The sequence below is a fragment of the Cibotium barometz genome, chromosome 39 (assembly GCF_041138505.1).
Source record: "Cibotium barometz isolate CiBa-2024 chromosome 39, ASM4113850v1, whole genome shotgun sequence".
NCBI lineage: Eukaryota > Viridiplantae > Streptophyta > Polypodiopsida > Cyatheales > Cibotiaceae > Cibotium > Cibotium barometz.
The window spans coordinates 32696402-32768490 of record NC_141084.1 but is presented as its reverse complement, the minus strand read 5'-3'; the positions used below and the strand labels follow the sequence as shown (position 1 = coordinate 32768490).

Here is a 72089-nt window from a genome sequence, read left to right as displayed (position 1 = left end):
CCCAGATGGATGTACGATTGTGATGATGTAGTAGACGAGAACTTTGATGTTGGATATACTCGTGCACTAGCCTTGAGATAGAACACAATTTGGACATTGACTTAGATGAGCTTTATAAGCATACGAGAGGGTAAACGATGAAAGAATTTCGGAGCAAGATACTGACATAGAGGAAGAAGCCATTTCATTAATTTCATAAAAAATACTTGTACAAACGATTGTATTTGGAGAAATTATCAATACAAAAGTAGGATTTATGTCTTTCTAAGCTTTCATCTTGAAATAAATTACAAATTGCACTAGGAGTTGCATCTAAAGGTCCTGGTGGTTTATATTCGCTAGCCATGCCGAACACTATATAAATACCTTGATTTATTGGGACACTGCACAATACACATGTGGAAATACTTTGCATGTGCCTCACTAAACATATTAAGTTGCAGTAGTGTCCACAGGGCAGTATATACTGGCCGCCCCACCCATCGAATACTTTGTAACATATAGGACATTGGGGGGTGGACGAACTAGTAGCGTCAGCAGAAACTCCCACAAGATCAAGATGTACCAAAAAATGAGAGATGTGGTTCCCTTGGCACACAGGAGCTATACGCGAAGAGAGGATATGTACATCTTGGCTGATCTTTATGAGCTGCTCTTGAATCCCTCTATTGGCTGGGGGAGGAGTTAACGCTTGAGATAATCGTACAGCTTCTTTCTCCTTCTCTGCTACCTGTGCCTCTAAGCTTTCTTTGACCTTGTTTAACTCCAATCCAGCGCCCTCCACCATGAGAGCAAGTTCCTCCCTTGTGAATGTCATTGTCTCTTCATGTATGTCGTGGATGCTGACAGTGGCCTCTCTAGAGGCGAAGTCCACTGGAGTTTCTAGGATGAATTGTGCATATAGCATCTTAGCAAAATAGAGTGGAGCATCGGCGTTATGGAAAGGACGACCGTACACCTCCAAGAAAACTCACTCGGCATTAATTTTGATTTCATTATGAGTGCAGCGCGAAACCTTCCATCTTCCCTTCTTAATCTTGCCATCTGGACATGGCCATATTTCCTTGATCATCTATGTGGTTACGTGTTTATTTATGTCTTTCCATTGGGCATAAGTAGGATTTGTCCATTTTGACAACCTGCATGCTGTTCTCGTAGCTTCGCGGGCTGTCAGTCCATGTGCAAGGGCCTTTATTCGCTCATATGCCTTCTTGTCTAACTCTTGATGCTCATTTGCTTGTGCTTCTGCCATATCTACATGAACGTAAATGACTTTAGGATTTTAATGAACTATAAAGATCAACGTAAGATAAATTGACCATTACCCTCAAAAACTTAAAGTTTAACACCACGAGATGAGATATGAATTGCAAAGACTCAATGAGAAATATCCACTTGACTAAAAGAATATTTCAAACAATGCGCGCAAATCAAATTTTGAAGAGAAAACATAAACTTAAAAACCACAAGAGGAGAGAGAGATTGCAAAGACTCAATGAGAAAATATTTCAAATAGTGCGCACATATCAAATTTTGAAGAGAGACAAACAAAGAGCCATTCTTGAAACTAAATCTCCTGATACTGTTAAATTACAAAATTGGGTCAAATGACACCGATAGCTCTACAAGAGGACTTGATGATCTAAAAAATTTCGCTACTTGCAAAACAAATTTTCGCTCGTCGCTCACGATTAGGTAGACACATCCAATTTTTGACTCTATAAATAATAGTATCCATGGTAGTCGTAGGAACTATTGTCCATCCACAACTCTTGTACTTTCTGCCAAAAGTCATATAAAATTTGTAATAAATACCCTAAAGCAAAAACATCAGATGCAGGAGTGTATGCATCTGCTAAAAACGGATCAAAAATTTCCGGGGCTATCTACGACTGTTTATTTCACTCTCTGTTTGCGTAGGAGACCGCCTCTGCCACCTTCTCAAGGTTCTTGTCTGTTTCAAATACAAAATTGAGAGACATCCGTTTTTTGGGCACTCTCAGCAGTAACCCCCAATCGATAATACCTACGCGTGGCTTCAACTCTTTTGTAAAATCCAACACTACATTGAATGGATGTAGGTCGGTATGTACAATTCCTGCCAAATGTGCTACCGCTAGGCCTTCCACCCGTGCATGCATAATATGTGGCATGGTTATTACTATTTGTTTTTTTTAGAAAGTTCTAGATGACTTAAAGGAATATTATCGGGCGGGGGTTTTCTCCATCCTCGATCCAAACGGAAAATTGCTCTGGTGAACTCACTGAATCTGAAGGGGACCTTCAAGAGAGTATCACCACAAGCGAGCCGCCATTATAGTATGGGAAAATAGTGATCCAAGGAGATTCTTTTGTGAAAGCAATACACCTAACAATTGATGGGTGTAGAACCTGCATGCCCTGCTCTGCCTGGAAGCTCTCAAACTTGGTGCTGCCTTCTCCTTTGTAGTGCTTTCCACAAAAAGTAATGTGCTCTGGCAAAAATGATATATCTCTAACTGTATACTCTTTTACTGTGCCAAAAACACCAGAGCCTATTGTTCGCCCTTCGACCAGGGCCTCGTGCTGCGGGACGCCAAGGAGGTGTGTGCACATAGAATTGTAGATTGTGCGATTAATGGCACCCGTCCCACTCGCATCTGGCTGGCTGAACGTTGCAGCAACCTCCTAGGTAATGCGCACTCTTTTGGGGAGTGACTCTGTATCCAGTGCCTTCATGCGCTTGCTCTTGGCTCTTTGCTGGCTCCATACAGCGTCCCATAACTGTAGACGATGCATATTAGCTTCAGGCAGGGTAGCATCTCTAAGATCATTGCATGCTACATGCATGCTCCCCAAAATAGTTCATGTTATATGTTGATGGTTGAAGTCTGCTATCTTTTGTCTATCAAGCAACTCAGCATTGCCTCTGCTTCGAAGTCGACGCTGTGCATTTTCCCATATTTTCTCTAATAGATCTCGCATGAGTATCTTAGACTCATTGATCTTTTTGATGATGTCTTCTGAACATTGTGACACTGCGATGACTGCTTCAATGCGAGATATGATTTTACGCTCTTCAGGGGAAAGCATGGTGGTTGTCTTGCAAATCTAGCAAATATCACTAAACACAACAAAAACGGAATATCAAACAACATTACTGAAATCAACATCAAGCAACAAATCATCGAACATGAGAGAACCGCAACAAGTGTATCATTACTTATCAATGATCAAACAAAAATGGAATATCAAATAATATTACTGAAATCAACATGATGCAATACATCAGCAAACGTGAGACAACTGCAACAAGTGTATCATTACTTTTATCATCAAACAATATTACTGAACTCAACATCATGCAATACATTATCGAACGTGAGACAACCGAAACAACAAGTGCATCATTACTTATCAATGTTCATCGAACGTGAGACAATCGCAACAAGTGTATCATTACTTATCAATGATCGAACAAGTGCATCAGATATAAGCTTCTATGCATAATCACTAGAGAGCATCATACATAAGCTTCATTACTAGAATCCAGAGAGAGAGAGAGAGTTGTGGAGTCATGTGTATCGATAGGTGTGCAGATGAGAGAGTCAACATTGAGTGACTAGAGAGAGAGAGATGATAAAGCCAAATTTAATGCAACTAATAGTATACATTAAGACAAGTTGTAAAAGTGTTTAAAAGAGGATCTTGCTAGAGTGAGTGGCACACACTTTACCCAACTCCCTCTCTCTATCTTCTTTTCGTGTCCCTGCTCCTCTCTCTTTCTACTACAGTCATTTTACTTTGTAAACATCTTCTATGTATCTCAAAAGTCTATTTTTGACAAGAAAGTGCCATACCCAAAAACCTACACTTACATAATAAAAGCTATCGTTAGATTTTGGAGTGTCTTATACATGTTGCACTCCTCATCTACACACCTACCGTGAGAGAGAGAGAGAGAGAGAGAGAGAGAGAGAGAGAGAGAGAGAGAGAGAGAGAGTTGTGAAGTGTATCATGAGAGAGAGAGAGAGGGGGGAGGAAGAGAGAGAGAGTCGTGAGACAAATAGAGAGAGAGGGAACATTAGATGACATTTTTAATAGTTTTGTGAGTTCCTAAAGAGAGGAAAATAATGTTTAGTATTGTTTTATATTTTAAGAAAATAGAGGGAGAAAAGGTAATTTATTAGGGATTATGTATATTTTAAGAGAGAAAAAAAAGCACTCCTCATCTACACACCTATCGTGAGAGAGAGAGAGAGAGAGAGAGAGAGAGAGAGAGAGAGTTGTTAAGTGTATCACGAGAGAGAGAGAGAGAGAGAGAGAGAGAGAGAGAGAGAGAGAGAGAGAGATTTGTGAAGTGTATCGAGAGAGAGAGAGTTGTGAAGTGTATCGAGAGAGAGAGAGAGTTGTGAAGTGTATCATGAGAGAGAGAGAGAGAGGAGGGGAGGAAGAGAGAGAGAGTCATGATAGATAGAGAGGGAACATTAGATGACATTTTCAATAGTTTTGTGAGTTCCTAAAGAGAGGAAAATAATGTTTAGTATTGTTTTATATTTTAAGAAAATAGAGGGAGAAAAGGTAATTTATTAGGGATTATGTATATTTTAAGAGAAAAAAAAAGAACTCCTCATCTACACACCTATCGTGATAGAGAGAGAGAGAGAGAGAGAGAGAGAGAGAGAGAGTTGTGAAGTGTATCATGAGAGAGAGAGAGAGAGAGAGAGTTGTGAAGTGTATCATGAGAGAGAGGGAGGGAGGAAGAGAGAGAGAGAGATAGATATTCATTTTTACGAGTCACGACATCATGAAATTAAACTTAAAGACAATATGATGTAAACTTTGATCCATGAAATACTCATGCCGCGTTACCAACCAAGTATCACATGGATCACACACAATAAAAACAATACAAGCCGCATCAAGTAAATTTACGACGACATTTTTTCAACCGCATTAATGATCAAATGCCGCAATATGCAAAAAACAATATATACACTAGCGGACGACACCAACTTGCCGCGTTAACGACAAAATGCCACCCGAATCTATGGGAATACGAATAGGATACGGACATACACTAGCCGCGTTATCGACCATATGCCCGCATTTGACAAAGGGAAGGGAAGGGAAGGTGATATCGCCACAACGATACTATGCTTGCCGTGTTACCGACGACTAGTACTGCTACGGCATGCCATGCTTATCATAGGACACAAACCAGCCACGTTACCGACTATGTGCCCCACGATAAGCACCATTTCAAAGAATGGCCTTACACACACACTCCTCGTGTGGCGGACCACCCACATCCTGTTGCGCATTGCGATCATGGGCTGCTGCCCGCACGAACACACACACACACACCCACACACACACACACCCACACACACACACACCCACACACACACACACACACACACACACAACTGTCATTACCTGTGTATACTATCAGCAATGAACTCCCAAAGGGCCCTTTGGGCCCGTATATATACAAAAATGTAGCCCGCCGGGCTAAATGACGACCCCGAGACGGGCCCGCCGGGGTTTTACAATTCCCGACGGGACCGTCGGGTATTGCAAAAATCCCAGCGGGATTTTAGCCGGTTACTAGGGAACCTCCCACCGGATTTCTTGGAAACATGTTAACATGTTAATAACATGTTAACACATGTTATTAACAAAAAAAAATGATCACGTGAATATAAAATCATTGGTGAGGAGAGGACAAAGGGTGAGGTGTAGCCATCATGGGAAAGAGGTACAGCAGAGGGAGTAGAGGGCAAGCAAAAATAGTTGTGGCATCGAACGCGAAAGGGATATATATATATATATATATATATATATATTAATAGAGTTGGACTTAGATTTATCTTAGGTTTACCTCTTTGCGTAGACTCCTTCAAGTGCATAGAGCTTTATGCATAAGGTTCTATATGAAGAGGCTTTATACACAAGGCTCTATGCATAGAGCTTCTATGCATAAGGTTATATGCGTAGGGCTTTATGCATAGGCTTCTATGCATAAGGCTCTATGCGTAAGTCTCTATGAGTAGGATTTATGCATAAGTCTCTATGCATAAAGATTTATACATAAGGATCTATGCATAGGCATTTATGTATACGATTCTATGCGTAGAGATTATGTATAAGGTTCTATGCATTGGATACTATGCATAAGGCTCTATGCGCAGTCTCTATGGATAGAGATATATGCATAAGGCTCTATGTGTACGAATTTATGCATAGGGCTCTACATGTAGGGCTCTATGCGTAGGCTTCTATGCATAGAGCTTTATGCATAAGGCCTTATGAACAACTATTTATGAATGCCTTACGCTTCAAACAATTGACTCTTATGCATGTATTTGAGTTTGGTTGTATGTAGGTAATTTTGATCAACTCATCATTGCATGGCCTAGATGGTACAAATCGTCCCCTCAATATCATCAACAAACGATATGGGTAGCAGGCTTGGACACAATTCACATGTATGCTTTAACAAAAAACTTTCACATACACACAAAGTTTACCCTTCATGCATTTTTTAAGTCTCATCATGTAATCTTATATGAAAGCCAACTTACCATTGGGGTGGTTGACTCCATATACCCCATATGGCCAGTCTCCATGGGAGCTGGGGCAGAAAAGGGAATCCTCTACCTACTCCCAGTCTGCCCTAGTTTTTTTTCCATGCAGTTCTATCACTGCTAAGTGCAACAATCCCGTTAAAATAGATTTTTTTTAGCAACAATGAATTGGGCTCGACATCTCCCTATCATTCTGGTTATAAAAGCGTTGCTATTTTTCGTTGTTACACCATTGTGGTGTAGTGTATGGCTATGCATGGTATCCAATGCTCATATATATATACTTTAAAGAAGGATTTTAATTCAATGCCCTGTCCTCTACCTAACCCTTTCCTTGTGGTAGCATATGACCCATTGAAGACAAGTAATATGGAAAAGTCTTCTTAAGAGTATTGACAGAGAAAAGCCAAAAACACCTATAAATAAAGGTAAAGGGCGATTGGAACTCACTACTACTATGTGGGAGAAATTTGATAACCTCTGGAGCAATAAATTTTTACATAAAAAGATAGCTAAGCTATATGTTATTTTTAAAGTCACGTGGTTATAAATATTTATATTTGTGAACAATCTCTATTTATCTTGCTACAACTAGAAATGTAGATGAATAATGTACCTAATTCTCAACTATGGAGATGCATTTGTAGTTACAATGTAAGGGTGGAAATTTGTGTCTAAAAGAATATTCTATAATCATCAAGACGAGGATGATTTGGGTAAAATTTCCCCACGCATAAGTAGAAATCGAAGGAACAACATGCATGGCAATGATCTATAAGTCAAGCTTCTTGAGGGCAAAGCTAATGTCGAAGCTAATGTTGTTCATCATGGTAGAGAGCCACAAGAAAGGCCACAAGCAGGGTTCTCTTCAAGTAAGGAAATAAAAATTTGGTGTAAGTCTTGTATTTTATACCGTCATGGAGGTCCCAATGTCCGCCTTTCACTTTCTATAGGCACCAAAGACTCACAAATAGATATTGAAGTCTAATATTCAACTTGGTGTTGTCTCCTCTAAAAGTCAAAGATGAATCTCAAAGTAACTTCTTTATAGTGTAAGATGCTCAGAATAAGATGGAAATCTTATACCATCGCATTTCAATGAAGAAAATCATGAGTCCTTTAATATATTCATATAATCTAGAAATGTGTGACAGCCTAAAATTATTTCATTGGTAGACAAAATAATAGAGCTTCAGAATTTGTGGGATGAGCACTAAGTTTCCATAGGGTTTCCATCAGGTTAGAAGATAAGATGCTTTATTTATATTTTTGAGATATGGGAGGTTTAAGAGTGCATGAAGAAATTTAAAAAAGGAGCCTTAGTAGGATATTAGTCCAATTGCCACCAAAATTGGTTGGTGAGACCTTCATGGCATTAAAGTTTGAGTGTTTTGGGATCAAGTGAATTCTATGTTTAAGGGCCTTTGAATGGCTGATACACATCCCTATAGGTACTGGTGGTTTCTTCCAATCATGATCATAGAAAATCCTACATAAAATTTCCTTCAAGCTACACCTCAATGGCATTACAACATTCTTGGAATGGTGAAATTGGAGAATACAACTTTGCATGTTAATAATGTCGGCTCTAACAATCATAAGATCCAAAAAAAAATGCAAGTTATACCACAAATTAACTAAATATTTTTGTTTTTAGTTATCATTTACTTAAATATCTAATAAAAAACATAGAATTTATAAACAGGGAGAACCTTTTCTCAATATTTCCTCATCATTTCATTGGGATGGTTTCTAAGCATCTGGTAAAACATAAAAAGATTATAATGTTGTGGAAATAATGTTTCTAATTTCTCAAAAGAAAAGATGCGTAATTACTAGTAGTATTATTCATTCTATGGAGCTATAAGAAGATCATCAAAAGTTTTGGTGATGTTTTTGATGCATTCTTCAGACCATTAATGTTGAAGAATCAAGGGAATGCAAAATCTGAGCTATGAAATTGATAATTTCAAGTGATCATCCGACACAATGCAAAATAAGACTTTTTAAAAATTGGGGTTAATCATTTTGTTGAAGAGACAAAGCTCAAGACACTTAAGTGGAAGATAATCCAAGATTTAAGGGATGTTATGTACATGATGGTAGTCACATTAAAGATATATGTATGTAAGAAAAAATAACCATCGAAGAAAAGATTGAAGCCACTATCGGAAGCTAAGAGATCTTGAGATGCAATTTGGATAGAAGTTGGGCTTTTAGGTGAGCTTATACTTTGGAGACTGTATAATCTCTATGGATTCAACTTGTCACTTGATTTATTATATGATGTAATGCATATACTATCTTTGAATCTATTTAAGAAGTATATTCGATATCTTTTTTAAAAGGTTCCCCTTCCATGAAAAAGGAAATAGATAAAGTAGTGAATGTAGTCAAAAAGCAATGCTTGCTTCAATCTGCCATGGTCATTGGCTAAAATCTTTCAGCACATATTATGAGAGCTTCAAAACTAAAGAGAACCAAAATTTTATACAATGGTTTTTGCCCTATATCTTACGAGTTGTGGAACACATTCCAAAAAAAATGGAAGGTTTGGGTCCTTTATTGATTGTTGTAGAACACATAGCTTTTATAACTTTAGTCAAGATCATGGACGGTGTTAAAGCATCAAAGTTGTTAGAACTCTATTGTAATCTTGAAGAGTGAGAAAGGTGGAATTTTTGGGGGTGAATTCTGTTGAAAGAACGGTAGAGGAGGAGGAGACACACACACAGGAGCAAACCCTAATGTATATTGCAAACTCTAACCATAGAGGGAAGCCATGTCCACTCCACACAAAGCATAATGCACTAATCCATAATCCACACAACACACAATGAGTTGTGTCCACACTCAACTAACCCTAGCTAATGTCCACACCCTATGACCAGCTGGACACGCGGTCATTTATGTCTCACACATGTTCCTACCTAATCTGCCAGCACATAGCATCGCTGGCTCACACTGACATCGAGCTTGAATCTCAACAGCCCCTCTCAAGCTCATGATGTACTGCCGATGAAGATGTAGATGAGCTTGGGATATCAAGACTCTCAACAACGGTAGAGGAGGAGGAGACACACACACAGGAGCAAACCCTAATGTATATTGCAAACCCTAACCATAGAGGGAAGCCATGTCCACTCCACACAAAGCATAATGCACTAATCCATAATCCACACAACACACAATGAGTTGTGTCCACACTCAACTAACCCAAGCTAATGTCCACACCCTATGACCAGCTGGACACGCGGTCATTTATGTCTCACACATGTTCCTACCTAATCTGCCAGCACATAGCATAGCTGGCTCACACTGACATCGAGCTTGAATCTCAACAGCCCCTCTCAAGCTCATGATGTATTGCCGATGAAGATGTAGATGAGCTTGGGATATCAAGACTCTCAACACTCCCCCTCAAGCTCATCCCATGTACTCCCAACATAGTCCGGAAGTACTCAAACTTCTCCCTGCTAAGTGGCTTCGTGAAGATGTCTGCCACCTGCTCATCAGTCTTCACATACTGAAGATCAACTGTACCATCCAGCACCTTTTCTTTGACAAAGTGATAATGGACCTCTATGTGTTTGGTCCTCGCATGAAACACTGGATTCTTTGCCAACTGTATACTGCTCATGTTGTCACAATGAATGACAACTTTGCCATCAATAGTCTCACATAAATCTGTCAAGAGACTCTTTAACCATATAGCCTCACAAGTAGCAATGGCTGCACCTCTGTACTCAGCCTCTGTGTAGTACTGGATAAAGCAACTGTTGCTTTTTGCTACTCCAACTCACCACGGCACTTCCAACTCACCACGGCACTTCCAAGTGTAAAAGCATATCCACTAGTAGACCTCCTGTCATATGCGCTACCTGCCCAATCAGCATCTGTGCAGCCATGTATGTCCAAGCTTTTACCACTCTCATAAAATAGACCATAATGTGCTGTGGTTTTCACATATCTCATGATGCGTCTCACTGCATCCAAATGTGGTTTCCTGGGGCTCTGCATAAACTGGCTAACTAGCCCCACAACATAACTCAAATCCGGGCGTGTGATAGTCATGTATATGAGACTACCAACCATCTTCCTGTACATAGAAGGATCATCCAATTCCTCGCCATAATCAGCCCGCAACTTCACATTTTGCTCCAATGGTGTGCTCATAGGCTTACACCCTATCATGCCATACTTTGCCAACATATCCAATGCATATTGGCGCTGTACTAACCAAGTACCTGCATGATCTTTCACCACTTCAATGCCAAGGAAGTATCTCAACTCACCAAGATCTTTCATGTCAAATTGCCCACTCAAAGCTTTCTTGACATGCATCACATCTGCACCATGATCACCTGTGATAATCAAATCATCCACATAGATGACTAGTAAAACAATCCCATGCTGTGTCTTCTTCACATAGAGTGAAGAATCTGCTGTAGAAATCTGAAAACCAAGTGAGATAAGATATCTGCTCATCTTTTCACTCCAAGCACGAGGTGCTTGCTTCAGACCATACAATGCCTTTTTCAACCTACATACGTAAGTGGGATATCTTTGGTGTACATACCCTTCTGGCTGTGCCATGTACACTTCCTCTTGTAGATCTCCATTCAGAAATGCATTCTTAACATCCATCTGATGCATTTCCCAGCCATTAGCTGCAGCCATAGCAATGATTGCTCTCACTGTGCCCATCTTAGCCACTGGACTAAACGTCTCATCATAATCCAAACCTTGGGTCTGTGTGCATAACCCTTTGCTACCAATCTTGCTTTATGTCTTTCAATAGAACCATCAGTTTGTAAACCCATTTACATCCAATAACGTTCTTGTCCTTTGGTAATGCAACCAAATCCCATGTATCATTATGGACCAATGCGTCCATCTCAACATCCATTGCTTTCTCCCATACATGCTCTCCAATAGCCTCTGTATGTAGGTTCCACATGCTTTACCATAGATGTCATATATGCATAGTGCATAGCAAAATCTCTATATGTCAACCTGTCAAACAGGATATCTGACTCTCTGGGATCTCCGCAATGCCTGCGGGTCACTCTGTACACCTGTAACTCTAGCATGTGGTGGCACATATCTGTCCTGCCTAGCACCAGGTGTGCGTAAAACAGGTATGCCAAGCTCCTCATCCAAACTCTCAGAACTAGATGACTCATAACCTGTGATTCCAATTCCTTCGACTTTCTTTTCGCCTTTATCCATAGCATACTCCCAGTGCTCACACTCTCATGCCTCAAACGTCCTGACCATGGACGTACACTGCTACTCTCAGCTTCTGCTGCTGCTGCTGCTGGCCCAGACATAGTAGTAGAACTAGAACTTGCTTGTGGTGGCAAGTTCACATGAACATCAGCCTCAAGTGACTCAATAACACCCTCATCTTTTGCTTTGTACCAACTAGCAAGCTCATCAAACACCACATCACGTGAGATGGCCACTTGTCTAGTTTGTGGATTATAGCAATTGTATGCCTTTCGATCCTGTGCATATCCCACAAATACACATTTCTCTGCTTTAGGATCCAACTTCCTTCTTCTTTCATCAGGCACATGTACATAAGCTATGCATCCAAAAACTTTAAGATGTCCAATGTCTGGCATGTAACCTGTGAGCCGCATCTCTGGCATGCTTCCATGAATGGCTGTTTTGTAGGTGTTTTGTTCAATCTCTGGCCTGTGAGCCGCATCTCTGGCATGCTTCCATGAATGGCTGTTGTAGGTGTTTTGTTCAATATATATACTGCAATAGCACATGCTTCTGCCCAATAGTAATCTGGCATGCTCTTTTCATTGAGCATCGCCCTAGCCACTTCACATATGACTCTATTCTTTCTCTCAGCCACACCATTCTGCTGAGGTGTATACCTGCAAGTCAATTGTCTTCTTATTCCATGCTTCCTCAAGAAATGCTCAAAAGCTTTTGAGGTGTATTCACCACCTCCATCTGTCCTCAGAGACATTTAATCCAACAGCCATATTGCTTTTCTGCAAAAGCTTTGAAATCCATGAATTTTTCCAACACTTCACTCTTCTCTTTGAGAAAGTATATCCATGTCATCCTGCTAAAATCATCTATGATGTAACATAGTATAAACTGCCTTTGATAGATGGGTTTTGTGCAGGACCCCATACATCACTGTGTACTATCTCAAGTGGCCTGTTACTCATATTTCCTTCTCTAGGAAACCTCAACCTTGCCTGCTTTCCAAACTGACAGGCTTCACAAACATGCATATGTCCATCATATTTGAACCTAGGCAATCCATTGACAATGCCTCTTGTTTGCATGTTCTTTAATCTCTGTATATTGACATGGCCAATCCTCTTATGCCACATATCAATGTCATGTACCACATTCCTGCTCTTTGAGAACATGGCTGATTTTAGCTCAGGAATTCCAGCATCCAGCTTAAACAATCTTCCTTCTTTCTTGCCTTTAGCAATCACTCTACATCCATGTTTAAAATCTTCAACGAAGCATCCATGCTCGTTGAAACGAACCTGTAATCCATGTTCCACCATTTGACCAACTAAGGCCAAGCTTTTAGTGATCGAAGGCACATACAGCACATTTGACATAGACTTTGTCTGACCATTATGCATGACCAATGGTACACTTCCAACATGTGTAATGACATGCTGGGTATCATCACCTGTTTCCACATAGCCTTTTACTTCCATAGGCTTCATATGCTCAAACCATTCACCATGACATGTCATATGGTTTGATGCTCCTGAGTCCATATACCATGTATCATCATTCTCAGCATTTGTTGTCATAGAGCCCACAACATGCTTCATGGCAAACAAATGATTTGCAGTTCCATCATTGCTACTTGATGCATAGTTACCACCATGTTGTGCATAGTTTCCACCATAATGACCACCACGTTGTGCTCTTCCCCCTCTCAAATCATTCAGTTTGCGGAAACAATCTCTCGCCATATGACCATATTTGCCACAATAATGGCATTCCACATCTTGCATAGAATTTTGTTGGGCTTGCCAACGTCCTCGACCACGGGGGTTACCTCTGCCTCGCTGAGGGGTATATCCACGACCACCTCGAGCACCATATGAAGGCTGAAAATTCTGTTGTGGAGGCCTATCTTGCCATCCACGACCATTACCACCACGTCCACGTGATGTGAATCTCCCCCTGCCTCTAAAGCCTCTCTGCGAGTAGAAAGCCTGATTTCTGCCATCATCATGGCTAGAAGATGCATCCAGAAATGAATCACTGAGCTTGATTTCCTCAACCAGCAAGAGGGAAACCAACTCATCGAAGTCGGGTAGACCTGTACTCCTCACTGAGATAGATGTATCAAAGGATTTGTATTCCTTGCCAAGACCACGCAAGGTAATATCCACCAAATCATCATCAGGCATGGGGGCATTTATTGTGGCCAATGCATCTGCAAACTTCTTGATTTCTTGCACATAATCATGTGTGCTCCTCTTATTCCTTTTCACATTGTGTATCTGCTGTCGTAATTGAGACTTGCGAGCATTCGTATCTGTATCAAACATCTTGACCAAAGTATCCCATGCATCTTTGGGATTCTCAGCATCCTGAATGTGTATGAGCATAGCATCAAAAATGCATATAGACAGATAATGCAGCACTTTGAATGCTCTCTCTGACCATTGCTTATGAGCAATGGTCAGAGAGAGCACTTTGAATGCTCTCTCTGACCATTGCTTATGAACAAATAATGCAGCACTTTGAATGCTCTCTCTGACCATTGCTTATGAGCAATAATGTGTAGGTTGCCGAGGTAGCTCAGGCTCTGGCTCAGCACCTGTAATGAGATTCCAAAATCCTTTTCCTTTCAAGAAACTCTTTATCCTGTACTTCCATGCCTGGAAGTTCTTCCTATCTAGCTTTTCACCAACAATCTGAACTGGATTGTCTGCCGACATGTTACTCAATGCATACACCTTCCGCACACTTCAAATCTGTAAATGAACCTTCCTTAGCTCAACCACACTCCAATGAATGTTCCAGATACTCCAAGGTAGCCAACAAACTCCAAACTTGATGTAGAAAATCAACCTGTAATCATCCAAGATGAACTGACTCACTCAGTGTGCGGGATACCCTGAATTGACACGCCTTCCAAGGCTCCAAATCACAATGTAATGGTGCAATCAAGTATGGGAAACTTGCATTGACACCTACTGAACCTCAATGTTGAGTATCAACACAATCTGACATGTGTACATATCAATTTTTGAAAACCCCTTTCTCTGTTTTTGGAAAAACCAGAAAAACCAGTAGAAAATTTGCTCTAATTCCTTCAATATTTGTCCAAATTGGGCAACCAAGAATTCATTAGCTTAGCATGAGTGTCCATCAATTCCATGTAAGAGGAATTTGTCCAATTGTAAAACACCAAGGATTAATTGCTCAATTAAAAATGCTCTGTTTCTCTGCAACCAGCGGACAGCCTGTTTTAATCAGCTCATTTCCAGCTCAATTAAGCATCATTGACCAAAAAAATCACATATCCCTCTTCTCCAAAGTGTAAAGCATCCAATTACTAAAGAAATTTTGGAAGATGTCAAGTACCAAGTGAGAAATTGATCTCCTCGTAGGCAAAAAACCAGAAAAATGCTCTGTTTCCTCTGTTCTGGCTGCACCGCCTGCAAATGAGGGCTTTGGGAGTGATTAACTTGCTATTTGATGATGTATTTGAGTGCCCAACACACCTAGGCATATGTGTGACCCATCAATGCTTTGATTTTTACCAAAAACACGCTCCAAATGCTTCAATTTTTGACTTGCTTTTCTCTATTTTGTGAGAGCTCAAAAACCAGAGTTTTCCACTCAATTAAATGCATTCAAATTGCTCCAAAATCACAATAGGGCTTGCATAAGAGTTGCCATTACATCCCTCATTGTCAGATACATGTTTGTTTTGCCAGATTTACATGTATTTCCACCATACATCAATGTTGCCAAGCTTTAATGGAAAGCTTCAAAAACCAGAATTTTGCCTTGCTTTGATTTGCTTTGTTTTTGCCTGTATCACCTGCAATCCACTCAAGGATGTTTAGAAGACCTTACCCGGTAGGCCAAGCTCTCAGATCTGATAGTATTTGGTGTGCTCCAATTGGTGTGCTCCAAGCTTCACAGCTCCAATGGCCAGCTTCACAACTTCTTTTCACAGCTTCTTCTCCCTCTTCACTCACTCACTCATAAACCCTAATAAACAGCACAAGGCTCTGATACCATGTTGAAAGAACGGTAGAGGAGGAGGAGACACACACGTAGGAGCAAACCCTAATGTATATTGCAAACCCTAACCATAGAGGGAAGCCATGTCCACTCCACACAAAGCATAATGCACTAATCCATAATCCACACAACACACAATGAGTTGTGTCCACACTCAACTAACCCTAGCTAATGTCCACACCCTATGACTAGCTGGACACGCGGTCATTTATGTCTCACACATGTTCCTACCTAATCTGCCAGCACATAGCATAGCTCGCTCACACTGACATCGAGCTTGAATCTCAACAAATTCATCACCCTTATAAAGCACATTTCAGAGTGATTGAACTTGAATGAATTTAAGATCTCTAATATATTACAATGGAAAAATATTCATTGCATTATTTACTTACTTTTACCTTTGATTTCATAAATGCAGGTAGTGGTGAACTTTTAGATGATATTTTGAGGCACAAATTGCATGGTCTCTATTGGTGCTATATGTTTGAGTGTAAAGTTTCAACATATGTTAATATCAAAACAAATAATATGTGTTTTTATATTAGATGTCCTTTTACCTGAGCATTTCATGTCATTCAAGGTCATAAGGATGGGATTCTACCTCATGAAAGACTGATAAGAAAGCTACATTGCTCCCTTATTCTTCCTAGTGGAGACATGGCCGTTGATTGCACTTGTCATGTTTGCCCCTCTTGGCATGATAATGGGACTTTCGTTTTAAGATCAGCCTTGACTGGCTAAATACTTATGGGGTGATTTTTTGAAGAATGGTCAAGGTGCTCCATGTGTTAATAACTTGATTGAAAAAGGCATTACAATATACAAAAAGAGAAACACATATAAAGAACAAAGTATGGTAGAAATTTCATATGCAAGGCAATTTGGCAATTACATGATGAGAGCTTTGAACTACAAGAAGTCCTAGCCTATAACAAAGTTCTGTATAAAGGAGAATATTCACTATTGGGAATGATGTGTTTGAGAAGGTAGATGGCATTGATGTAGCTATTGAAAGTGTTGAACATTGGATGTTAACAATTTGAGTTGGTGCTAAGACTAGTGCTAATCACATATTAACCATATGCTTAAGGAGGCTCATAATAATCAAGGTAAGCCATGATGCTACATTCTTTGAAGAAACCTCATCTACAAACTCAATATGACTTCTCAATGTAAACTACATGAGCAATAAACCTCATCTACAAACTCTTATAACTTGTGCTAGGACTAGTGCTAATCACATATTAACCATATGCTTAAGGAGGCTCATAATAATCAAGATAAGCCATGATGCTACATTCTTTGAAGAAACCTCATCTACAAACTCAATATGACTTCTCAATGTAAACTACATGAGCAATAAACCTCATCTACAAACTCTTATAACTTGTATAAGAGTTTTTACATATTGAGCAATAACTAGCTTGCATGGGGCTCTTAAAATAAACAAAGCATTTACTCATATATGAGAATATAAAATTCTGATTTTTTACTACAACCTCATGGGAATTTGAAAGGTTGCCTAGAAATCCACAAAAAAGGTGCGAAATCTTATTCTAATTATAGATCCAGAACTTTAGAGATACATGTTTTTGGTTCTCACAAAACATGTGGGGAGACCACGAATTTCTACTTGCAATGTTTGTGTTATTGGACTGTGTTGCTTGCCCAAATGGCAACCCCCGTGTCAAGCAGGTACAAAACAAGATTTCCATCATCTTGGACGGCAAGGTAGGTGTCAGACCAACATCCTAGGCCACTGGAACATTGTGTGGGTGTAAACCATAGATTGTTCCCATTCCCATCATACACAGCAAAAGTTCTATCTAGGTAAAGGCGCGAGCGAAACAGTTAGATCCTTTGAGATAACAAGCATCACCGCAAGCCCAAAGAGGCGTTTTTGTTCCATCATCACTATAGAGTACTAGATTGCAATCTGCCTGCATGATTAAAAAGTACTGCTCACTAGGGGAATATATGAGGTGAGGGAAATCGGGAGTTCCAGATACCAATACGTTGATGTCATAATTGGATGTGAAGAGGGCATAGTTATAGGGTGGGCAATCTTGAATGCTTGAATCACTTAAAAGTGTGGAAGAGTTGGATGTTTTATTGTTTAAACCGTGGAGAGGAAACTTGTGCTGACTCCTAGAAGGAGGACGGACATTGGAGTATGCTTTATTCATAGTTGTGTTGGAGGTATTATTGAACCTTTCAAGATGAGATACACCTGAAAATCAACATTAATCGGTTATTAATGGATGTTTTTCAAAGGAAATACACACGTATCTGAGTACCTCAACAAGGGGGTACCACCTTTCAAAGTGTTGAGAACACATTTTGGACATGTTTTTTTTTCCTGGATTGTGCAGATGTTGTGAAGATATGACCACCAAAAAGGGAGATACTTTTAAAAAATTTCCACATATATATTCCTAATCACTCTCCTTGAAAACTATCTTGAAAGCTTCCAAGAACTCATAAAAACTATTCAAATCAAGAAATTGATTCTAATATGAGCTTGTTTTGTTGGATGCTAGAAGGTAGGGAAACACTTTTGAGTGAATTAGATTTTAAGAGTAGATATCAAAGATTCGTATTAGAGACCAATGGGTCCCCCCAAAGTTGTTTTTTGGAAAGCATTAATTAATTAATGCTAAGCTTGCAACATAACCTTAGATACTTAGCGAGCCATAGCATACTTCGGGAACCTTGCATTAATTAATTAATGCTAAGCTTGCAACACCACCTTAGATACCTAGGCTTCGTGTTTCTTCATTCGCCTTCTCGATTGTTTGTGAGCGGGTATAAAAACAGCAAGCCGCGTACATATCAAGTCTAGTTAAATAATGTGAAATAAAATTTGGGACCCGTATTGAAGAGGTGATAGGTAATTGTAGTACGAAGATGACAAGGAGCATCAAAGTGGGAGGAGGAGGAGTGGTAGACAGACAAGTAAGAGGTAGGAGGAGAAGGAAGAGGAATCGGAGGTGGACAAAGAGATTGGACCTTAAAAACCTAAGGTTTCAATTGATTAATTACACCCGTTAGGCCTGATTAATTAGTTGAAAGGGTAGGCATATCATTTTGTGATATTGCTAATTAGGCCTGATTAATTACACCCGTTAGGCCTGATTAATTAGTTGAAAGGGTAGGCATATCATTTTGTGATATTGCTAATTAGGAGAAGAGGAATTGGAGGTGGACAAAGAGATTGGACCTTAAAAACCTAAGGTTTCAATTAATTAATTACACCCGTTAGGCCTGATTAATTAGTTCCGGAAATTGGAAAGCCAAATGCCTCCAAGAAAGAATTTTCAGAGAGATTTTTCAGAGAGAAAAAATTTCAAAGAAGAAAAAATAAATTAAATCTCTTTTTCTCTTTTCTTTTCAAGTTTTTTCTAAAAAGATTTTTAAAAAACTCTTTTTAAAAAAATATTTAAAAGATTCAATTAAAGATTTTTCTAAGGTTTAATTAAAAAGCTTATAATTTTTTTTAACAGGGGGGGGCTTTTTTCACCCGGCGACGTGCAGCGCACCCCCTCCCCCCCCTCGCCCCCTCGTTGCGTTTAATGAGAGAGAGGGAGGAGGGAGAGCCCCTCTCTCCTCTCTTCTTCTCCACTCCATCTCTTCTTTCAACCCTCTCCATCCCCTCCTTCTGTGTTAACAGAGAGGAGGATTAAGATTTATTTGATTTTTTTATCATAATTAAAACTTAATTATGATTAACATTAATCAAAATATACCTTTTAAGAGATGTTCACACATGCGGGAGAGAAAAATAGAAGAAATTTTCATTTTTGAGAGGAGAAAAGAATCCCACATATACGGGAGAACTCAATGCATCAATTGACTGTCCTATATTGCATTTCTACAGGAATTTGGCAGAAAATTGATAGCATCTCTGCGGAAAACCTGCCAAAATACATTAAAAAATACATTTTTTACCATAAAAATGCTCTAAAAATTTCTAAATAATTAGGAAACATTACCAAAATATATATAAACTTAGGGAATTCATTCTACCAATAATATCCATAGTAAAATGTGTGGTATTTTTGTAGAAATTCCATAAATGCTTATTTTAAACCAAGAAAAAATGAGAAAAATGAACTCATGGAATTCCCCCGCATCGTCGACTCATCCATTGAAATAAGAAACATGCATTCCAACCACCATATCGACGACGATCCACGTCCGTAATCACCAAAACAAACCAACAAAATAACATTTTTATTTAGTAAATATTAAAATTTACTTTAAAAAATGCTAAAAATTGGAATAAGAAAGAGAAAACAACAACAATAACCTAGAGACTACTCTGATACCACTCTTAAAACCCTAAGATCTCTCTAGATAATTATCATGCATAAACATGCATAAACTCATCCACCCAACCGAGCCCATGGGATACACACATTAATTAGAATGAAGTACCTCATACCTTAACCTTGATGTCCCATACCACCAAGATGTATGACTCCACTCTAGCATTACTCGGCTCTACTATGAATGGCAAGAGAGTAGATACAATCCTCTACGCAAGAGAACATCCCTTGAGTGTGCCCCATGCTCCTATTATATAGGAGGGTCCTCAAGTGACTCTTGACTCTCCATTTCCCATGTGTGACCCTTGCATGATTGACCCTAACCTCAACCCCTAAGGTTAGCCCTAACCCATACTCACTAGAGCTTGATCCCATGCTCCCATGCTCACAAGCCTAATGTGGGTTAGCCTCCTAGTATATGCACATATAATGTGCACATAACATTATGAATTCGTCAAGGTCACACTTCATCACGTAACTCTGATGCACATTTTTACATATTACCTTTGATACTGGTGATTATAAGGTGCACCTGATCTTCTTCAACTTCAGTATAACAAACTGTAACTATGACTGTGTGCCTATGATGACCTCTTTAAAGAAAACATCGTTAGAAGTTGTCTTTGTAATCTAGTCTTTGGTCAATCTTCTAATTTTGAAACAAAGCTCTTAATATTTAAGAGCTTTCAAAATACTCTTTTTCAAGTTTGTATTCATATTACGATTTGTGAAGAGAAGGATGGTAGACAAACATTGACATTGAGTGACAGCATAAATATAACATTTTGATGACTATTCTAATGGCATATACAACACATGTGCAATAAACAAACAAGATCAGCATACATGCATTGGTATATCTAAAGGTTGTTCCATTTTTTAGCATTTATATCACATGTTCCTGATGATATCAGTTCTCTAAACTGATTTTTATACTAATATTCTTATGTTCGTAAAGGTCAATAGACTTATACTCACTTATAATAACCTATATTAAATCTATGGTGCCAAAATTTATTTAAAAACATTATATCAATTTTTTTGCATACCTATATCAAATTTATAGTGCCAATGAAAGAACACACATAATACACATGCAATACAATCATTTGTTTTTGAGGCATAAGACTTAAATCATTAATTTTATATACATTATGCAATACAAGGACACACATTATCGAATCATATGCCAACATGTTGAAGTATATTGATTCTTGAATACATACACAATTTAGACATGACGCATAATATTGATTTAGACATGTTGAAGTATATTGATTCTTGAATACATACACAATTTAGACATGACGCATAATATTGTTTTTAGAAATGCAAGAATTTAATCGCGTTAAATCTAAATGCATCATACAATACAATGACATGCATTATCAAATCATATGATAATGTGTCCAAGTATATTGATTCTTAAATGCATATAAAATTCACAAATGACGCACATGTAATATAATCATATTTTTTTAAAATACGAGAATTTACTTGTTAAATCTAAATGGATCATGCAATATAATGACAAGTATTTCCGAATCATACGACAATGTGGCAAAGTATATTGAATGTATATGCTAAGTTCTAACCTAAGGAATAACACATACAATCGAGTAACATAACTAAGTGTTGAATCCTAAATTTAACAACACACATGACTAAATAATACGATCAAATGTAAAACAAAACTAATAAATAAGAGGAAGGTGTCACATTCATAATGACACTAGCAATCGAATAATGAAACCAACTGTCAAAATGATGGACATATCTATCTAACGACACACATAGCCGAACTGATTCAACCAAGTGCTGAGAGATAACCACCATGTGATTTCATGTCCTAGTCACTGGACATTAAAAAATAGGGGAAAAATTAGAGGATGATGTATCGTATTCGAAAGTACGACACTATGTTGATACATTACTCACCTAATATTGAGAGGAGAAAGATAATACTTGTTGTTAACTAGTTAGGAATTCGACATATTGTGCCAAAATATGACACTACCTTGATGCCTACCTAGAAAAACAATATATATATAAAGTAGAGAAGAAAATTACCTCGCAACAACAAGTAGCAAGCTAGTAGTAAAGAAGTCAGCAATAAATGACCCAGCACGGAACCTGGTGGCCTCACCCGATATAAATCAAAAGCTTGCTAGGGTATCTAAGTACCTTGCCTAGCTATGTAAGTACTCCAATGGGCCCACTGGGTAAATCAAAAGCCCAATGGTCTATGCAACAACCCCACCCACCATCGCATCGTTCCAAGCCTGTAAGGTGACCTTGTGCAATTTTCCTACCACATGTCAATGCCATGTCACCATCACCACATCATCAATGCCATGATATGTTTTTTTTTAAGGCTTAGGACACCTTGGAAAAAATGTATAACCAAGAGATGCAACTAAAGCAAGAGCTACAAAATGTGACGAGAGGAAAGCTGAGTATAAATGATTACGTAGTGAAGATTAAAGGGCTTGTAAATGCCTTTGCTTCTATTGGATCACTAGGTAGGTCGATGGCCTGATGATGTGGTGTTTCTGACCTCAAATGGGATTGGCAAAGAATATAGTTAATGACATCCATTGGAGTTCGAGAAAAATTTATTGAGTTTATCCTTTGAAAATTCAAATGAGAATTCTTTCTCCTCAAATACAAGTATAGGATATAGGTAGAGGTAGAGGAAGATCATTCTCTAGAGGTAAAGGTGTAGGCCCTTTTGAAAAAAAACATCATGGGCAAAACAACAACAAGAGTCAAATGTATAAATAGGTGGAAGAGGCCACTCTAGAGGTAGAGGGATCCAAAGAGGCCAAGGTGGTCGGTAAAGAAATCAGAGTGAAAATAGCAATGTTATTACTATGAAAAACTAGGGCATATGGAAAAAGATTGCTATTAAAAAAATGATATCAAAAGTGGAAAGTTACAGTAAGACAACCGTGCATCATCAAGTAAACAGGGTGGTGAGATGAAAGTAAGCAATTGTTTATCATGCACTATATGCTTAGGTCCACAATAGGACTTGTGTCACGATCTAGAGATGCTCGGCATGTGAATTTTGGCACCTCTAATCACATGACATGGTGGTGAGAGGTTTAGAGAGACATACAAAAAATGGAAAACCCAAGTTATGTAGGAATAGGTGATGATAGTGTGCACCCCATTATTCATGTTGGTAAAGTTCCATTATCTATGTAGGATGGCAAAATGAAGTGCTTGGTAGATGTACTTCATGTTCCAAACGTTACAAAGAACCTAGCTTCTGTTGGATATTTTGTGGAAGAATCAGTGTCGCTTGGTTGTAAAGGGTAACAAAAATAGTAGGATATTTAATTTAGATGTGAACATGACTAAGGTGAAGGTATCCATATTTGCACATGGGACAGGTGTCATTATAGATATTAACATATGGCACAAATGCATTGGTCATGTGAATATACAGCAGGCTAAAGTCTAGTAGGTTTGCCAAAGTTTAAGGTTAATGGTATACATAAAGTACGTGAAGCATGCTACCTTAGAAAAGCAAGCTAGAAAAGCAAGCTAAACATGCTTTCCCGCATGAAAATCATGTCAAAGGCCATTGGATGTGATAAATTCACACATATAAGGACTGACCAAGATTGCAAAACAATTGGAGGCTATAGGTATTATATTACATTCATTGGAGATTATATTAGAGAAGAGAGGGTTTATTTTATGAAGGATAAAACTGAGGTATTTTCTCACTTTCATAGATTTAAAGCCTTGGTGGAAACGAAAAAAGGTGTATATATCAAATGTCTAAGATCGGATGGTGGGGGAGAGTATTTCTCTAATGAGCTCAATGATTTCTTAAGAAAGAAAGGAATTGACATAGTTTACATGCAGGTACACTCGACAATAGAAAGGTGTTGCAGAAAGTAAAGATAGGCACATTACAAAAGTGCATGGGCCTTGATGTAGAAGTAGTAGCAACTATTCTGTAGATTATGAATAGGACCCCCATTTCACCACCTATTCATAGTAAGACACCTATAAAAAAGTTTATAAGTATAAAACTAGATGTGTGTCACTTGAAAGTGTTCGGGTTGAGGGAGGATTCTAGAGGGGTGGCCTCTAACACTCTCCTAGATCCCCAGCTCACAAAACACAAGGAGGAGGGAGGCAAGGTGATGGAAAAGGCTCCAAAGGAAAACTCTCTCGAACCTCACACCAAAACACTCAAGGCCCTGGACCGTACTCTTAGGGGAGCTCCTCCTCAACCCTCTTAGTGACACGCCAAGCCTAGTGGAGAAGAGAGTAGGGGCAAGCCCACACCTTTCCTTTCTCCTCCTTAGTTCACATGCATGGGGCACATTAAGACTCTACCCAAAGAGAAACTTTACGCATGAAATAAAAATATTCTATTGAAATGAGAGAGAGGGAGAGAGAGAGAGAGGGAGGGAGAGAGAGAGAGAGAGAGAGGGGGGGAGGGAGGGAGAGAGAGTGAGTGAGAGAGAGAGAGAGAGAGAGAGGGAGGGAGAGAGAGAGAGAGGGAGAGGGAGAGGATATGCACTTGACGATAGGAAAATACCCACCATGCAATCTTATTGATATGAAAATTAGGGATACAAGCATAAGGATTACAAGGCTTGAGGATGGAGAGGAGGACTAGTATCCTTGTAGCAAAGTGCGCATCCTCATTTGTTTCTTTTTTTTTTGTGAGTCGAATAAGCCTTTCCTTACATTCCTTTATTGGCTTACGTATTTTTTCAAAAGGTAGGCCTAGTGTGGGCCTAAGACTAGTGAGACTACTTTTAGGAACACATATATATATATATATATATATATACACACAATCCAAAGATGGTTTTGAATTTTTTAGGTTGATGATAAATTCGCCAAAAAAGGAAAGGAGAGAAGCTTGATGAGGGTTTGGGCGAGCATATGTGTGCGGGATGGCTTGGGGTGGGGCCCACGTGGGCCCAGGTGGAGAGGCTATACATGAGGGTGTGAGGAGGGAGCTTCTAACATGCGTGTGGGACAAGTGGGACCCATGCAAACACATGGGAATGGGTGGGCCCATGTGGGCCCCACAAGGTGGTGTCAGGGAAAAAGAGGGTGGGAGAGTAGAGATTGATAACGAGGGAGAAAAAATGATATTATGTATCATATATATGTATATATATATGGTGTAGCATGGATTTTGTATCTATTAGGTGTGAACTCTAATAAATACAATATGGTGGTATAAATAATATATAGTAGTATCATAGCATCTAGGATAGGGCATAGTAGGTTGGGTGCAAAAGGAGACTTTTAGGAAAAACATATCTTAGGCATAAGTATTTATGAGGAAATAAACTTAGGATTTATTTACTTGTGCAAGTATATATATATAAAGATGAGAGGAAAAATATGGCAAATAGTAGGTGGTATAAATATGCATACTTATAGTGTAGTTAAAGATATAGTACCCAAGAGATTTTGAAAAGGTTGAAGGGAGATGGGGAGCAAGATTTTGTGCATTTTTCCCAAGCCCTATGAGAAAAACTTAATGCATGGGGGATTTCAATTTACCTGTCTCATACTTAGCCCTCCCCCATAGCTAGAGGATCCTCCAAAATATCACTGGTATCTATGGAAAGCTTTATGTTCTACTCCAATTGTACTGAAATAGGTTTACATCCTACCATACCATACTTGGACAACAACTCCAAGCCATACTACCTCCAAAATATCACTGGTATCTATGGAAAGCTTTATGTTCTACTCTAGTTGTACTGAAATAGGCTTACATCCTACCATACCATACTTGGACAACTCCAAGCCATACTACCTCTCTAACAAAAAATTGCCATGAGGTGATCTCACCACTTCTATGCCTAAGAAATATCGTAGCTCATCCAAATCTTTCATTCAAAATTCTACCTCAATGAAATCTCTCATGGCCACCATTATCACAATCTGACATAACCCTTGGTATGACCAATCTTGCCTTATACATGCTCAAAGATATGTTTGTGTTATGCTTGAGCTTTTACCCGCTTACATCCAATTGCCTTATTTATTTTAGGCAAAGGGACTAACTGTCATGTCTCATTTACATCCAATGCTACTATCTTCCTATTCATGGCATCTTTCCAATTTCTTATTTCTAAGTCTAACACCTGTATTGCTTTAACCATGTAAGCATAATGATGGGCTATATATCCATCATATTTCAACCTGGTAATAGGGTATCTATGTCTCATAGACCTATATACGCCTGGATCACTTTCTAGGTGTCCTTAAAACAACCTTGGTTATCCTTGTACCAAGAGTAACCACTAATATAATTCCAAGCTCCTCATCAAGGCTCTGCTTAGAGACACTAGAGTCACCATCCACATATGAGTGAGTTGTTGATAAATACATGTGTATCTACATATGTTCTCAACTTACCTCTTAACCATGGACTAACAATGTAAGAGGACTCTCTAGATCTACATAAGCACTTGTGATTATTGCTCTACATGTAGGGTAACAACATTACTTCTTACATAAGCACTTGTGATTATTGCTCTACATGTAGGGTAATATAAGCACTTGTGATTATTGCTCTACATGAATGGTAACAACATTACTTCTTACATTTTCATCTTCTATTGCCTTCACTCATGCATATATCTGAAAGAAAGCATCTCTTTTTAGTCTCATCTCGCAAGTAGTAGGGTTATAACATCTATAATGTTTTATCCAGATTTTTTTTCACTCCATCCAGAATATGCACATATGCAATACACCCAGACACTTTCAAGTCACACACATATGGTTTTATACTTGTTACACACTTTTGTTTAGGTATCTTACTATGAACAACTGCAATGGAAGTCCTATTCATAATGTACATAACAATTGCTACTGCTTCTATATCAAGGCCTAGGCCACTTCTATAATGTGCCAATTTTTTCTTTCTACAACACCATTCTATTATGGAGTGTATGTGCATGTAAATTGTCTCTTGATTCCCTAATTTCTCAAGGCATCATTGAGCTCATCAGAGAAATACTGTCCCCCACCATCCGATCTTAGACATTTGATCTATGTACCAAGGCTTTTAATCTATGAAAGTGACAAAATACGTCACTTTTATCCTTTATAAAATAAACCCACACTTTTCTCATATGATCATCAATGAATGTAATATAATACATACAATGTGCAATTATTGCAGTCTTGGTCGGTCCCTATATCTATGAATGTATAACATACAATGGCCTTGCATCCACTGACATCATTTTCATGCAAGAAAGCATGTTTAGCCCACTTTACTATATTAGCATGCTTCATGTACTTTATGTATATCATCAACCTTAAACTTTGGCAAACCCTCATAGAATTTAGCCTATTGTATATTCATGTGACCAATGAGCTTGTATCATATGTTAATATCTGTAATGACACCTATCCCATGTGCATATATGACTACCTTCACATTAGTCATGTTCACATCTAAATTAAACATCCTACCATTTTTTTAATCCTTTGCAACCAAGCGGAAGTGATTTTTCAATAGAAGCCAGGTGAGATTTTTGAGCTGCGCTGGCACCGTTGGTGATGCCGCATTTGAGCGACACGATCTTATGTTCATGAAGTTCTGGAGTTGGTCGGGAATGTGGCCAGATGGCTAATGAGGGCACCAAGCTGGGGACGTTAGAGCAGCATGGTGGCCGAAAATGTAGTTGGTGGAGGCCATGACCACACTAAACCAGGCACCATGCTGCACTGATCTTTGGGCAATATGATTACTCCAAGTTCATGCGTAAATGTGCATTTAGAACACTCATATCCATCATTACAATCCCAATCAAAAACATTTTAGATAAGATCATCTCAAAAAGAACACAATCCTCTAAAGGCATAAGGAACCACACTATTCAAACATTGATCTACCAAAGAGCTTTAATTGTAATGTTAATGCCTTATCTTTGGTTTTGAGTATGTCCTTCTTATATTTCAGCTCAGTGTGTTTGTAGGCATATATGTGTATATGTATGTAGGCATATATGTGTTTGTATGTAAATATACATGGATAGACATCGTAGATGTATGTGTATATGTGTATATGTTATATATGTCATGTATGTTTTGAATTTTGACGACTTCAACCCACGAGATAGGTAAGTTGTGTACCCTCCCATTAAGGAAAATTGGGTCTTGACACCCTAAATAGGGCACCCAAACAAAGTAGACTATAGAACCTAGAATGGATTTTTTAATTTCTTGAAGTGTGTTTTTGAAATATTTGTAATCAAAGTAGATAAACCATCGGGAATCTAAATAGTGCACACAACTCGAAAAAGATGAGAAGTATGCTAAGTCCTTTTATAGCGAGAGAGAGAGAGAGAGAGAGAGAGAGAGAGAGAGATGTATGGCTCTCTCTAAGTATGATGGTTTTTGGATTTTCTCTTAGAGAGAAGAACGCTCAAGTGAAGGCACTTCTCTTTCTCTCCAAGTGTTTTCTACCATTGTTGCACCCTCCCATCCCCAACACTAAAGTCTACCGGGTCAAAAGCCATGGGATCACATGTATATGTACATATATACACACACATGCATGATTGCATAAGCGAAGAGATTTTTGTATGTGTGTATAAACATGAGAGAGAGAGAGAGAGAGAGAGAGAGAGAGAGAGAGAGAGTTGCTTGTGAGGTCTTTTGTTAAATGTAGTGACCCAAATGTGGAAGCATAGGAGTAGCCAACAAACCAGGATAACAAACCAGGATGAGATTGCTAGACAATGCCTGCTAGAAAATAGAATATTGCTGAGATGTCTCTTCCCAAACTGGAGTGACCTCCATGTGTTGGTCTTCATGCAAAAGAGTAGGGATATATTCTCTCTGACTACACTCATGTTAAATAGCAAGGGCACCGTTAGGGTGTTATTTCAGGAGGTGAGCAGAGTAAAGAAAGAGATAGTGAAGCTAAAAGAGCTGCTGGGCAGTCTGACAGATGGAGGTTATCTCTCTCTCTCTCTCTCTCTCACACACTTTTTTGTGTAGATGCTTGGAGTGGGAAGTAAGAAGCCTCCCATCTCTTTCTCTCTCTCTCTCTCTCTCCCTCAAGTTGCATACAAAGATCTATGTTGTGTGTCTGTGCATGTGTGCATGTGTGTGTGTGTGGTGTCCTTGCAAGAGCAGGAGGGATTGAGGACCTTCGTGTTTAGAATGTTATCTCTAAATCTTAGTGAATATGTTTGCCTGAGAATGGTGGTGACAACGAGTGCTTGTTGAGGTTTCCTCTCTTGGAAGATGGAAATCGCTACATATTATCAGTTGGGCCAAGGGATTGGCCTCTTGGCAGAATAGGCACAGTAGGGCATGCCATGATGCTCTCATACATGTAGCTCAAGGGCCTCTTTTCAAATGAATTGACCTTTGTTTGCATCTTGTGATTGACAACAAGGGACCTTTGAGGTCTTTGATTTTATGCATACAAGAATACTCGTGCCCGTTGGAGACTGGTCGTGTAACTAGTTAAGTAAGAAAAAAGAAAGAGGAGCACAGTGAGTACTTGACCAAAGCTAACCTAAGAAAAAAAATGGACTCAATGTAAATGCTTGGGAAGGCAGGCCAAAATAAAAAGAGAAAGGGTCTTTAGCTCTTGAAACCAAAAGAGAAAGGGTCTTTAGCTCTTGAAACCAAAAGAGCCGTTGGAAAAAGTGCTAGAATCCTTTCTCCCGCACCCAAAAGAGAAAGGGTCTTTAGCTCTTGAAACCAAAAGAGAAAGGGTCTTTAGCTCTTGAAACCAAAAGAGCCGTTGGAAAAAGCACCCAAGCTCGTGGAATCTCCGCCAGGCATGTAGAATCCAGTGCTGTTGTAAACTCCGTCCTCGGCATTGTGATTCGTGAACACAGTTCTCGTGTGGCCTCACGAAGATGCAACTTGGGTTCATCGGTGGTTTGGCGCTATCATAGGCTACGATCTCAGGCAGGTAGGACCTCTAATCAGACTACTACTTATATTTATTTCTACAATAACTTCTTTCCAAAATTTTCGATCTTTCAAACAGAATTATGATAAAAAAATTCAGAGGAAACCAGAAAACAAATTCCCACTTTCAATCCTCACCGTTCACGTTCAATCCTCACACATTCACTCCTTTGTAATAAGAAGATCATCAATTGAGCAAATTATGCTCACATTTGTATTCTTTTATTAGACGGAGCAAGAAAAGCATTAATTGAGCAAGTTTGAACTTACAATTCAGGCATTCACCAACAACATGCTTGGTGTTCTACGACAACAAATTATACAAGGATTCCGTTTTGGGGTAGTTGTAGAGGGGGCTGGTGATCAAAACCTGCTTGAGGAAGGACTCTCTGCTTAATTCTACTACTGGGTAGAGAAGATCGGTCAAGCTGATGATGGAGCATCAACTTCCAATACAGATGAAGCGGCAGGGCCTTCTGACAATAACCCACATCGCCATTCGGAACTCTCTGTTATCACAGGTACCAAGAAAGAATCCGCTTCTCCTAATTAGCAATAGTACAAAATGATTATATATGTACCAGCTTGTGCCCGGCGTAACGGCCCTAATTAATTAATTGAAACCTTAGGTTTCTTTTTTTTATCAATAGTATATATTTATAGATAGATAAGTGCTGAAAAAGGTCCAAAATACTTTTTAAGGCAAAAACATCACAACCTTCCTTACTACAGACCTCTAATTTTCACTCTTGACTTCATTAAGGAGTTTACAAAGCAAAGACCATCTTTTTTTTCCTCTCACAAAAAGCTAGACTGTTCCCAAGAAATCTAATTAACCCAACATGATGCAACCCTCCATTATTGCTTTTGTGGTACAACCCCTTGGGGTTTACTTTTCAAGATGCCTCCTTTTTTTGACCAAATTTCTGCTATGGGTCTTGTTCCCACCCAATGAATGCAACAAAGGTGTGATCAATTTGTTTTTCCTTAAGATACCATCTTCTGGTCCTAGGTAGTCTGCATTTATAGTCTAAGGTCCCATCTCTTTGTCCACCTACCTCTCACTTCTCCTCCTCTTTGTCCACCTCCCACTCCTCATCGTCCTCGTCTCTCTGCCACACGGCTTGCTATTTTTATACCCACTCACAAACAATCCAGAAGGCGAATGTTCTCAAAAAAGCACGAAGCCTATAAGTTTGCTAAGGTTCAAGCTTAGCATTAATTAATTAATTCTTTCCAAGAAACGTTCAAGGGACCCATTTGGTCTCTAATATGAATCTTTGATATCCACTCTTAAAATCTAATTCACTCAAAAGTGTTGTCCCACCTTCTAACATCCAACAAAACAAGCTAATATTAGAATAGCAATTTCTTGATTCAAATAGTTTTATGAGTACTGGAAGGCTTTCAAGATGGGAGTGATTAGGAATATATACATGTAGAATGTTTTATGTCATGAGTGGGTCTTTTGCTTTCTTGAAGAACCCCATTTCGAGGTTAACCTAGTATCTCCCTGTTACATAAGTTCTCAGCACTTTGAAAGGTCGTATCCCCTTGTTGAGGTATTCAGATATGTGTGACTTTTCTTTGGAAAATTTCTAATAATAACCAAGTAATGTTGATTTTTAGGTGTATCTCATCTTGAAAGGAAGGTGGTTCAATAAGAGCTCCAACAACACTATGAATAAAACATACTTCAATGTCCATCCTCCTTCTAGGAGTGAGCACAAGCTTCCTCTCCACAGTTCAAACAATAAAACATCCAACTCTTCCTTATTATTAAGTGATTCAAGCATAGAAAATTGCCCACCCTATTACTATGCCCTCTTCACATCCAACTATGACATCAATGTATTGGTATCTGGAACTCACGATTTCCCTGTCCTCATAAATTCCCCTAGTGAGAAGTACTTTTTAATCATGTAGGAAGACTGCAATCTTGTACTGTATGTGAGAAATGATGATGGAAAAAAAGTGCCTCTTTGGGCTTGTGGTGATTATTGTTATCTCAAAGGCTCTAACTGTTTTGCTCGTCTTAACCTAGATGGAACTTTTGTTGTGTATGATGGAGATGGAAACAATCTATGGTTTACACCACCCACACAATGTTCCACTGGCCCAGGATGTTGGTCTGACACCTACCTTACCATCCAAGATGATGGAAATTTGGTTTTGTACCTTCTTGACATGGGGGTTGCAATTTGGGCAAGCATCACAGTCCACTAACACAAACATTGCAATTTAGAAAGTAGAAGTTTGTGGTCTCCCCACATGTTTTGTAAGAACCAAATACATGTATCTCTGAAGTATTGGATTTATAATAAAATTAGCTTTCAAACCTTGTTTTGTGGATTCCTAGGCAACCTTTGAAATTCCCATACCCTTATCCACATATGAGGTTGTAGTAAAAAATCATATTTTTATATTCTCATATATAAGTAAATGCTTTGTTTATTTTAAGAGCCCCATGCAAGCTGGTTATAAGAGTTTTTAGATAAGGTTTATTGCTCATGTACTTTACATTATTGAAGAAGTCATAGTGTGTTTGATGTGGATGAGGTTTCTCCAAAGGAAGGTAGCACCATGGCTTATCTTGACTATTATGAGCCTTAAGCATATGGCTAATATGCGATTAGCACTAGAGTTAACACGATCTCCAATTCTTAACATCCCCAATGTCCAACACTTTCAATAGAGCTACAATGTCAATGTCAACTACCTTTTCAACCACATCATTTCCGATAGTAAATATTATCCTGTATTAGAGAACCTTGTCATAGGCTAGGAGTTCGTGTAGTTCAAAGCTCTCATCATGTTATGCCAAAATTTTCTTGCATATGAAATGTCTACCATACTTGGTTATTTATATGTGTTTCTTTTTTTGTGTACTGCAATCCCTTTTTCAATCAAGTTATCAACACATGGTGCACCTTGGCCATGCTTCAAAAAGTAACCCCATACGCATTTAGCCTTCAAGGATAATGCCAAAACCAAAGTCCCACTATCATGCCAAGAGGGAAAAACATGACAAGTGCAATCAACGACCATGTATCCACTAGGAAGAGTAGGAAAGCAATGTAGCTTTCTTTACCAATATTTCATGAGGTATAATCCCATCCTTATGGCCTTTAATGACATGAAATGCTCGGGTAAAAGTGCTTCTCAAATAAAAACTCACATATGAGACCTCATTATGGAGATTATTTGTCTTGATATTAACATACGATGAAACTTTACAACTCAAACATATAGGACCAATAGCAATCATGCAATTCGTGCCTCAAAACATCATCTAAAAGTTCACCACTGCCTTCATTTATTAAATCAACGATAAAAGTAAGTAAATAGTGTAATACGTATTTTTCCATTGTAATGTATTAGATAGTTAAATTCATTGAAGATCAATCACCTATAATGTGTTCCAAGGTTGATGAATTTTCCCCAAAAAATTCCTCCTTTCTCACTCTTCAAAATTGCAATAGATTTCTAACAACTTTGACGCTTTCTTCACACCATCCATGATCCAGACTAGTTATAAACAATATGTGCTACATCAATCAATAAAGGACCCAAAACTTTCAATTTTTTTGGAATTCTTTCCACAACCCCTAAGATATAGGCAAACACCATTATATCCATTTTTGGTTCTCTTTAGCTTTGAAGCTCTCATAATATGTGCTTATAGCCAATGACCGTGGCAGATTGAAGCAAGCATCTCTTCTCCAGGACTATATTCATTGCTTTATCTATTTCCTTTTTCATGGAAGTGGGATATTAAAAAAAAAAGATATTAAATATATTTCTTAAATAGACTCAAACATAGTATACGCATTACATCATACACACTAAATCAAGTGACAAGTTGATTCCATAGAGATTGTACAATCTTGGCCAAGTAGCCTAGAATAGTAAAAGGGAGCTGTCCAAGGATAGCTTGAAGGAGTCGTGTAAATGACATGGTTGGGGGGAGAATAGAGGAGCTCTCGACCCTTTGTTATTTTCTGAGAGGTTGGCTAGTTCTAGTTCAACAGCAGACCTAATGTTTGTATCAGAGCAACAATCAGATCTTCTACAACACTACAGAGAGTCGCAACCATCAGTGTGCTACAGCCTGTGAGTTAACCGGCCAGCAAACCCATCATATAGCACGTTACCAGGCTGACACGGCGGCGCTCAACAAAGCAACCATACTCCCTCTCTTGCTATTACTGGTTGCGCAGTGTGACTGAGCCACCACGGTAGTATTTCTACAGTAGCGCTGACGGGGAAACCAGCAACAAGTTCGACGCCATCAATGCATCGCCAGCATAGCTCACCATCGTTAATTCGTTGCCGTCCTCCTCGGTCACCGACGACGTGTAGAGTTCATATATATATATATTTTTTAAAGAAATCAAATCCTTCAAAAGATTTTTAAAGGTTTAAACTTTTGCAACTAAGCGGTTGTTCCTGTGGTCGAGCTTTGGGTTCTTCTTATGAAGATTTGAAGGTGCTTTTCAACGACTTTCAAATTTTAACATTGCACCGACAACTTCAGTTGTAGCATCTCATTTATAGGGTCTATATGGAATCTAATAACCCTAATGAGTCTGGAAATGGAGGTCCCAATCATTTGTTGGATACATAAACGACATTGGTCGATCGTGATGTTGGACACATAAACGACATTGGCCGATCGTGATGTCACGATGGCAGACAATTATCTTCTTGATGATCATTTGGTAGGTACTAAAACGTTTAAGGCTCTAGAGTTCCGTACTTTGGTCATTGAGGCGATGTACGATAAGATACTTCACTCTCTTCAGGAGTTAAAGAATAATATGTAAGCCTCTCCCACCGTAAGTACTTCTATGGGAGCTCTCATCCAAGGGGACAACATGAATGTCGGTACTTCTTACTCTAGAGATGTTGTTGCTATTCTAAAATATATGAAACCTCCTTTTTCTAATGAGGAGGAGAAGGAATGCAATAAGGATGCGGTCAATACTTTTTTACAAAAGTGGCAGGATTTGCATTGATTGTGCCAAACTCGAGAGAAAATATGTGCACTTGAAGCGAGATTAACTCTACGAGGTAAAGCATACAAGTGGTGGATGAGCTTGGAGTGTGAGACTTGGCCTACTATGTGGGCTAAATTTGAAAGTGTGTTCATAAAAGAATATCTTCCTAAGAATGAGATGCATCATAATTGGGAAGTGTGGGACAATTGTGAGATGAGAAATCTTACATTGACTCAGTACATCTCCAATTATAGAGAAATCATTCTTAAGATGAAAATATAATTTTTCTTTTTTAGCTCTATCAAGATCCTTATGCTTCAGAAGTCCTTCTTGTCCCTTAGACTTCTTAGATTGGTTATCTTTTGGTTAGGTCCCTTTCTCTTATTTTGACCTTGATGCTTGGAACCCTTGGACATACTAGATTTTCATTGTCCAATGATCTACGTACACCTTTTCTTTTCGACGACGTAATCCAAAATACATCTCATTTTTTATGACATCGTCGAAAAGAAAAGGTGTGCGTAGATCATTGGACAATGAAAACCTAGTATGTCCAAGGGTTCCAAGCATCAAGGTCAAAATAAGAGAAAGGGACCTAACCAAAAGATAACCAATCTAAGAAGTCTAAGGGACAACAAGGACTTCTGAAGCATAAGGATCTTGAAAGAGCTAAAAAAGAAAAATTATATTTTCAGTACATGGGAAAGGGTCATAGTAAACTAGAGTATCCTAAATTTAAAGAAAATGAGAAGAATCAAGGTGATCAAAGTAAATAAAAGAAAGTGCACACTATTCAAGTGCTCCCTCTAGAAACTTCTCTCGTAAATTTAAAAAGGTTTAAGTTTACCATGCTAATTCTACTCATGAGTGTTGTGTCATGTCATTGATGTGGGTGCCATTACTTGGTCATGTGTATCATATTATTTGGCCATATGATTTGGTCATGTGTGTCATTCAATATAGGATTCAACACTTAGTTATATAACTCGGTTGTATGTGTTGTTCCATTTAATAAACTTTGACACTTTGTTGTACGATCTGGTAATACATGTCATTATATTTCATGATGTATTTAGATTTAATGATTGAATTCTTATATTTCAAAAATTAGATTATATTTCATGTGTGCCATTTGTGAATTGCATATCATATTTAAGAATCAATATACTTCGAAACATTATCATATGATTCGTGATAATGATTCGACAATGTGTGTGGTTGTATTGTATGATGCATTTAGATTTAACAATTGAATTCTTTCATTTCAAAAAAAGAGAGATTATGTGTCATTTTTGAATCGTGTATGCATTCAAGAACTAATATACTTCGACACGTTGGTGTATGATTCGATAATAGCATGAAATATCTAAAATTAATGATTTAAGTCTTATGCTACATAAAAAATGATTGTACTACACGTGTATTATGTGTGTTCTTTCAGTGGCACTATAAATTTTATATAGGTTAATATACATTGCAAAAAAATTGATATAATATTTTATAATAAATTTAGGTGAATTTTGGTACCATAGATTTAATATACATTAATCTAGGTGAGTATAAGCATATTGAACTTTTCAATCATTTTAGAGAACTGATATTATCAAGAACATGTGATATAAATGCTCAAAAATGGAACAACCTTTACATTTACCATGCATGTATGCTGGTCTTGTTTGTTTACTGTACATGTGTTGTATATGACATTAGAATAGTCATCAAAATGTTATATTTATATTGCCTCAACGTCAATGTTTACCAGCCACAAATCCTTTTCTTCACAAATCACAATATGAATACAAACTATAAAAATACTATTTTGAAAGATGTTGAATATTAAGAGATTTGTTTAAGAATTAGCAGATTATAGAGACAATACTAATGATGTTATCTTTAAAGAGGTCATCATATGAATGCAGTCATAGTTACACTTTGTTCCTAAAATTAAAGAAGATCAGGTGCACCATATAATCACATGAGTATCATAGGTAATATGTAAAAATGTGCATCTAATTTACGTGATGAAGTGCCGACCTTGACGGATTCATAAAAAATATCTTTTTGGAATATAAAGTTGAAGGAAGAGAAGGCCAAAAGCGAGAGGGGAAATGAAATAGATTCACATTACACTTTCTTTAAAAAGCATTTGCAATTAGAACAAGAAAGTCATACAAGGGATCCTAATAATAAGGAGGGCTTTGTGGTGTGCACAGAGGCTAGTCATTGGGATGTTTCCTACTTAGCACATAGCTTTACAAATGCAAATTTCTTGATCTTGCAAGGTATCTCCCATGAGGCAATAGAATACAAGGAGAGATTGGGTGTTAGCGTATTTGGTTAAGTGTTGAAAGGTGCGCGTAAGTGGTATTTATTTCTTGCCACAACATGTGACGTATGTACCGAAATTCTATAAAAGGGACACTCTCCACAAGATGAATCATTTGACAAAGAACATCATATGCATATCTTTCACAGAGGTCTTGTCAAATGCATCGGTTTTACTTGTCGAGCGCCTTGGATCACCATATTTCCTTACTTCATTGGGGAAAGTATTCGAGAAATGATGATGCAATTTCTATTTAAGCATGGTATATTCAAGAAAATTATATTGAAGTTGCAACACAAAGATGTGATCACAAACCTAGGGATAGATCCAACATTTGATGATCTAGATTAGTAAGACTTCTCACATTTGTGGAAGCTACTCCTAACATTATACATGCATTGGTAGCTACTCCTAACACTATACATGCATTGGTAGATGCATTAGCTAGCTATTCATGAAGTGGGAATAATACATTATGACTTGCACACCCATTCAATGCTATGATTGATCTCATGAAGAATCATGTTCCAAGGGTGAGAATCATTGATTGGGGCTTGATGCTTTTCTATGACAAAAAGAGAGAGTTTGTTAACTTCATCTTGTGCCCTCTAGACATGGATAATTTTGATTTTAATCTATTAAAGGTTCAAAGATATTAGGGAGAATAGACTTCGTCCTTGGTAAGTTGATGAAATTCTAGACCTATAGAATTCAAATGCATATGGCAAAGATTCAGATGTGTATGCATTGAGATTAATGATTTCATAGTTGATGACATTATATAAGGAGTGAAAACTTTATTACTATAAGATGGACTATAAAGTACACTTAAACTAGGTGAAATTAGAATGTATTTCATTTAATGTAAAGCACTACATCTTCATAAAGAACAAAGCTCATAGGGATCACCTCGCCTTAAAAAATGAGTAATTGCCTTAGGGCATTAAACACTCAATTGCTTACTTTTTTTTGGTCTCTAGTTGAAATGATGCAAGCTTTCTAATGACACTATGATGCTTTTTTATATTGCCAATCTAGTTTAATATATTGTAAACATCAAAGTTTTCTATCTTATAGTTATGGATTTATGATGTTTTGATTTATGATGCTTCAATTACTTTTTGTAAGATGTTTTGATTTATGGTGCTTTGATTAATTTATTCTTTTAGTTATCTCTATCCAAAGTTTTATGATGTCACTTGTGCTTTTTAATTCCCTATAATGTTGCAAGTTGTTGTTCATTTGTATTGGTAGGATAATGACTGAATAGAAAGGTTTTGAGGCACCCCAACAAACAACCCTAAGAACTCCACAAGGTAACGGAGAAAGAAGGGCTACAAATCACGATGACAAAGTGGCACAAAACAAATACAATGATGAGATAGCCTGAAAGGTATATGAAAGTATGTGTTTTCTTATAGTAGGAATGGGGACAAGGGAGGCCTCAATAACAACTGCATGCTACTCCCAATCAGAAATCCAATAAAGATGCAGTGGAAGGAAATAAACACGCAGAGCACAAACCAAATGGTATATCTGATATATGGCCTATCACACATGTGATAGGCTACATATCACATAAATAAATAGATATATCACCACTCAAATGGTTTGTGATATATTTCCCATTAGATGTGAATATGAAAATGGAAGATGAAAGTTGGATAAATGCATGAATAAGGCAATTAAGATCAATGTTGAAAAGGTATATTTAGAAGTGTATAGCAACCCTCTCCATCATCATCCATATTATCCATTTTTTTTTGCAAAGATATTGTATACGCATTTTTTCATAGGCACTGCTAGGAACTTTAGCTCCAAAGAAGCTTTAGAAATAGTGTTATTCATCCGGCAAGAAACTGTCACATTCATTCATGACATGAGGACCTCAATCTTGCACTACAAGGCTTAAGCTCCATGAAACAAAAGAAGAGTTGTGCTAAAAAAGAAGAAGCCAAGAGACGTCTTAGATTTACTCGTATATACTGTCAGTAAAGAGCTGCAGTATACTCTTGGTATATATGAGTAGTCATGGCCCTTGGAATTATAAGGTAAATACCATCATGTCTAGGCCTCAAGCAAGTCAGGGTTTCTATATAATTGCGGTACTTCCATCTGAAGACCCAATTACCAAAATTACGAATATCAAATTGTATGAATTATATCACACAATTATAACCTTTTTGTGTTTCTTGATAAATTTTTGACATATTTGTCTTCTCAGTTGATCTTTATTAACCAAATGCTCTGATACCAACTGTAAGATCCCTGTTCCCACCGAGCAACGGATTCAGGGTACTGGCAGCGGAAGTAGCGCTTCTCGCGCGGGACAGGGGTCTCACACTCGGGGCCTCGCCCACGGATATCCGGATAAGAGACTAATCCGTCGGTTGTTCCAAAACCGAACCCGAAAAACTTTCTTAACCGGAAGCACGGGCAATTCCACCAGGATAACTTTTTACTCTAACGTAGTCAAGATCATTTCTGATCGAGATGATCCAATTACATCTATAAGATACTTAGTCAGTTCAAGGAAGAAACTTGCACTTGGATCATTGGGATCAACGCTTTTTTCCCCATTCAAGAGGCACAGCCGTTGATTCCTATCCATAGAACAGTTACTGTCCGGGATTTTTTATTTTTTTTTTCTATCGTAAAAACAAAAGTTTGAGTCTCGATTTACGGATCCATCAATCCAGCCTAACCCCATCCAGTCCCATGGGTTAGCCAACCACCCAACCACTGTAGTGATGGGATCCAATTAAGAATTTGGTTAGGTTTTGTCCCGGGTACCAAGGAAAAGAGTTCCAAGGCCCCCTAGCCGGATGTTCATGCAAAATAAAACTAGTCACACCACTCACACACCCACCAATATGAAATTGCCTTTTTCAACCAGATTCAACCAGTTTAAAACAATCCTTTAATAAAACCATAGTATCATTGATCACCATCTTCCAATTTATCCAATTGATTCTTAATTTCCCATCATTCCTTCATCAGAGTATCTATGGCATCATTGGCAAAACTAGAACGCTCAGGGGCCGTTTCGATAGTTCCTAGCCCATAATACTCGGTAATATAATCACTTATCAAGATGGACTCTCGTTGAAGATCAGCAAGATCAACCAACGGATCCATATAAGGAGCCATGGACTCATCCATTGAAGACCAGCAAGGTCAATCAACCAGATCCATGCTCGATTTCAGAAAACAACTCCAACTCTGTTCCAATATCTTCCTCGACGCACGCGTGGGTATCCTAGGCAACCCAGAGCCCGAGCACCGTATGGTCAGCACCCTCTAGGATCCTTCGCAGGTAACCTAGCGCTTCACGCATAGGCCGCTTCCTTGGCCCCTCATCCACCGTACCGGAAGCTCACCATTTTAATCGCACCGAGGCTGGTCAAGACCTCGGCCGACCTTGCTACACGCGAGACGTCCTTCATTGACTCCCCGTCAGCAGTTGCAACTTTACCATCACGACTTTAATCACAAGACGGTCAAAATGCTCCCCCCAGCATTCTTGACATAAAACAATCATTTACAAACAGCATTTACAAACAGCATTTACAAACATTTACAAACAGCATTTACAAACAGTATTTACAAACAGTTTACAACACAATTTCTATTTTAACTTTCATTTTTCCACATTATCCCTCATCAATCTACATTACTTATTCCATATTCCATTTATATGTATACTCATCCCATCACATCATTTCTATCTCATCACTTCAGATTCCCTCACATCGCATATCGTATATTCACATCCATACATCCACATCTATATGCGTACATTCACATCTACATGCATACATCTATATCTCTATGCATACATATCACCTCCATACATCTACATCTACATGCATACATCCACATCTCCATTCACATCTACATCTATACATCTACACCTACATGCATCCATCCACCTCCACATCCACATCTACATCTATACATCTACATCTACATGCATCCATCTACATGCATACAACCATATCTCCATTCCCATCTACATCTATACATCTACATCTACATGCATCCATCTACCTCCACATCCACATCTACATCTATACATCTACATCTACATGTATACATCCACCTCCACATCCACATCCGTATCTATACATCTACATCTACATGTATACATCCACATCCACATCTATACATCTACATCTACATGCATACATCCACATCTCCATTCACATCTACATCTACATGCATCCATCCACCTCCACATCCACATCTACATCTATACATCTACATCTACATGCAAACATCCACATCTCCATGCATAATAAAATTCTTTTAATTAATCTAGGATGATAGTTCCTAGAATATGGTAGGAAGTCCTCTTTTTATGCTTTGAATGAATTTATTTTATGCGTAATTTCTATAAAAATTTTGCCATAGCTCCGCTACTATGACTGATAAATCTCAATTTTTTTCTAAGGGATAAAGCTTATCATTAAGGAAATAATTAGAATGGTCTCTAATTGGATCATCAATCCATAATGGTCTCTAATTGGATCATTAAGAAAACAATTAGAATGGTCTCTAATTGGGTCATCAATCCATAATGGATTGAATCATCAATGTGCATAAACTAAAAGCATAGCAAAAAGCCATTAATTTGGCCTCAAGCATAGCTTAATCTTGGATTAAGGAAAGGCTTTATGAAAAGCTTCATTTGGATTGAGAATGGGTCATGAGTATGACCATTTCTTGAGTGAGAGAGAGAAATTACATAAAAACCATTAGAATTTAAACATAAATGGAAATTAACTTCAATAGCAATTAAAAAACCATACCAATTAAGCTTCTCAAGCTTGAGAGGGGTTGAGAAGAGAAAATCATTTATAGAAAAGATCAAAAATTCAATATACTTACCTTATAATTTGCTTGATTCTTTATTCACGGTAGAGGCCCCCAACCAATCAATTGGTTTAGTATGTTGATGGAGCCACCAATGGGGATTGAAGAAAGAGAAAAGTATCAAAAACTAGTGAATTATTAAAGAATTCACAGCTCTTGGCTTAGGTAGAGTAGAGTAACAATGCTTAAGACACTATATATTTTGGCTTAGGTGGAGTAGAGTAATAAAGCATAAGACACTATATATTTTGGCTTAGGTGGAGTAGAGTAACAAAGCATAAGACACTATATATTTTGGCTTAGGTGGAGTAGAGTAACAAAGCATAAGACACTATATATTTTGGCTTAGGTGGAGTAGAGTAACAAAGCATAAGACACTATGTTTTTTGGCTTAGGTGGAGTAGAGTAACAAAGCATAAGACACTATGTTTTTTTCAACAAGGGGAGGCTTCTATTTATAGGAAAATTTGAGCTCCTAACCAAACAAACTGATTCTAGAATTTTCCAAGTCAGTTAGGTCACTTTTTGACCATTTTTAGGTCAATTAAGCTAACTTTTTGGAACTAAACTTGAATGAGGAGATAGGAGAGATGAAATATCTTAATTTTTATGAGTTTAAAACTCATTCAAGCATGTGAAATATGCACCTCCTTTAAAGAATTCCCCTTCCTTACATATGTGTCATAATGGAATCATTTTAATATTGCTCATAGTTTTTTACTAATAAGCCTTGTACATTTTCAACTCTTCATCTTATGTGAGCATTTAAGGGACTCCCCTTCCTTACATATGTGTCATAATAAAATCATTTAAGGGAAATATGCACCTCCTTTAAAGAACTCCCCTTCCTTACATATGTGTCATAATGGAATCATTTTAATATTGCTCATAGTTTTTTACTAATAAACCTTGTACATTTCTAACTCTTCATCTTATGTGAGCATTTAAGGGACTCCCCTTCCTTACATATGTGTCATAATAAAATCATTTAAGGGAAATATGCACCTCCTTTAAAGAACTCCCCTTCCTTACATATGTGTCATAATGGAATCATTTTAATATTGCTCATAGTTTTTTACTAATAAACCTTGTACATTTTCAACTCTTCATCTTATGTGAGCATTTAAGGGACTCCCCTTCCTTACATATGTGTCATAATAAAATCATTATTCCCAAAATATCTCATATTTTTAATATTGCTCATAGTTTTTTTTTTTACTATTTGGATTTATCTCCTCCCTACACATGGATTGATGCTATTGGCCCATAGGAACCTTAATTGGACCATAGTCTAAAGATTTCTGAAAATCTAGACCCTTAGGCTAAGGTTCTTTATACCTATTTCCAATTAACTCCAATTGCACATTGGAAAATTCTTTTTAAATTTCTATTTCAGGGGGACTCATTTGAATTATAAGAGATATTTTTCTATCCAAAAATATTCAAAATCTGAATATTCTCTCTCTAGAATATTTTCTCTCTCTAGGTTAAAACAGCCACAAACAAGATCTCTTATATTTCAGGGGAATATACTAGACATCAAAAAGGGGTTGGGGGAGGAATCTTACATTCTACCCCACTTAAAAAATGCGAGATATCCTCATCTCGCAACTTGGAATAATTTCGCAAGATGCACGAATATGAGACTTAGAGAAAAATTTTAATCACGATTAACCACCAAGAAAAGTCTTAAAGAGAGCAAGATTCAAAATAAGAACAAGATTTAAACTTTATTCATTCTCGGAACTTATACAGTAAAGATAGAGAAACTCTTTACACTTCCATAAGCCCGTCCATCATATGGTCACAAAAGCAGTCCTCACAAGCTGCACAAGTATAGGGTAACTCATCTATGGGAATGATCCTACTGGTTATTGCTGCACCTATCTCAGTGGTATGAGGTGATCTGACAAAAGGACCTCTGAGAGGCAAGCCAAAAACGGGATAAAGGTATATCTTCTCATGAGGAAGAAAACACTCCAGTAAGAAGACCCGCTTAGAAAACCCAAGATGCCTTGATCTCATGACGCAGTAGTATCGGGGACCCAAACCCAAAGTTTCAATAACCATGGCCAAGCGGACATTGTTACGAAAGTGTTGCTGACCCCAGGGTGTTACCCTAGTTATGTTTTGATAGGTCCGCCATTTGGTCTGCGCTACAGAAGTTCCTAGGTGAGGAAAAAGTGAGCGCTCATACTGTTCTATAAAGTCTTTCTTCACAGACTCTCTTGCGTCTTGAAGGTGAGAAATCATCAGGGATAAAACTAATTCCTGTTGTTGCCAGGCCGCCATGAAGGAGATTAAGAAAGAAAGGAGATTGATGGGAGTAAGATTACTGTGAGCGGCAAGTAAAAGTTACGACTTATATAAAGGAAGGAGCTAGCGTAACCTAGAAGCCAACGGTAACTTGCCACTGAAGTTTTACCGTCTTTCCATGATTTGGGTTTGGCACATTTTTCTATAGAAGGCATTAAGAATTTTGAGATGAGGAGATAAAAGAAACTTGTAGGCTAAGTCACCTACTTTCATTGAATTCAGATATAAGGGTCACAATATCTGGGGGATAACTTCTTATACTCCCCAAGAGATAAAGAACTTCTTTTGGACCGTACTCGAATGAAAGCCAAAATCTTGGTATCCAAAACACCGATTCTCACTTCCGAACTCATTGTTCTAAATCCTTAAAACAGTTGGGAATCCTGAGAAGTATTCTAGGGAAAGGGTCTTCCTTTAAAAAAAAAAAAAAACAGAAACTTTCTTTTATTTTAGAGAGGGAATAATTTTGAGATCAGAAGGGAGATTCTTACTCCTGTATACCTCGAAGGCTGGGGAGGAATCTTACAAAATGTGTGGAGGAGATAAATAGAAGAAATAAAGAAAATCTCCCCAAAAATGAGTAAATACTCACATAAGATGAAGAGTTGACTAAGGACAAGATTATTAGTTAAAAAAGAGAGATATTTAGAAGAAATGATGCATTTTTTGACACCTGGGTATGGGGGAATTCCCCTCATGAAGGAGGCGCCTATTTTACATGTGGGGGAGAGTTTTAAACTCCCAAATAATGAGATATTTTTATCTCTTCTCTCTCCTCTTTCAACTAGATCCAAAAAGTGAGCTAAAATGACCTAAAAATGGACAAAAATTGACCAAACTAATCTGGAAAATTCTAGAATCAGTTTGGTTTGTTAGAGGCTCACTTTTTCCTATAAATAGAAGCCTCCGTGTTTGTTGAAGCTTAATAGTGTTTTTTGCACTGTTACCCTTCTTCTCCCAAGAGCCAAAAACTGTGAATTTACTCATAATTCATTAGTTTTTGACCTTCCCTCTTCTAAAGATTGGTGGCCACTCTTGTTTCAAACAAGAGTAGATTTCTCAAACCATCAAGCCAAAGGAAAGCTCTCAAATTCTCCTTGTAAGTTGGAGATTCTTCTCTTTTCTATTTCATTTTATGGTTTTTATGATTTTTTTCTTCTCTAAAATGATTATGATGTTATGCCTCATTGAAAAAAGGCATTCCCCTCTCTTCTTTAGTAAATCCAACCATTCTTTATCCTAGATGAATGATTAATGGATAAAATCAAGTTTTTCATAATGTTTCGCTTTGATAATTAGAAAATGTTTACATTAGAATGATTTAAATACTCTTGGTGAACTTTCAATTAATTTTAGAGAATTAAAAAATAAAAAATGGTCAGCTATACAAAGGATATGCATAGTAAAATGCATAAAAGTTTTTTATTATTTTAAAAGTGTTATTCTCATTAAAATAGAATTTATGCATATTAAAATGCATAAAAGGTTTATTTTTAATTCGAAAGTGTTATTTTCCTTAAAATTGAACTTATGCCTAAATAGATGCATAAAAGGATTTTTATAAAAGTGTTATTCCTACTAAAGTTGTCTTTATGCCTAATTAGATGCGTAAAGAATCTTTATATCAAAAAATTAGAATTCTACTACATTCTATAAATAGATGTGATAAGATGTGATAGGAATCAGATAGATGTAAATGGATATATGGACGTGAATGTGAATATGGATGTATGAATGTGTAATGTGGAAATGGATGTATGGATGTATGGATGTATGGATGTATGGATGTGGAATGTGGAATGTGGAAATGGATGTATGGATGTGAATGTAGATGTTTATGTATCTCACTTTTTGGATCTAGTTGAAACAAGAGAGAGGAGAGAAAAAATATCTCATTATTTGGGAGTTTAAAACTCTCCCCCCCCCACAGGGATTTCACTGACGTAAACGAGAACATGTGAACATGTTAATAACATATGTTAATAACACAAAAAATCTTGTATCACATGTTATATTCACAAAGCTTTCACAAGGGTCTTAAAAATTTATCTTTGTCAGGCATAAAAAATCTTCTTAGGTGGCCACTGACTTGGTATTATGTGAAGATGGTAACATGAGAACATGTGAATAGCTTATTCCCATCTGTAGCCAAGCTTTTAAGGGGTTCCCAAATGGTAAGTGACCTGTTATTTTGTAAATGGTAACATGAGAACATGTGAATAACTTGTTCACATGTGTTATTATCACAAAAAATCTTGTGATCACGTGAATATTAAATCCTTGCTCCCGCACATGTGAAATAGGCACCTCCTTCATCATAAGGGGAATTCCTCCATACTGAGGTGTCAATAGGCAGTGATGTGTGTGAACACACTTAGGACCGTCGAGGCACTTTTTCCCTCTTTAGGAGGGGTTTTTCCCCGGCTTGTATATACGCCTATTATTCTAGGACTAACTTATCTTTTGTACATTGACACAATCTAATACACTTTGTGTTGTGTGCTTTCTTGCTTCTTCTTCTCCAAGCTTTGTGTGCTTTCCTGCAACCCTAATTCCAACAATTGGTATCAAAGCAGGCATCGGCTCCCAGGGCTACGTCGCCAGCATCCTTCGACTCATGTTCTCCGATTGAGGTGAGCTTTCACGAGCGCTTGCAGGTCCCTATACTCTGCAAATAGGCTCGTAGGGTATTGCGTTCTCAGAAATTGCATGTGAGGTCATTTCGGGCTCCGTTTTTGCATAACAAGTTCTGCATAGGTGGTCATTTTGTGCAGAAATTTTGACAGTGCAGTTTTTTACAAAATAGGCATACGTATTCTATTGTAGACCCTGCTACATAGCACGAGTTGTTTTTTGTTCAGTCTTTACTTCATTACAGGTAGCTTTTGCATCAGTTTTAGTCAGTGGCCATGGCTGATAACAGCAATGATGTATTTCACATGTTGTCTGCTGCTGCTCTGCTGATGACAAACTGGATGGAGACAGCAACTACCCACTTTGGGCATACATGATGCAACATGTTTTGGTTGCAAAAGGAGTGTGGAACATTGTGTAGGGTATGGATGTACGTCCAGGTTCTGTGGATGTAGGATCTGTTGAGGATGTTGTAGGTTCTAGCAGCTCTACTATTGCTACTGTTTTACCCACCACTGCTGAACAAGCTCGTTGGGGGATGGTAAAAATGCGCAAGCTCATGCCTTGATTGCACTTTCTGTCAAACATAACATCACTCCACATATTCATTCAGCTAAAACAATAAAACAGGCTTGGGATATTCTAGCTGGTTTGTATGTAGGTCGCAATGAGGCAAAAATCTTTTACCTGCATAAAGAGCTAGAATCGAAGATTATGCAGGAAGATGATGACATGAATGTTTTTCTTGCTCAGATTAAAGATCTCAAGGAACAATTGATTTCTGTAGGTGAGATTATGCCTGATCATTCTCTTATGTAGACTGTTCTTGATACTTTAATTGAGTCTTATGCAGATTGTTCTTGATACTTTACCTGAGTCATATCAGACTTTTGCTTCCACGTGGAGACTTGTTACTAAGGACAGACCCGATGTTGTCAAGTATGATACTTTAGTCAACAAGCTCTTGCAAGAAGCGCAGTCTAGGCAAAACAGGTCTAGGCTACGTGCAGTTGATCAAGCATTTGTTGCTGCCTAGCAGAGAAGAAGTGGTAAGGCAACCCCTTCCACTGTTTCTTCTCGTATTAGCAGGTCTGCAACTTCTTCTCCTTCCACAGGTAGCAACAATAGGTCTGAGAAGGCTCTTGATAAAGGCAAGAAAAAGATCAGGTGCAACTATTGTAAGGCAACTGATCATGTCATTAAGAATTGCCCTAAGCTAAAGGCAAAAGAGGCAAAGAAGAAAGAGTCAAATGCAGCCACAATAGCGGATGCTTCTACAAATGCAGATTCTACAAATTAATGTTGTGTGCATGATATAGAATGGGCGTTTAGCGTGTATTGCCAGTATGACCCATCTGTATATGATGCATGTTTGGCAGTTTCTGTTGACTCTGATGTATGGTATTTTGACAGTGGTGCTACAAAGCACATTACCTCACATCGTGATATGTTCACTTGTCTTGAGACTCTGTCCCTAAAATGGGAATACTGTCACATGTGCCAATAATGCTTCTTACCCAATGAAGGGCATTGATAAAATTATTCTTACTACTGCAAATGGCAGCGCTTTCACACTTTCAGATGCTTTGTATGTGTCAGGGATAAAGAAGAATCTATTGTCTATCTCTGCGCTTGCTAGACTTGGACTTGTAGTCAAATTTGTGGATGAGAGATGTACTGTTCATGATTTGACTTCTCGTGATACGATTATTGTATCTGGCACCTTGTTTCGTGGGCTGTATATAGGCTCAATTCTTATGACAAGTGTGTGGAAGATTCAGCAAATGCAGTTTCTGATGAAAAGGCAGTTTCAGATGCAAAACTATGGCATGCTCATTTTGGTCATCTAAACTTTGCTAGTTTGCTGCGTTTGCCGAAATTTGATATGGTTGCTTCATTACCCCCTCTTGAGGCACCATTGAAACATGTTTGTGAAGGCTGTTTTTTGGGCGAAATGCAGCATTCTGCGTTTCCAAAGGATGGTTCTGTGCGGGCCACTCACAAATTACAACTTGTACATAGTGATGTATGTGGGCCTATGCAAACTCTGTCGTTTGATAAACACTTGTACTTCGTGACTTTCATTGATGATTACTCAAGGCATGCATGGGTATATCCACTGAAGGCAAAGTCCGAAGTGTTTTTGTGTTTCAAACAATTTATGCTTATGGTTGAAAATGTATCCAATTGTATTGTGGGCATCCTCCGTTCTGATCGAGGGGGGGAGTACATGTCTAAAGAGTTTGATGCATTTCTGGCTAGTCGTGGGATTAAACACCAATGTACAGTGCCGTATACCCCTCAACAAAATGGTGTTACTGATGAGAGGAAAAACAGGTCACTTATGGAGATGGCACGATGTATGGTCAAGAGCCAAGCTTTGCCACATGCGTTTTGGCTTGAGGCTATCATGTGTGCTGAAGCTGAGTACAGGGCAGCTTTCACAGCTATGGTTGAGTGTGTATGGCTGAGACGGCTTATGGCTGACTTGGGTGTTGGACAGGAGTCTGCCACCTCTATCTACACTGACAGTTAGAGTGCATTGGCAATTGTGAGAAACCCAGTTTTTCATGCTCGCACAAAGCACATTGAGGTGCATTATCACTATGTCAAGGAGAGACTCTCAGCAGGAGAGATCAGCTTGGCCTATGTGCCAACATAGGACAAACTCGTCGATCTTTTCACAAAGGCGCTTCCTCGTGTGAGAGGTTCGAAGCTTTCCGTAAAGTTTTGGGCTTGCTCCCCTTTGTGGACTGATCTACTTTGGGCATGGCACTTCCCTATACATGAGTGCGAGCTCTTGTTCACACCATCACTCCCAGGGGGGATTTGTTGCCATACATATAGGCAGTGATGTGTGTGAATACACTTAAGGCCGTCGGGGCACTTTTTCCCTCTTTAGGAGGTTTTTTCCCCTGGCTTATATATACGCCTAGGGCTAACTTATCTTTTGTACATTGACACAATCTAATACACTTTGTGTTGTGTGCTTTCTTGCTTCTTCTTCTCCAAGCTTTGTGTGCTTTCCTGCAACCCTAATTCCAACAAGTCAACTCTTCATCTTATGTGAGTATTTACTCATTTTTGGGGGGATTTTCTTTATTTCTTCCATTTATCTCCTCCACACATTTGGATGAATCTTATTGGCCCATACGAACCTTAATTTAAAATTTTAAAAAAATCTTGACCCTCAGGAGAAGGCCTCTTGAACAGATTATACTTGATTTCTAATGCACCTTCTGAAAATCTTTTTGAACTTCTGTTTCAGGGGAACTTATTTTAATAAGAAGAGATATTTTTCCATCTAAAAATATTTAAAAATTGAATTATCACTCTCTAGAAGATTTTCTCTCTCTAGGCCAAAACTGGTAGAAACAAGATCTTTTATATTTCTGAAGAGAGATTTGACTACAAGGGAAGATACTGGACATCCTGAGAGGCTGGGGAGGAATCTTACATTCTACCCCACTTAAAAAACATGAGATGTCCTCATCTCGCAAAACTAGAGGAGAATTCTTTTCCTTAAGATCTAACTGCTTCTGGGTTCCTTATAGACTGAAGAACCCAACAGAATCCCGAGATAAAGATCCCTTATTTAAAAAAAACTCATCATTAGATAACAACTCACTCAGATCATAACATTCAAATCCTTGGCACAATAATGGTCCATTAGACTGAATTTTTCCATCTGAACAGTTCTCCATGGGGATTTCAATTTTTCAGATTTTTAATTTATCATCCCTTAACTTGATCCACTGATCAAAAGTTAACAGTATTAATCTTCGAGCACAATTCACTAATCTCATAGTGATTTGCTGGAGTCATTAATGTCATTTTAACTACGAATATTATCACAGGGACTCGTTCCATTCATCCTCATTGTGGTTTTGCTTGACTTATTACATTTCAACCAAATTTCAGAAATCATCATTTTTCAATCAGAATCCAAATCAATTCATCAGTTCACAACCAAAATTTAAAAATCATATCAACTACATTCGAATTCATCATCTGGATAGCATTAATGCTTATAATTTCAAGTCTTAGATTTGCTCTTATATACTGCCAGTAAAGAGCTGCAGTTATACCCTCGGTATATACGGGTAGTCATGGTCCTTGGAATTATAAGGTAAAGACCATCATGTCTAGGTCTCAAGCAAGCCAGGGATTCCATACAATTGTGATACTTCTATCTGAAAACCCAATTACCAATTTACGAATTTCAGTTTGAATATCAAATTGTATGAATTTTATCACACAATTACAACCTTTTAGTGCTTCTTGATAAATTTTTAACATATTTGGTTTCTCGGTTGATCCTCATCAACCAAATAGCTCTGATACCAACTGTAAGATCCCCGTCCCCACCGCGCAGCAGATTCTGGATGCTAGTAGTGGAAGTAGCACATCTTGCGCGGGGCAGGGTCCTACACTCGGGGCCTCACCCCATGGATATCCGGATAGGTGACTAATTCCTCGGTTCTTCCAAAACAGAACTTAGAAAAATTTCCCTTTCATGGAAAGCACAGGCGATTCCTTCAGGATAAAATTTTACTCTAACGTAGATAGGGTCTTTACTGACCAAACTGATCCAACCGAACCTAAAGTCACTTGGTCAGATCAAGGAAGAAACTTGCACTTGGATCATAGAGATCAACGCTTTTTTTCCCATCAAGAGGCACAGTCATTGATTCCTATCCATAGAACAATTGCTATCCGAGATTTACTTCATTTAACGTAATATAACAGAAAGGAGTCTCATTTTACGCATCCATCAGTCCTGCCTATCCATCAGTCCCATGGATTAGCCAACCGCCCAACCACTATAGTGATGGGATCCAATTTAGAATTTGGTTAGGTTTTGTCCTGGGTACCAGGGAAAAGAGTTCCTAGGTTCCCTAGCCGGAAGTTCATGCAAACATAAAACTAGTCACACCACTTACACACCCAATATGAAATTGCCTTTTTCTCAGCATCAGCTAACTTTAAAACAATCCTTTAATATAACCATTATGTCACTGATCACAATCCTCAAAATCTCTGGTTGAATTCTTATTTTCAATCATTCCTTCATCGGAGTATCTATAGCATCATCGGCAACCAGAACGCTCACCACCTGTTCACTCAAGGGCCTTTTCGATAGTTCCCAGCTAATAGTACCCGGCAAATATTCACTTATAAAAATCAAGATGGAATCCTCGTTGAAGATCAGTAAGATCAACCAACAGATCTATATAAAAGAGCCATGGACTCATTCATTGAGGACCAGCAAGGTCAATCAACCAGATCCATGCTCGGTTTCAAAAAACAACTCTTACTTCTTATTCCAATATGATTAATACTATTAACTTTTGATCAATACATCAAGTTAAGGGATGATAAATTAAAAATATGAGAAATTAAAATCCCCATGGAGGACTCTTCAGATGGAAAAATTCAGTCTAATGGACCATTATTGTGCCAAGGATTTGAATGTTATGATCTAAGTGAATTGTTATCTAATGATGAGTTTTTTTTATATATAAGGGATCTTTATCCCAGGATTCTGTTGGGTTCTCCAGTCTATAAGGAACCCAGAAGCAGTTAGATCTTAAGGAAAAGAATTCTCCTCTAGTTTTGCGAGATGAGGACATCTTGCATCTTTTAAGTGGGGTAGAATGTAAGATTCCTTCCCAGCCTCTCACGATGTCCAGTATCTTCCCTTGTAGTCAAATCCCTCTTCAGAAATATAAAAGATCTTGTTTCTACCAATTTTGGCCTAGAGAGAGAAAATCTTCTAGAGAGTGGTAATTCAATTTTTAAATATTTTTGGATGGAAAATATCTCTTCTTAATAAAATAAGTTCCCCCGAAATGGAAGCTCAAAAAGATTTTGAGAAGGTGCATTAGAAATCAAGTATAATCTGTTCAAGAGGCCTTCTCCTGAGAGTCAAGATTTTTTCAAAATTTTAAATTAAGGTTCCTATGGGCCAATAAGATTCATCCAAATATGTGGAGGAGATAAATGGAAGAAATAAAGAAAATCCCCCCAAAAATGAGTAAATTCTCACATAAGATGAAGAGTTGTGATTATTATTGTGATTATAAAAGTGGTTTTTTTCATAATAAATGATTTTTATGCATTAATGGATGCATAAAAGAAATTCTTTTACATTAAAAGAGTGATTTTCATCATAAATGATTTGTATGCATAAACATATGCATAAAAGATATTTTTTTATATTAAAAGTGTGATTTTCATCATAAATGATTTTTATGCATAAATAGATGCATAAAAGAAATTCTTTTATATTAAAAGAGTGATTTTCATCAAATGATTTGTATATACATAAAAGATATTTTTTAAATTAAAAGTGTGATTTTCATCATAAATGGATTTTATGCATAAATTAGATGCATAAGAGCTCTTTGTAGATTTAGCAAGCCTCTCAGATCTGATGTCAGGGGTTGTAACCTGCAATAAGTATAACTTCATGTGCATTTAACAGAAACTAGTCATGCAAATACTTAAAATTACCAGAACATGTGTGATCTATAACCTCAATTTCAACACTTTTAATTTTTGTCTGTTCTGAAAAACTGTTGAAATTCATTACTAAAATATGTGGCATTCAAAACTTAAGATTATCTTTAATCATAACTTGGTTAATCTCGGAGGTATATTACATCTCCCCTGCCTCTAAAACCTCTAAGAGTGTAGAGAGTCTTGGTCCCTTACATGTCCCCACTGGTGCTAGATGAGGCACTAAGACCTAGTTTCATCTTCTGTACAATAAGCAATGAAATCAACTCATCAAAGTCTAGGGAGTCTCCACCCCTAATCCTAATAGAGGTTTCAAATGCTTTATAATCCTTTTCTAAACCATTCAATGTAATGGCAACCAAGTCATCATCTTCCATGGGGGCACCAATGGAAGCAAGTGCATCCGCACATTCTTTAATCTCCTGCACATAATTATTTATACTCGTGTTGTTTCAAAGCACACCATGTATCTTTTACTTCAATTTCATCTTCTTTGGTTGTGTAGTATCATCCCAACTTCACCAATGTATCCCATGCATCCTTGGGATTATGTGTGTCTTGAATATGGCATAACATGGCATTTGTCACACAAATTGAGAAATAATGTAGCACTTTGAAATCTCACTCTATCCAATTCCTATGTGCTATAAGTTGGGCGAGTGTTGCATTCACTAGGGGAACCCTTGGCTCTATCACCGCGCTTGTCACACCAAGTTCCATAGTCATTTGCCTTTAAGGATGTTTGTCATGCGGTATGTCCAAATCCGAACGTTGTGTCTATCAAGATTTTCCCCAACAATCTTGTGTGGACTGTCACTCATTTTTCTATTCACAATGTTCACTGAGTATTGTAATCAATCAACTCAACCACACATATATACATGTACTGCTTCACCAACGCTATCCGTACATTTTAAAATTTTTATGGGCAATAAAATCTAGGACCCAAAACCACTCTTTGCATAAGCTGAAAATAACTTGGCGCCACACAAATTCTGAGAAACAAATCCAAAATAGTCCTTCACTTTTAAAAAAAACTCTAATGCCCTCACTCAAGCTCAATCTTGTGATGATTTACATCCACTTGTTCACATACATCAACTATCCGGTACAAACAATCCACTATAGCTTATTATGACAAGTTTTGCTGAGCTTTTCAATGCTTTAAATCACTCAGAAATGGTCAAACCAAGTGTAAACCATATACATTTACATCCATGCATTCTCCATGTTGCATATGGGCATCATACAAACTCATTACATGCCAAAAGTTGTTCTTTGTTTTGATGTAAACTATAAATATTGATTAATAGTCCCTAATCTCATTTAATTGCTTCAAATGAGATACAAATTCAAGGCTTAGTAATTCATTATCTTTTTATCAATGTCATATAATTCCAGTGAGAGGAATTAGCCCAATTTTGAAAGTGGAGAGAGTAATTAGTTAGTGATGCTTTGCTCACTAATTATAGGTTAATATCTCTACTAATCTTCTCCAAATCATCTCCTTATTTGTCAATGTACTCAACCAAATGTTTAAAGAGCTCCTACACATCAATGTTCACCAATTTTCTAAGCTTCATATTGTGCATTCAAACACCTCATATGACTCCAACAGGCATCAAACATGTGTAAAATCACACAAAACTGCTCCAATATGCTAAAAACTCAGCGTTGCCTGTGTGGTATAGGGGATTTGAGAGGCTTGCAATCATCATTGATGGTATGTGTGACTTAGATTTGATCCTCAACACTTCAATGCTTTCTATTTGTGTAATAAACACCTCCAATGATGGCATCAATTTGGAGTATACATTCTTTGTTTTGTGAAGCTTCCAAAACAATGATTTTCCCACTTATACACTGTAAAGATTTTGTAGCCTACCCATCACTAATAAAGATATGTCCATGTAATAGAAGAATTCATGAGTTTTTATGGTATAAAAATCAATGATTTTATTAAATGAGCCATTTCTACTTAGAATCTTCAAATTCCAAGCCCAAATTTGGAATTTGCGTGTGGTTTTACCTTAATATAGGATTTTATAGCATCTAAAACGAACATCGGATCAAGTTTATACGTAAAGTTTGGCTATTTTTAGTTAAAAAATGACGACGACCTTTAAACCTTAATAAATACACGACCGGGCATCTGATTGATGAACACCCCAATGAACAGGGGAACATTCTGGCCAAAAAAAAATTCGCCCCCTCGGGGGATCGTCTGGCATGCAAATCGAGGCCGATGCCCTAAATTTGGAGATGTCGTCCCAAAAAAGAGACCGTACACATTCACCAGGGTGCCCGTACAATGGCCACACAAGAACCAAAGGTTGGCCACCCACTGTGTGGTCCACACGCACCGCTACGTGGACACCCATGATGCCTCTAACTAGATAAGGTACATGCATACCACTCCTTTCCCTGTTAACTACGCCACCGTGCCTTTTCCCCAGAGCCATGCACGCCACTGATCCACATCCTTTGCTGGCACACTCTCCTTTTGACCATACTTTGCACAACACCGACAAATGTACCCAACAACTATATAAACCCCTGGGGTGCTCCATGGGCAGCACACATTTTTGCGTAGTCTACACTCTGTCGTGTCGCCATCTGTACCGCCCTCTGTCCCTGCGCAGTGTACTTGTTGCGTGCAGAGTATAACTGCCCCTTGTTGCTGCCCCTCCCAACACCCCCTCATCTGCTACTTTTCAGTTAAGGCAACTTTCCTCAACTCCCTCCTTGTTAGAAGACAATGTCCTTAGCTCTTCTCCCCCCCTCCCCCACGTATGAAGAGACTTACAATAGCACCCCTCTCCCCTTCAGCAAAACGTTTTTGTTAAGGACATCTCACAAATTCCCCCCCTCTCCCCCATTTTTCTGGACTTTAGCAAGAGGTTTTGACCTTAGAGCGAGTTCATGCACTATGGTCTTTTGTTCATACAGTGAGCAAACGATCTCGGAATTGAGATCTGACTAAAGCATTACGACCGCGACAGTGAGCACTACAAGGCAACGTTCAAGATGGCTCCATCCCAAAAATGCCAGAATATTATCTCGGGAGAGGAGCACACAACAATGAGATTAGAGAAGATGCTCCTAATGCGACTCCAACCCTTCCGTTATTACAAGCTCCTCAAGGAAATGGTGGCCACGTTAGCTTGGTTATCTTTTAAAGAAGAGTTTTTTTCTTTAATATTAATGTTAATAAATGTGTATCTTTTCCTTTAAAAATAAAATAAAAATTGTATGAAGCTACGATTTGAAGTGATGCTGTATTGAAATTGTTATCTTTAAGAGAAAGAGTGCAAGTTTTTCTTGGCTTTGATGCTAACTCCATTCCGTGCTTGTGTAGTTGGGTGGCATCGTTAGCAAAGCCCGAGAATAGCCCAAGGTATCCTTCATACCATTGGGAGAATAAGGTTCGCCGATTGAGGCAAGAGATTATGATGCTGTCTAGTTCTAAGGGCCTAGGTTAGTGCGGTGAGTAAGCCCACCCTAGTGCATAGACATCTCTCTAAGGGGTAGGAGGATCGAGCGATAGAGCTTAAGAGGGCGACATGCCGGATTGAATCCTCACCAAGCAGCACAGCCGACGATAAGATGGTCCGGTAGGGTTTTGCCCAGCATGTAGAGGCTGGAAGGCCGAATTCTAGATCATCCGGTAGTATAAAGGAAAAGAATAAGAGAGCCAGTTTGGCTTGTATGGGATTGATTCATGTATAAAAGTTTTTTATAAATCTTGTCTTTGGCATTATTGTACTATGGCAAAGGGTTGTTTTAACAAACCTTGTGAAAAGGGCGTTAATTAAGGAACAAGCTTATTAATGTCAAACAGTGTGGTAGAATTAATTAGAAAACAAAATTGACGCGTGAGTAGGGTGAAAAGTGGGAGAATGGAATGCCCTGATGGCACCATCCTTCGGACGGGTGGACCCGATTAGTCGGGTAGCTTTCCAACAGATTAAGTGAAAGCCCTACGTTAGATAAATAGGTTTTCGTGCAGTTTATTCTAGAAGACTAGGCCAGCGGCGGCGGCTGTGCCTTGCATGGATGGGAAAAAAAGTGTTGTCTCTAGGAATCAAGACTAGTAGTTGCCCAAATTATGATCAATTACCCTATGGGTGATTTGCTTTTTAGAAGATCATGCTCCCCCTGTGAGATAGGACTAGGTCTTACCTATGAATCGTATCCTTGAATCTCTGCATGGTCAAGGTGTCGATGAATAGGAAATTTTCTCCAAATTAAGACTTACTGGACTATCTTAAGTGTTTACCCTATTTTGGAAGGGGGGCACAACAACACAAAGCAACTATAGACACTCTTGATAGACGCGTAAAATAGTAGGCGTGTCTATAGGCGTTGCTTGAATAGAGAAATTACGCGTCTAACAGCGCATCTAATAGCGTGTGTATTTGCACGTGTATTGACACATCTATTAGGGTGTCTACACTAAGAATCTAACACTGCGTCTAACAGTGCATCTATTTACGCGTGTATTACTGCGTCTATTTACGCGTGTATTAGGGTGTCTATTAGTGCATCTACACTGAGAATTAGATGCGTATTTAGACGCAAAATAGAGAGTACAAAAAGTGAGATTTTGGTGTAGGCTGGTAAATGTACATCACTGCTTTTCAAAAATTACCCATGATTACCAAAGCACATATTTTAACAAAAACATCAATGCTTTTTTGCAAACCCACATATACAAAAAATAAGTGAGGTGAGGAGAATGAGACAATATATAAAATAGTTTAGCCAATATCAATGATGGGCTACGGTTCAATCTCATCCTCAATGAGATCAACCCTTGCCAAACTATCTACTTCAAAATCCAAAGAAGTGTCTAGATCTACAAATACATTCAACCCACTACTACTTGTGCTACTCATGTGCTCATCGAAATCAGCATCACCAATGGCAGGCTCGTCCTCACGGGTAATGGCCTCAATATCTGTATCTCCTATTGCATGATCATCCTCCTCTCTCGTATCACGGTCATCATCACCTCCATGGCCATGTTCGTAAATGTACTATACATCACTTTGGAACGTGGCATAATAGGTATGACATGCCATCTCCTATTGCATGATCATCCTCCTCTCTCGTATCACGGTCATCATCACCTCCATGGCCATGATCATCCTCCATATGCTCCATGTTCGTAAATGTACTATACATCACTTTGGAACGTGGCATAATAGGTATGACATGCCACCATCTGTTATTATCGACCATTGGTTGATAGACAACCTAATAAAAACACAAATACAATCATGTTATTTTCCTTGCATCGAAGGTATCAAATATAAAAGTGAGTACTTTTATATGTGTGTACAGTACCTGTTCACATTGTTACGATTGTACTAGTGTGAGATCCCTGTTTCCACCGCGTAACGGATGTGGGGTGCTAGCAGCAGAAGTAGCACATCTTGCACGGGGCAGGGGTCCCACGTTCGGGGCCTCACCCACGGATATCCGGACAAGAGACTAATTCGTCAGTGTACCCAAAACCGAACCCGGAAAAACTTCCTTTACCCGAAAAGCACGGGCGATTCCACCAGGATAACTCTTTACTCTAACGTAGTCAAGACCATTGCTGATCAAACTGATCCGACTACACCTATAAAGGTGTAGTCGGTCAAGTCAAGGAACAAACTTGCACTTGGATCATTGGGATGATCAACGCTTTTTTCCCCATCAAGAGGCACAGCCGTTCCTATCCATAGAACAATTACTATCCAGGATTTACTTCATCTAACAGAAAATGAGTCTCGATTTACGGATCCATCAGTCCAGCCTAACCCCATCCAGTCCCATGGGTTAGCCAACCTCCCAACCACTGTAGTGATGGGATCCAATTAGGAATTTAGATAGGTTTTGTCCCGGGTACCAAGGAAAAGAGTCCCAAGGCCCCCTAGTCGGAAGTTCATGCAAACATAAAACTAGTCACACCACTTGCACACCCAATATGAAATTATCTTTTTCTCAGCATCAACTAACTTTAAAACAATCCTTTAATAAAACCATTATGTCACTGATGACAATCCTCAAAGTCTCTGGTTGAATCCTTATTTCTAGTCATATAATCATCGGTGTACTTATGGCATCATTGGCAACCAGAACGCTCACCACCTGTTCACTCATCAGGGGCCTTTTCAATAGTTCCTAGCTCATAAATACTGACAATATTTTCACATATAAAAATCAAGATGGAATTCTTGTTGAAGATCAGCAAGATCAACCAACAGATCCATATAAGAGAGCCATGGACTCATCCGTTTGAGGACCAGCAAGGTCAATCAACCAGATCCATGCCCGGTTTCAGAAAACAACTCTTACTCCTTGTTCCAAATTTCTTCCATGATGCACGTGTGGGTATCTTCGGCAACCCAGAGCCCGAGCACCATATGGTTAGCACCCTCTAGGATCCTTCGCAGGTGACCTAGCGCTTCACTCATAGGCTACTTCCTTCGTCCCTAATCCACCGTACCGGAAGCTTACCATTTAAATCGAACCGAGGCTGGTCAAGACCTCAGCCGACCTTGCTACGCGAGACGTCATCCAGCAGTTTTGCAACTTTATCAAGTAGGTCTCCATGACCTTAATCCATAAGACGGTCAAAATGCTTCCCCAACATTCTTGACATAAAACAGTCATTTACAAACAGGTCACAAAATACAGTTTCTATATCGACTCTCGTCTTTCCACATTATCCCTCCTCAGTCCACAACCGTTTTCCATTCATATGTGTACTCATTCTCATCCATTCACTCATATCGACGACAACACATTATTTCACATACACATTCACATTTATTATTCTACATTCACCTCCACATTCGTACATCCACATCATACCTCCAATCCCACATCCACATATATACATCCACATCTGCATTCACACGTCTACATCTACATGCATACATCCACATCTCCATGCATACATCCACATCCACATTCTCATTCACATCCATCCATACATCTACATCTACATGCATACATCCACATCTCCTTGTATACATCCACATCCACATCCACATCCACATTCTCATTCACATCCATACTTCTACATCTACATGCATACATCCACATCTCCATGTATACACCCACATCCACATTCTCATTCACATCCATACTTCTACATCTACATGCATACATCCACATCTCCATGCATACATCCACATCCACATTCTCATTCACATCCATACTTCTACATCTACATGCATACATCCACATCTCCATGTATACATCCACATCCACATTCTCATTCACATTCACATCCATACATCTACATCCACATCCACATCCACATTCTCATTCACATCCATACATCTACATCCACATGCATATATCCACATCTCCATGTATACATCCACATTCACATTCTCATTCACATCCATACTTCTATATCTACATGCATACATCCACGTCTCCATGTATGCATCCACATCCACATTCTCTTTCACATCCATACATCTACATCTACATGCATACATCCACATCCACATTCTCATTCACATCCATACATCTACATCTACATGTATACATCCACATCTCCATGTATACATCCACATCCACATTCTCATTCACATCCATACTTCTATATCTACATGCATACATCCACATCTCCATGTATACATCCTTTTTCACATTCATACATCCACACTCCCATTTCCACATCCACACATCCACATACATACATCCATTTTCACATTCCCATTCATATAGCCCCATACGCCTTCACATCTATTCTTTTACATCACATCCATTCTCGCCCTATCACAACCCATATACATCTTATCTCATCACATACACTTCTTATCTCATCCCATACACATCTTATCACATCTTAACTCATCTTATCACATCCTAACTCATCTCATATGCATCTTATCATATCTTATCACATCCCATACACCTCTTATCACATCCTAACTCATCTTATCACATCCTAACTCATCCCATAAGTGTCTTATCACATCTCATCACATCTCTTATCACATCCTATCCCTTTCCATATCTATTTATAGAATACAAGGGAATTCTTATATTGATATAAGATTTCTTTACGCATCTAATTATGCATAAATTCCATTTAAGGAGACTAACACTTTCGAGATAAAAATCAATCTTTTATGCATCTTCCTATGCATAAATTCATTTTAAATGAGAATGACACTTTGAATTCAAATTCAATCTTTTATGCATCTTCCTATGCATAAATTCACTTTAGATGAGAATGACACTTTTGAATTAAAATCAATCTTTTATGCATCTTCTTATGCATAAATTCAATTTAGATGAGAATGACACTTATGAATTAAAATCAATCTTTTATATATCTTCTTATGCATAAATTCAATTTAGACGAGAATGACACTTTTGAATTAAAATCAATCTTTTATGCATCTTCTTATGCATAAAATTCAAATGTGATAAAAGTAATACTTTTATAATAAAATAATTATTTTTTTCTATAATATTTTTATTATAAAAAAATAATTTATTTATTTATTCACCTCTATGCATGAAATTCAATATGATAAAAGTAACATTTTTATAATAAAATAATCATTTTTTTCTTTACAATTTTATAATAAAATAAATATTTTTTTTCATACCTCTGTGCATGAAATTCAATATGCTAAAAGTAACACTTTTATAATAACATATTTATCTTTTATGCATATCTCTATGCATGAAATTTAATTTACTTGTCTAATAAGTATTTTAGAAGGACTTGATAAAGCTATAATATCACATGATAAGTATAAGAGTTCTAATTCATTCTTTTGGTATTTAAGCTTAGAGCGTTCTTATGTTATTTAATCTTTAAGCATTCTTGTGTTAGAGAATTCTTATTTTGTTACCTCTTTTGCTTTATAGCCCTTGCACTAATCCTCTCTTTTGGCTTCACAAAAAAGAGGTAAGATCTCTTTTTCTTTTAATTTCTTATGCAAATTTTTCTTTTATTACACCCTTGGGTGTTGGGCTTAGATTTAGCTTAGCTTTACCTCTTTGCATAGACTCCTTCAATTGCATAGAGCTTTATGCATAAGGTTCTATATGAAGAAGCTTTATACACAAGGCTCTATGCATAGAGGTTCTATGCGTAGGGCTTTATGCGTAGACTTCTATGCATAAGGCTCTATGCGTAAGTCTCTATGAGTAGGATTTATGCATAAGTCTCTATGCATAGAGATTTATACATAAGGCTCTATGCATAAGTCTCTATGCATAGAGATTTATACATAAGGATCTATGCATAGGCATTTATGTATACGATTCTATGCGTAGAGATTATGTATAAGGTTATATGCATTGGATATTATGCATAAGGCTCTATGCACACTCTCTATGGATAGAGATATATGCATAAGGCTCTATGTGTACGAATTTATCTATAGGGCTCTACATGTAGGGCTCTATGCGTAGGCTTCTATGCATAGAGCTTTATGCATAAGGCCTTTCTGAACAACTATTTATGAATGCTTTACGCTTCAAACAATTGACTCTTATGCATGTATTTGAGTTTGGTTGTATGTATAGGTAATTTTGATCAACTCATCATTGCATGACCTAGATGTTACAAATTGTCCCCTCAATATCATCAACAAATGATATGGGTAGCAAGCTTGGACACAATTCACTCAAACACATGTATGGTTTAACAAAAAACTTTCACATACACACAAAGTTTACCCTTCATGCATTTTTTAAGTTTCATCATGTAATCTTATATGAAATCCAACTTACCATCCGGGTGGTTGACTCCATGGGATTAGTCTACTCCTTTGATAGGTGCAAGTCCGAGTGGTGCAGGTTCACATACACACAAAGTTTACCCTTCATGCATTTTTTAAGTTTCATCATGTAATCTTATATGAAATCCAACTTACCATCCGGGTGGTTGACTCCATATACCCCATATGGCCAGTCGTCTCCATGGGATTAGTCTACTCCTTTGATAGGTGCAAGTCCGAGTGGTGCAGGTTCGCCGACTCGTGCAGGCCCATCACGTTATGGTTGTGATGAGCCTACCCAACCAATGTCGACTAGACCCATGCCCTCTCCCTCACGCCCATCTTCACCACCATGACAACAACGTAGTAGGGAGTGTGGGGGGGTAGTAGTAGACATGCTAGGTAGAGGGGAAGCAAGCTACCTTTACTTTGGCAAAAGTAGCACTAGGTCTCTCGAGTCATCTCCCCAGCATGGGGGACTCTTAATCCGATCATTTTGAGCCATCCCCAAGCAGACCCATCCCACCATAATCCCTGCACCATACCGTATAATGTGGATGTCAATGGTGCCCTCATGATGGATGCACGAGCGAAGCAAGTAATGAACTACATACATGTACTTACTAGCTTGGAGTTCACAAACTCCTTTAAAAAGTGGAAAGAACATGATTAGATCTCACAGTAATATGTCAATTTTTGGTGTGCTCAAGACAGAGTTCGCCATTTCACATGTGCGTATTTGCTTCTTAGGGTAGTGGATGAAGAGAAGGATAAAACTTTTTCTCTCTAATAGGAGAGCAAACATCAAGAGAGCGGCAAAGAACAATTTGGAAAAGCCCAACGTTTTCTCATAGAAGGAGTGGAGGCATGCGCGAAGCTTCATGAGAAAGCACCCATGTGCTTTTCAACAACAAGCGACGATAAGTTCTTGTCGAGTATAAAAGCAAGGAGCTTCACACTTTATCTTAGAAGGAAAGTCATGTGAATCTCTTTTAAGTTTATGTTTGTATCAAAAACCTGTCACTATGTTTTAATTAAAAAAAGAGCTCGAGCAGACTAGGGAATCCTCTACGTACTCCCAGTCTACCCTAGTTTTTTTTCCATGCAGTTCTATCACTGCTAAGCACAACGATCCCATTAAAATAGAATTTTTTTAGCAATGAATTGGGCTCAACATCTCCCTATCATTCTAGTTATAAAAGCGTTGCTATTTTTTGTTGTTACACCATTGTGGTGTGTATGGCTATGCATGGTATCCAATGCTCATATATATATACTTTAAATAAGGATTTTAATTCAATTCCCTGTCCTCTACCCAACCCTTTCCTTGTGGTAGCATATGACCCATTGAAGACAAGTAATATGGAGAAGTCTTCTTAAGAGTATTGACAAAGAAAAGCCAAAAACACCTTCTATAAATAAAGGTAAAGGGCGACTGGAACTCACTACTACTATGTGGGAGAAATTTGATAACCTCTAAAGGAATAAATTTTCACATAAAAAGACAGCCAAGCTATATGTTATTTTTAAAGTCACGTGGTTATAAATATTTATATTTGTGAACAATATCTATTTACCATGCTGCAACTAGAAATGTAGATGACTAATGTACCTAATTCTCAACTATGGAGATGCATTTGTAGCTACAATGTAAGGGTGGAAATTTGTGTCTAAAAGAATATTCTATAATCATCAAGACGAGGATGATTTGGGTAAAATTCCCCCAAGCATAAGTAGAAATCAAAGGAACAACATGCATGGCAATGATCTATAAGTCAACCTTCTTGAGGACAAAGCTAATGTCGAAGCTTATGTTGTTCATCATGGTAGAGAGCCACAAGAAAGGCCACGACCAGGGTTCTCTTCAAGTAACGAAATAAAAATTTGGTGTAAGTCTTGTAATTCATACCGTCATGGAGGTCCCAATGTCCACCCTTTCACCTTCTATAGGCACCAAAGACTCACAAATAGATATTGAAGTCTAATATTCAACTTGGTGTTGTCTCCTCAAAGTCAAAGATGAATCTCAAAGTAACTTCTTTATAGTGTAAGATGCTCCGAATAAGATGGAAATCTTATACCATCGCATTTCAATGAAGAAAATCATGAGTCCTTTAATATATTCTTATAATCTAGAAATGTGTGATGGCCTAAAAGTATTTCATTGGTAGACAAAATAATAGAGCTTCAGAATTTGTGGGATGAGCACTAAGTTTCCATAGGGTTTCCATCAGGTTAGAAGATAAGATGCTTTATTTATAATTTTGAGATATGGGAGGTTTAAGAGTGCGTGAAGAAATTTAAAAAAGGAGCCTTAGTAGGATATTAGTCCAATTGCCACCAAAATTGATTGGTGAGACCGTCATGGCATTAAAGTTTGAGTGTTTTGGGATCAAGTGAATTCTATGTTCAAGGGCCTTTGAATGGCTGATACACATCCCTATAGCTACTGGTGGTTTCTTCCAATCATGATCATAGAAAATCCTACATAAAATTTCCTTCAAGTTACACCTCAATGGCATTACAACATTCTTGGAATGGTGAAATTGGAGAATACAACTTAGCATGTTAATAATGTCGGCTCTACCAATCATAAGGTTCAAAAAAATATGCAAGTTATACCACAAATTAACTAAATATTTTTGTTTTTAGTTATCATTTACTTAAGTATCTAATTAAAATCATAGAATTTATAAATAGGGAGAACCTTTTCTCACTATTTCCTCATTATTTCATTGGGATGGTTTCTAAGCATCTGGTACAACATAGAAAGATTATAATGTTGTGGAAATAATGTTTCTAAATTCTCAAAAGACTCCTCAATAGATGCGTAATTACCAGTAGTATTATTCATTCTATGGAGCTATAATAAGATCATCAAAAGTTTTGGTGATGTTTTTGATGCATTCTTCAGACCATTAATGTTGAAGAATCAAGGGAATGCAAAATCTGAGGTATGAAATTGATGATTTCAAGTGATCATCCGACACAATGCAAAATAAGACTTTTTAAAAATTGAGGTTAATCATTTTGTTGAAGAGACAAAGCTCAAGCCAAAAGATTGAAACCACTATTGGAAGCTAAGAGATCTTGTACACAAAATGAAAGAGATGCAATTTGGATAGAAGCTGGGCTTTTAGGTGAGTTTATACTTTGGAGACTGTATAATCTCTATGGATTCAAGTTGTCACTTGATTTATTATATGATGTAATGCATATACTATCTTTGAATCTATTTAAGAAGTATATTCGATATCTTTTTTAAAAGGTTCCCCTTCCATGAAAAAGGAAATAGATAAAGTAGTGAATGTAGTCAAGAAGCAATGCTTGCTTCAATCTGCCATGGTCATTGGCTAAAATCTTTCAACACATATTATGAGAGCTTCAAAGCTAAAGAGAACCAAAATTTTATACAATGGTTTCTGCCCTATATCTTACGAGTTGTGGAACACATTCCCAAAAAATGGAAGGTTTGGGTCCTTTATTGATTGTTGTAGAACACATAGCTTTTATAACTTTACTCAAGATCATGGATGGTGTTAAAGCATCAAAGTTGTTAGAACTCTATTATAATCTTGAAGAGTGAGAAAGGTGAAAATTTTGGGGGTGAATTCATCACCCTTAAAGCACATTTCAGAGTGACTGACCTTGAATAAATTTAAGCTCTCTAATATATTACAATGGAAAAATATGTATTGCATTATTTACTTACTTTTACCTTTGATTTAATAAATGCAGGTAGTGGTGAACTTTTAGATGATATTTTGAGGCACGAATTGCATGGTCTCTATTGGTGCTATATGTTTGAGTGTAAAGTTTCAACATATGTTAATATCAAAACAAATAATCTGTGTTTTTATGTTAGATGTCCTTTTACCTGAGCATTTCATGTCATTCAAGGTCATAAGGATGGGATTCTACCTCATGAAAGATTGATAAGAAAGCTACATTGCTCCCTTATTCTTCCTAGTGGAGACATGGCCGTTGATTGCACTTGTCATGTTTGCTCCTCTTGGCATGATAATGGGACTTTGGTTTTAAGATCAGCCTTGACAGCTAAATACTTATGGGGTGACTTTTTGAAGAATGGTCAAGGTGCTCCATGTGTTAATAACTTGATTGAAAAAGGCATTACAATATACAAAAAGAGAAACACATATAAAGAACAAAGTATGGTAGAAATTTCATATGCAAGGCAATTTGGCAATTACATGATGAGAGCTTTGAACTTATACAAGAAGTTCTAGCCTATAACAAAGTTCTGTATAAAGGAGAATATTCACTATTGGGAATGATGTGTTTGAGAAGGTAGATGGCATTGATGTAGCTATTGAAAGTGTTGAACATTGGATGTTAACAATTTGAGTTCGTGCTAAGACTAGTGCTAATCACATATTAACCATATGCTTAAGGAGGCTCATAATAATCAAGATAAGCCATGATGCTACATTCTTTGAAGAAACCTCATCTACAAACTCAATATGACTTCTCAATGTAAACTACATGAGCAATAAACCTAATCTACAAACTCTTATAGCTTGTATAATGTATTGCATGTGGCTCTTAAAATAAACAAAGCATTTATTCATATATGAGAATATAAAATTATGATTTTTTACTACAACCTCATATGTGGATAAGGGTATGGGAATTTGAAAGGTTGCCTAGATATCCACAAAAAAGGTGCAAAATCTTATTCTAATTATAGATCCAGAACTTTAGAGATACATGTTTTTGGTTCTCACAAAACATGTGGGGAGACCACGAATTTCTACTTGCAATGTTTGTGTTATTGGACTGTGTTGCTTGCCCAAATGGCAACCCCCGTGTCAAGCAGGTACAGAACAAGATTTCCATCATCTTGGACGGCAAGGTAGGTGTCGGACCAACATCCAGGGCCACTAGAACATTGTGTGGGTGTAAACCATAGATTGTTCCCATTCCCATCATACACAGCAAAAGTTCCATCTAGGTTAAGGCGAGCAAAACAGTTAGATCCTTTGAGATAACAAGCATCACCACAAGCCCAAAGAGGCGTTTTTGTTGTTCCATCATCACTATAGAGTACTAGATTGCAATCTGCTTGCATGATTAAAAAGTACCGCTCACTAGGGGAATATATGAGGTCAGGGAAATCGGAACCTCCAGATACCAATACGTTGATGTCATAATTGGATGTGAAGAGGGCATAGTTATAGGGTGGGCAATCTTGAATGCTTGAATCACTTACAAGTGTGGAAGAGTTGGATGTTTTATTGTTTAAACCGTGGAGAGGAAACTTGTGCTGACTCCTAGAAGGAGGACGGACATTGGAGTATACTTTATTCATAGTTGTGTTGGAGGTCTTATTAAAACTTTCAAGATGAGATACACCTGAAAATCAACATTAATTGGTTATTAATGGATTTTTTTCAAAGGAAATACACACGTATCTTAGTACCTCAACAAGGGGGTACCACCTTTCAAAGTGTTGAGAACACATTTTGGACATGTTTTTTTTTCCTGAATTGTGCAGATGTTGTGAAGATATGACCACCAAAAAGGGAGATACTTTTAAAAAATTTCCACATGTATATATTCCTAATCACTCTGCTTGAAAACTATCTTGAAAGCTTCCAAGAACTCATAAAAACTATTCAAATCAAGAAATTGATTCTAATATGAGCTTGTTTTGTTGGATGCTAGAAGGTAGGGCAACACTTTTGAGTGAATTAGATTTTAAGAGTAGATATCAAAGATTCGTATTAGAGACCAAATGGGTCCCCCCAAAGTTGTTTTTTGGAAAGCATTAATTAATTAATGCTAAGCTTGCAACAAAACCTTAGATACTTAGCGAGCCGTAGCATACTTCGGGAACCTTGCAAAAATTAATTAATGCTAAGCTTGCAACACCACCTTAGATACCTAGGCTTCGTGTTTCTTGATTCGCCTTCTCGATTGTTTGTGAGCGGGTATAAAAACAGCAAGCCGCGTACATATCAAGTCAAGTTAAACAATGTGAAATAAAATTTGGGACCCGTATTGAAGAGGTGATAGGTAATTGTAGTACGAAGATGACAAGGAGCATCAAAGTGGGAGGAGGAGGAGTGGTACACAGACAAGTAAGAGGTAGGAGGAGAAGGAAGAGGAATTGGAGGTGGACAAAGAGATCGGACCTTAAAAACCTAAGGTTTCAATTAATTAATTACACCCGTTACGCCTGATTAATTAGTTGAAAGGGTAGGCATATCATTTTGTGCTATTGCTAATTAGGAGGAGAGGAATTGGAGGTGGACAAAGAGATTGGACCTTAAAAACCTAAGGTTTCAATTAATTAATTACACCCGTTAGGCCTGATTAATTAGTTGAAAGGGGGCATATCATTTTGTGCTATTGCTAATAAGGAGAAGAGGATTCTTTTCTTGGTACCTGTGATAACAGAGAGTTCGTCATGGCGATGTGGGTTATCGTCAGAAGGCCCTCCCGTATCGTCTGTGTTGGGAGTTGATGCTCCATCATCAGCTTGACCGATCCTCTCTACCCAATAGTAGAATTGAGCAGAGAGTCCTTCCTCAAGCAGGTTTTGATCACCAGCCCCCTCTACAACTACCCCAAAACCGAATCCTTGTGCAATTTGATTTCGTACAACACCAAGCATGTTGTTGACGAATGCCTGAATTGTAAGTTCAAACTTGCTCAATTAATGCCTGAATTAAGTTCATACTGAATCGTTATTGTGGAAATAAATATAAGTAGTAGTCTGATTAGAGCTCTTACCTGCACGAGATCGTAGCCTACGATTTCGCCCACGCCTTGACCGAAGCATGTGCCCGTGTTGTAGAGGATGAAACGAGTGTGCAAGCGCAGCCCCGCGGAAATATCAGATATGGTGGCGCTGATGGGGCCGGGCGGGTAGTAGTCGTCGCTGTTGATGCCAGCAGTCGCCGTATTCACTATATCGTCTATGGCATCCTGTTGAGCCTGCAACACACATAACAGATCAGACTTCGATTCTATAATATCACTTCAATGCGCGTAGCTGCATTAAGAGATATTAATCGAAATATAATATGATGAGCTGCTTTTTGCATTTAACAGAAAATATTCCAGATCGCAGCATTGCCTGAGGGTCGCTTAGGTCGCCCTGCCTGCCTTGCTTAGCGGTTAATGCATGCGCATGCAAGTCAAGAAGAAGCGTTGCAAGCAGCAAGACGACTAGTGGAGAACCACGCGTGGCCATGATACTAATTGCTATAAAGGTTTGATCATTCAAGGTCAGCCTTTTAGCTATAAATACAGAAAGCACGTACCACAGAACCAACCACTAGAGTTCAGGATGAACCTTCGTGCGGCCGCTAGAATCCAGAATCCAGGATGAACCTTAGTGCGGCCGAGGACGGAGTTTGCAACAGCAGTTACAGCACATGCCTGGTTGACCCCCCAGCAAATTTGATCCACATACTGAGGGAGAAGACAAAAGCATGCATGATACCCGTCAAAAACAACGAAATGTTACTTTTTTTAAAGGGCGTTACGTTTCATCCGTAATCTATAATATAAAACCTCCTTCCCTCAAATCCTTATCCTCAGCTAAAGACCCTTTCCCTTTTTATTTTGGCCTCCCTTCCCAATCATTGATATTGAGTCCATTTTTTCTTAGGTTAGCATTGGTCAAGGTACTCCCTTGGCTCCTCTTTCTTTTTCCTTACCTAAAGATACTACATTTGCTAGGCATTAACACTAGTTTGGTACCAAAACAAGACACTTGAGTGTCCTTTTTTGGGGGTTGCGAAAAAAAATCAAACTCCTAATGTAGGCTTTAAAAACCAAAATACTTCATTGGGCATGTAGAACATAACCCTATGCTTATGTAAAAAATGCTAAACATATAAAATGCCTTTTTATTTGGAAGTACATAAGCAACAAAGTAGCATATGTCTTGAAAATGAACATTTTTCAGGATTTTTCAGGATTTTTCCAAATATGCAAGCATCATTCTCTCAAAAAAAAATCCAATGATATCAATAGCATTTTTCCCAATATATTTTGATAGCATACATCAGTCCAAGGAGGTAGACGTTCACCAAAAAAATCATTTTTCTTTCCTAGAATTTTTTCCAAAAAAGTTGTATAAAATCAGCAAAAGTAACACGTATTATCAAAACTCAATCACGCCACTAAAAAAAATAGTAGCCCTATCAATGAGAATGTTGATTATTGGTTTTCATGCTTGAGATGAGATAAATAAGCCATAATTTGATGTGTATGACACTAACTTAGCCTCCACTTAAGTAGGTTCTTATCGCCTAGTTCTAAAAAAACTGTAAAAAATAAAAATACAAAATTTGATCATCTTTTTTCAAAAACTAATCATAACTATGCTTGCACAAGTAGTCTACACCTATAGTTACAACAAATAATGCACTTACACAGCTTTTCCCTTTGATGAAAATTAAAATTAGGCTCATAATTAGACATTTTACGTATTAAAAACAGGTTGCGCAAAAGGCCATGTATGAGAAGAGGCCCAAAAAGTGGCTCTAAAGTTTTGGAAAATTCAAAACAAAGTA

The 72089-nt window shown here is 38.0% G+C and overlaps 1 protein-coding gene across 2 annotated transcripts; it reads right to left on the bottom strand.

Moving 5' to 3' along the window:
- Positions 1 to 17382: 17382 nt before the first annotated feature.
- Positions 17383 to 70797, bottom strand: LOC147615998 (uncharacterized). Of its 2 annotated transcripts, none has more exons than XM_086778623.1 (4): positions 70643 to 70797; positions 70297 to 70500; positions 69949 to 70192; positions 17383 to 18072 (listed from the first exon to the last, which is right to left on the bottom strand). In XM_086778623.1, exons 1-4 carry the CDS (start codon positions 70757 to 70759, stop codon positions 17669 to 17671), a joined length of 969 nt encoding a protein of 322 aa, XP_086634749.1. In that variant the 5' UTR covers positions 70760 to 70797; the 3' UTR covers positions 17383 to 17668. The 2 variants fall into 2 exon arrangements, with proteins under 2 accessions (XP_086634749.1, XP_086634748.1); XM_086778622.1 differs by lacking the exon at positions 17383 to 18072 and adding an exon at positions 68104 to 68913.
- Positions 70798 to 72089: the final 1292 nt, after the last annotated feature.

What these genes read in the sequence shown, in the direction of transcription:
- LOC147615998 (XM_086778622.1), bottom strand. Translation starts at nt 70,759, where the DNA reads ATGGCCACGCGTGGTTCTCCACTAGTCGTCTTGCTGCTTGCAACGCTT. An exon ending in GCGACCTAAGCGACCCTCAG is followed by an intron (nt 70,501 to 70,642) that starts GCAATGCTGCGA and finishes TGTGTGTTGCAG; the next exon opens with GCTCAACAGGATGCCATAGA. An exon ending in TAGGCTACGATCTCGTGCAG is followed by an intron (nt 70,193 to 70,296) that starts GTAAGAGCTCTA and finishes CTTACAATTCAG; the next exon opens with GCATTCGTCAACAACATGCT.